At 47.0% G+C, this 59,073-nt stretch overlaps 4 protein-coding genes and 2 long non-coding RNA genes across 33 annotated transcripts; 3 read left to right on the top strand and 3 right to left on the bottom strand.

Moving 5' to 3' along the window:
• Nucleotides 1–6,590: 6,590 nt before the first annotated feature.
• Nucleotides 6,591–8,296, bottom strand: RBM8A (RNA binding motif protein 8A). Of its 2 annotated transcripts, none has more exons than XM_002715645.6 (6): nucleotides 8,207–8,296; nucleotides 7,898–7,957; nucleotides 7,689–7,766; nucleotides 7,367–7,503; nucleotides 6,927–7,063; nucleotides 6,591–6,818 (listed from the first exon to the last, which is right to left on the bottom strand). In XM_002715645.6, the coding sequence occupies exons 1-6, from the start codon at nucleotides 8,271–8,273 to the stop codon at nucleotides 6,773–6,775; spliced, it is 525 nt and encodes a 174-aa protein (XP_002715691.1). In that variant the 5' UTR covers nucleotides 8,274–8,296; the 3' UTR covers nucleotides 6,591–6,772. The 2 variants fall into 2 exon arrangements, with proteins under 2 accessions (XP_002715691.1, XP_051713294.1); XM_051857334.3 differs by having other exon boundaries at nucleotides 7,689–7,763.
• Nucleotides 8,297–8,422: 126 nt separating this feature from the next.
• Nucleotides 8,423–10,481, top strand: LOC138850551 (uncharacterized). The gene is made up of 2 exons (XR_011390470.2): nucleotides 8,423–8,550; nucleotides 10,258–10,481. It is a non-coding gene; the product is annotated as an uncharacterized LOC138850551 (long non-coding RNA).
• A 4,545-nt stretch (nucleotides 10,482–15,026) lies between these two features.
• Nucleotides 15,027–39,687, bottom strand: LIX1L (limb and CNS expressed 1 like). Of its 2 annotated transcripts, XM_008264538.5 has the most exons (6): nucleotides 39,283–39,679; nucleotides 32,428–32,591; nucleotides 26,383–26,523; nucleotides 17,972–18,067; nucleotides 17,532–17,609; nucleotides 15,027–17,191 (listed from the first exon to the last, which is right to left on the bottom strand). In XM_008264538.5, exons 1-6 carry the CDS (start codon nucleotides 39,572–39,574, stop codon nucleotides 16,949–16,951), a joined length of 1,014 nt encoding a protein of 337 aa, XP_008262760.2. In that variant the 5' UTR covers nucleotides 39,575–39,679; the 3' UTR covers nucleotides 15,027–16,948. The 2 variants fall into 2 exon arrangements, with proteins under 2 accessions (XP_008262760.2, XP_089156166.1); XM_089300040.1 differs by lacking the exons at nucleotides 15,027–17,191; nucleotides 17,532–17,609; nucleotides 17,972–18,067 and adding an exon at nucleotides 20,057–20,242 and having other exon boundaries at nucleotides 39,283–39,687.
• LOC103350076 (uncharacterized) lies at nucleotides 17,088–26,293 on the top strand. Its single transcript, XR_011390471.1, has 3 exons — nucleotides 17,088–17,226; nucleotides 17,474–17,693; nucleotides 26,154–26,293. It is a non-coding gene; the product is annotated as an uncharacterized LOC103350076 (long non-coding RNA).
• Nucleotides 39,688–41,297: 1,610 nt separating the features above from the next.
• Nucleotides 41,298–44,779, bottom strand: ANKRD34A (ankyrin repeat domain 34A). Of its 2 annotated transcripts, none has more exons than XM_008264530.5 (2): nucleotides 44,656–44,779; nucleotides 41,298–43,742 (listed from the first exon to the last, which is right to left on the bottom strand). In XM_008264530.5, the coding sequence occupies exon 2, from the start codon at nucleotides 43,624–43,626 to the stop codon at nucleotides 42,139–42,141; it is 1,488 nt and encodes a 495-aa protein (XP_008262752.1). In that variant the 5' UTR covers nucleotides 43,627–43,742; nucleotides 44,656–44,779; the 3' UTR covers nucleotides 41,298–42,138. The 2 variants fall into 2 exon arrangements, with proteins under 2 accessions (XP_008262752.1, XP_002715690.1); XM_002715644.6 differs by lacking the exon at nucleotides 44,656–44,779 and adding an exon at nucleotides 44,270–44,434.
• On the top strand, nucleotides 43,303–58,647 carry POLR3GL (RNA polymerase III subunit GL). Of its 25 annotated transcripts, none has more exons than XM_089300023.1 (13): nucleotides 43,303–43,440; nucleotides 44,249–44,343; nucleotides 45,834–45,927; nucleotides 47,586–47,921; nucleotides 48,631–48,666; nucleotides 53,470–53,527; nucleotides 55,562–55,729; nucleotides 56,069–56,198; nucleotides 56,964–57,032; nucleotides 57,332–57,388; nucleotides 57,606–57,679; nucleotides 57,808–57,918; nucleotides 58,178–58,647. In XM_089300023.1, the coding sequence occupies exons 7-13, from the start codon at nucleotides 55,604–55,606 to the stop codon at nucleotides 58,262–58,264; spliced, it is 654 nt and encodes a 217-aa protein (XP_089156149.1). In that variant the 5' UTR covers nucleotides 43,303–43,440; nucleotides 44,249–44,343; nucleotides 45,834–45,927; nucleotides 47,586–47,921; nucleotides 48,631–48,666; nucleotides 53,470–53,527; nucleotides 55,562–55,603; the 3' UTR covers nucleotides 58,265–58,647. The 25 variants fall into 25 exon arrangements, with proteins under 25 accessions (XP_089156149.1, XP_089156146.1, XP_017201419.1 ...); XM_089300020.1 differs by having other exon boundaries at nucleotides 47,543–47,921; XM_017345930.3 differs by lacking the exon at nucleotides 45,834–45,927 and having other exon boundaries at nucleotides 47,704–47,921.
• The last annotated feature ends 426 nt before the right edge of the window (nucleotides 58,648–59,073 follow it).

Below are 59,073 nucleotides of genomic sequence, written 5' to 3'. Positions count from 1 at the left end.
TCAGATTAGTGCAGAGAAACTCAGGTGAGGGAAGAAACACACCGGAGTCCATTACAAAGAGTGAAGTCATGCTTTGGGTAAAACTTGGTGGCACATTCATTCATACATTTAAAAAATCTGTGTTCAGGTTAAAATGCTAAGGGTACTGCAACAGTGTCCTGACTCCAATAAATGAAAGTACTGAGACAAGTGAAGCAATTGAAGTGTTATGCTAAAGTAAGGAGCTAAAGAACACATCCCCCACTCCACCCCCAGCCCCTGCTGTTCCAGAGACGTTAAAACTTGATTGTCAGCTCTCTCATGCTCTCCTCCTCTCTCTTGCCCTCTCACCCTCTCCCCTGGGCCATCGGGCTTCCCCCAACAACAATAAACCTTTCCTTTAAACAAAACAAACAAACAAAAACTTGTTCAAAGATAGAGGTTAGACAACTTAAAGCAGGAGAAATTATAAGGAGTACAGAAGGCAGGGGATCTCGAAGTGATTGATGCTAACGTTGAGGACTAGAAAATGCTAAGTAATGATCTAAAAAGGAAGGGCCAGATCACAAATGTTTGTGCTTTACCTTGAGGACAGTGGAAAGATACCAAAGTAGGGAAGATATTCTGATTTTTTTTTTAACTCTTACTGTGGAATGAGTTTGTTAAAACTGGAAACACAAGGTGTATAGTGGGTTAAGATGCCACCTGCAGTGGCAACAGTTCTAAGGACTAAAAAAATATTGCTTCCAACCGTTTGTTGCAAACAGGACCTCTACCACCCCAAGCATTAAATAGAAACCTGCTGCCACAGTCCAGTAGGAATTACGGTAAAGTTGGTTTTTATGAAGCAAATTTTAGATGTAGACTAGGATTTCAAATACCAAAGTTTCTGTTGCATTATTTGCCTATTTTGTTTTCCGAGTCTAGGCTCTAACACTAACTATAAGGCTTGGACTCAGTTACTTGAAATCCATGGGCCACAAGATGATGGACTAGATGAAGTTTTATCCTTTCCAACAGCCAAACTGACAATTGCAGTTTCTATTTGTTTCAATGGCAAGCCAGTCACGTGTATAATACAGATGCAGAAGGTGATATATATTGGGTTCAAAATTAGAGTCATTTTGGATAAACATTGTAAACCTTCATTTGAAAGGCACAGAGACAGATGGACAGAGATCTCCCATCTACTGGTTCACTTCCCAAATGCCTGCAATAGTTTGGGCCAGGCTGAAGCCAAAAGCAGTGAACACAATGAGAGACTCCTACATGTAGCAAGTACCAGACCCAACCACTTGAGCCATCACCTAGTTACTGCCTCTTAGGGTGTGTCTAAGCAGGAAGCTGTAACTGGGAGTGAAGCCAAGACACTCGCATATGGGATGTGGGCATTCCAAGTGGCATCTTTTTTTTTTTTTTTTTTTTTAAATATTTATTTACTTATTTGAAAGTCAGAGAGGTCTTCCATCTGCTGGTTCACTCCCCAGTTGGCTGCAACAGCTGGAGCTGTGCCGATCTGAAGCCAGGAGCTTCCTCTGGGTCTTCTCATGTGGGTGCAGGGGCCCAAGGACTTGGGCCATCTTCTACTGCTTTCCTAGGCCATTGCAGAGAGCTGGATTGGAAGTGGAGCAGCTGGAACTCGAACTGGCACCCATATGGGATGCCAGCACTGCAGGCGGTGGCCCTATCAGCTACGCCACAGCGCCAGCCCCCACAAATGGCATCTTAACTGCTAGACCAAATGTCCATCCCTGGATAAACTGGCTAACATGTGGTTATTTAAAATATCAGCATCAGGGTAGGCATTGTAGTACAGAGTTAAAGCCATGCTTGGAAATGCCTGCATCCCATTTTCAGAGTGCTGCTTCCAATCCAGCTTCCTGTTAATGTATCCCAGGAGGCAGTGGGTGATGCCCAACTGCTTGTGCCCCTGCCACCCATGTGGGAGATGCAAATGGGATGCAAATGGGATTCGGGCTCCTGACTTCGGCCTGGCTCAGTCCCAACGGTTTTGAGATTTGGGGAATGAAGTAGTGGATGAAGATCTGTCTCTCTTGCTTTGCCTTTCAAATACATGAAAATAAATGTTAAAAAAATTAGTGTCAAATTTAAAAAGTTTTGACAGTATAATTTTTAAAACTTATTTATTTATTTGAAAGTCAGAGTTACACAGAGAGAGGAGAGGCAGAGAGAGGTCTTCCATTCGATGGTTCACTCCCCAATTGGCCGCAATAGCCAGAGCTGCGCCAATCCAAAGCCAGGAGCCAAGAGCTTCCTCCAGGTCTCCTACGTGGGTGCAGGGGTCCAAGGAGTTGGGCCATCTTCTACTGCTAGCCCATGCCATAGTAGAGAGCTGGATCGGAAGAGGAGCAGCTGGGACTTGAACCAGCACCCATATGGGATGCCGGCACTTCAGGCCAGGGCGTTAACACACTGCGCCACAGTGCCAGCCCAACAGTATAATCTTAGTGTAGTGGGGGTATTAGTAGGTAGGAATTATTTTTGTAGGGTACAGTTCCATGTTATCAGTTGTTGAAAGAGAGATTTTTACAATAGATGGTAAACTGCATATAAAAATAGGAGAAAGGGGAAATACAACAAACATATATAAACAAAGCTATGCACCAAACTCTAGATTCAAGAGCTTTCACTATTTTTATACTCACATTCAGTACTTCTATGCATAACAAACAAACAAAAAACCCTCCAAAACTAAACCTAACAAAGCAGCCAGAAATATTCATACAAAAAACAGAGGAGGAAAGACCACTCAGGAGTAGCTGAATGGTCCGATTACACTGATCGTTAACTTCAACTGTTCTTAAAATTCTCTGGCTGGGTCCCACGCTATGACGCAGCAGGTTAAAAGCTTCAGCCTGCAGTGCCAGCATCCCATATGGCAGCTGGTTTGAGTCCCGGCTGCTCCACTTCCAATCCAGCTCTCTGCTATGGACTGGGAAAGCAATACAAGATAGTCCAACTCCTTGAGCCCCTTTACCTGTGGGAGACCTGGAAGAAGTTCCTGGCTCTTGGCTCCAGACTGGCTCAGCTCCAGCTTTTGTGGTCATCTGGGGAATGAGCCAGTGGATGGAAGATCTCTTTTTCTCTGGCTCTACCTCTCTCTATAACTCTTTCAAATAAATAAATCTTTAAAAAAAATAAAAAATTCTATGGCTTTGGCTGATACTATTACTCTCCTTTCACGTAAGTCCCTCATGCCTGCTGAAATCATTTTCCCAAATGCCTTATATTTAGGAATCTGGTACCTACTGAGTTTACCTTTCATCAAAGTAATAGCAGCTTGGTATAAAAGAATGGAATCAAAGCGCTCTAATCTTTCAGCTCTGAACTGAAAAAATACTCATTACTGAGTCAATCCAAAAGCCCAGCTACTTATCAAGAAGCGGGAGGGGCAGCCAACAGCATCTGGAAAATGTTAAACTTTACTATTTAGGGGCCGGCGCTATAGCGAAGTAGATCAAGCCTAAACCTCCAGGACCAGCATCCCATATGGGTGCTGGTTCATGTCGTGGCTGCTCCTCTTCTGATCCAGCTCTCTGCTATGGCCTGGGAAAGCAGAAGATGGCCCAAGTGTTTGGGTCCCTGCACTCATGTGGAAGACCCGGAAGAAGCTCCTGGCTTCGGATCAGCTCAGCTCTGGCATTTGCATCCGTTTGGGGAGTGAACCAGTTGATGGAAGACCTTTATCTCTGTCTCTCTCTGTAACTGTACCTCTCACATAAATAAATAAAATCTTAAATTTTTAAAAATTATTTAAGTTTCACTATTACACGTGTAATTGTACATAGTTACTAAAGGTTACTTAAGAGTGGTTGCAAAGTAACCTCAAATTTTAGCAGCATTGATTTTATACAGTATCTTTTTTGTTTTGTTTTGTTTTGTTTGTTTGTTTTTGACAGGCAGAGTAGACAGAGAGAGAGACAGAAAGGTCTTCCTTTGCCGTTGGTTCACCCTCCAATGGCCCCCGCGGCCGGCGCACCACACTGATCCGAAGGCAGGAGCCAGGTACTTCTCCTGGTCTCCCATAGGGTGCAGGGCCCAAGCACTTGGGCCATCCTCCACTGCACTCCCTGGCCACAGCAGAGAGCTGGACTGGAAGAGGGGCCACCGGGACAGAATCCAGCACCCCAACCGGGACTAGAACCCGGTGTGCCGTGCCGGCGCCGCAAGGTGGAGGATTAGCCTAGTGAACCGCGGCGCCGGCCGATTTTATACAGTATCTTTTCCCACAAAATTTATTGACCTATCAGGAAAACCATTTCGGCTAATGAGGTGGTAGAGATTATCATCCTTCCATAAATACAGTGTAATTTTAGAACTATACTTAAGAAGCCTGGGTTAAGTTCCAGGCTTTAACAAAATGTTAGTACCATGTTCAAGCCTAAGGGGAAGACAAATATTTTCAAGATAGTGCTTTTTGAAATGCCACTATGGATAGCCATTACTTGGTGCTGCAACACTCCATGTGGAATTCAGGGTGAACTGGGAGGAGACAGTGTGACACAGCGGGGTAGGCTGGGTGGTGCTGGAAACCAGTTCCAATAGTCCTCAACTCCACTCCAGCCATTCTTGTTCCATACTGCCCACCGTGCTGGCTGGCACTCTCCTCCTTCACTTAGTGTCACCAAAAGCAGCTACAAGGCTTGATGGCAAGAGACTACTTATAGCCTCCTCACCTTCTGCTGCCTCTGTGTGACTGCCATGGCCATCTGTCATAGCCAGATCAATCACCCTCAGTGTTTCCAGTCTCCAAACAAGAGAGGGGAGCTGTGGTGAGATTCCAATTCTCAAGCCTTTTTCCTTACCCTCAGAATCATGCCCTCTAAACAGACAGATTATTTATGTATCTACATAACAGCTATCGAAAAGTCACTAAACCAAAATGAGATCCTAACCACATCCCTAGCACCTGATGGGGGAGATCTTATTGAATGCTTTCAATTCTTAATAGCTTTTGCTAAGCTGTTAGCAAGGTGAGGACTGGGATGAAAGGTAGTAAGTAGACTCCTTGAACACAGTCAAGTCTTTTTTTTTTTTTTTGACAGGCAGAGTGGACAGTGAGAGAGAGAGACAGAGAGAAAGGTCTTCCTTTTGCCATTGGTTCACCCTCCAATGGCTGCTGCGGCTGATGCGCTGTAGCTGGCGCACCGCGCTGATCCAATGGCAGGAGCCAGGTACTTCTCCTGGTCTTCCATGGGGTGCAGGGCCCAAGCACTTGGGCCATCCTCCACTGCACTCCCTGGCCACAGCAGAGAGCTGGCCTGGAAGAGGGGCAACCGGGACAGAATCCGGCGCCCCGACAGGGACTGGAACCCGGTGTGCCGGCGCCGCAAGGCGGAGAATTAGCCTAGTGAGCTGCAGCGCCGGCTCACAGTCAAGTCTTACAGCAGACTTGGTGGCTTCATATAACAGAGCATCTCAATCAAAACCTTTTCTACCCTGTGAGGGGAAAGGATTCCACACTGGCAGGATGGGAAGAGCAGGGTGTGCAGCATTCTCCTCCTTGTGGGGGAGAGTTCCTTCTCACTATCCATATAGCAGTTCACACTAAGTTGAACTGGTTATGCATTTGAGTATATTTTCCAAATTCTCAGCCTTTGCTGGTCAATTTGCCCTCTACCACTCCTTAGACAATCACCCCATGTTCATCTTTGGGCCCTGTGACTGGCCCTACCTATCTAGCTGGCCTTCGTCCTCTGCTGGACACCATACTACCTACTGGGTGTGTGGTACTGGCTCTCCCCTTCCATGATAACAGAAGTCCCTCCCAGCCTAAGCCCCATCTTTTCCTCTCTGGCCTCCTGAAGGCTCCTTTGGATCCCCTCCTCTATGGGACCTATGCCCTTGGCTGTTGAAGAAGGCATCAAGGACTTAAATATACTCCTCTAGGGAAGGAGGACAGGGAGCATGCCCCAACAAGATTCAAGCCCTCAGACAGCTGGAAGTACAAATATAACATCAAAAAGGGAAAGAAAAGCGAAAGAGACATTCCTACAACACCCATTTGCTCACAACCCAGAACACAGGACCAGAGTAATTACTGTCTAGAATCTTACAAACATCTCACTCACTTCTACCCTCGCTCTTAGCATCCACAAAATAAATAAATAAATACAGCCATGTCTCTAACCCTTCTGAGACTTGAGACTATGTCTACTATAGAAGCCTTTTTTTTTTTTTTTTTTTTGACAGGCAGAGTTAGACAGTGAGAGACAGAAAGATCTTCCTTCCGTCGGTTCACCCCTCAACTGGCTGCCACGGCTGGCGCACTGCACTGATCCGAAGCCAGGAGCCAGGCACTTCCTCCTGGAAATTGATCTCCCATACGGGTGCAGGGCCCAAGCACCTGGGCCATCCTCCACTGCCTTCCTAGGCCACAGCAGAGAGCTAGACTGGAAGAGGAGCAACCGGGACTAGAACCCAGAGTACCAGCGCTGCAGGTGGAGGATTAGCCTAGTGAGCCGCGGTGCTGGCCTACTATAGAAACTTACATAGAATTCAGTCCTTGGGAGAAGTATCTTCACAATGACCCATACCACCTTTCTATAAACAGTGCCTCAAGACTTTCGATATCAGAACAGGAAAAATGATTTTAAATGTAGAAAACAAAAGAAAAACATTTATTCATGATTCAAAAAAAAAAAAAAAAAACAACACTAACTGATAGGGTGAGACGTTAAATATAAACAGTGAGCTTCAGTGGCCCTATTCCTCCCAAGACTGAATGGCCAAACGGAATCTTGCGGAGACCACCTGGATAACACAGGAGCTTTCAACGTCGTCTCCGGTCTGGACTCCTGCTGCGTCTTCGGCCACCTCTAGCATAAAGAGAGACGAGAAGTTCATCAGATGGACATGACACAATGTCCCTGTTCTGTTCTGCTCACACTTCCTTCACCAAGATAGTGTTTCCCTCTCCACTTTACCTCCTCTTGCCCTTGGGTGGACCTCGAACAAAACACCAGTCCACGCTGATCGGCTGTCCCATCAAATCCTGGCCATTGAGCCCCTCCATAGCAGCCTGGGCCTCCTTGTATGTTTCATACTCAACTAGAGTATATCCCTAAGGCAAGAGAACAGACAGGTATTGAAACACTCATTGCACCAAGCCTCATTGAATATCTTCTCAAATCTAAACTCACAATTAAGTAGAAAAACTGGTACATTTCCAAGGGTGAATGTATACCATTATTCCTACTATATACATATCGTATGCCTGTTTCTGTCTCTTTGCTGTGTCTAACAAAATCAATTTCCAATATCATCTTATTTTAACTTTACTCTGCCAACCACACAAACATGGGCGGTAAACTACCAATGCTGTTTAAAGGGAAGACACGCAGCAATCAAGTGTCAATCAGGATACCTTCAGGTATCCTGTACGTCTGTCCAGGTTAAGGTGGATATTTTTTATTTCCCCATACTCTGCGAATTTGTCATGAATGTCTTCCTCAGTGGCTTCCTCGTGGACTCCAGTAACGAAGAGAATCCAACCTTCGACAGCTGTTGAGAAAAGTAGGAAAGCTGGGTGAGCACACGAGAGGCAGATGTCTCCGCAAGACACTTCAGTGCAGACTCCAGAGCCTTGGTTAAGGTTAAGCTATCTCTGATGCCACCCCTACTGTATTGATCTCTGTTGCTCCTATGTGCCTACAGACACAAATCCCCACAGGTTTCATTTCACTCACAGCGTTGTGGTCCGGGTTCATCGCCATCCTGCTCCACACTGTCGTAATCCTCCCGCATCCGCGCCCGTGACCCCTCTTCTATAAGAGACACACAAGAGATCACCGCAAACTTCCCCCTTCTCCCACCGTTCCCCCGTCTGTCGGGCAGAGACTCCGAATCTCCTGACTCGCCCTTTCTGACCCCTCTATCCCATCTTCCCCCAACTCACCCGAGCCAAAGCCGCGGCCCTTTCGCTTCTTTGCTTTTTCTTTCAGTTTGTGGATGCTCTCTGGAGCCCCCAAAAGAAAAAGAATGAACAATAAAAACAAACATCGTTTGAAACAGTTTTTTCCCAAGCCGACGCCGCCACCACCTCCAGTTTCAGTCCCTTCCCGGTACCGCCCCCATTCCTCCCAGAGGGGGTGGGGTCTCTAACCCAACCAGGACCCGGATCCCGGATCCCAGTCAGGGAGAATTTTCCTATTGCGCCCGCTCTCGCACCTTCCCCGCTTCCCGTAGCCGCCTCCTCTCCCCTCACCGTCCCCATCCTCATCCATGGCGAAATCCTCGCCCCCGGCCTCGTGAAGATCCAGCACGTCCGCCATGTTGCCTCCGAGCGCTCGTCTCTGCCGCTCACTAGGCGCCTCAGGAAACTGTCGCAGAGGGGAAAGGGCCTCAGTCAAGTCGACCAATCAAAGGCTACCTCTAAGTCCCGCCCCCTGGCGCGCTGAAAATACGAAATGGAGGCGGGGCTAGTTCGGGAAGAAGCCGGAACTGTTCCTGCAGCCATTTTGAGCTGGTTGCGAGCTAAGTGCACCGCGTTGTGGCGGGCGGAGGTCGTGCCTTTCTGCTAATTACGGTAGCGGACGAAAAATGCTTACAGTGAGTGCCGGCCTAATTTCTAAGTTAGGGGGTTGCTTTCCGCCTCTTTTCATCCCAAATTATGAAGTGGATTTTGAAGCAGGTTTTTTTCCTCTTAAACTTTTATACCTGTACCCAGTTCCGAGGAGCACTCAACGTAGATCAGAAACTTTTTTAAAAAAATTCGTTAAGGGGCTGGCGCTGTGCCTTAAGGTTAAGCATCGCCTGCGGTGCCGGCATACCATGTGGTTGGGACACCCGGTTGGTGTCCTGGCTGCTCCACTTCTGATCCAGCTCTCTGGTATGGCCTGGGAAAGCAGTAGAGGATGGCCCCTGCACCTGCATGGGAGACTTAGAGGAAGCTCCTGGCTTCGGATTGGCTCAGCTCCGGCAGCCGTTGAGGCCATTTGGGGAGGGAGCCAGCAGATGGAAGACCTTTCTTTCCCTCTTTCTGTAACTCTGCCTCTCACATAAATCTTTGAAAGAAAAATTAGTCAGCAATGCCCACTCCCAACAGCTGCTTCTGGAACATACTGAAGGAAAGGAACACAATATGGTTGCCATATAGCAACTTACCTACCGTCTGTGGGAATTAAACGGCCTTAAACAAAATAGGGGCTTTAATTTCTTTGAAAAATGGTACAGATATTTGACATTTAAAAACCTAGGAGGGATCTGTATTCTGGTAAAAGGAGTTTAGCCACTGCCTGCGGCGCTGGCATTGCATGTTGGAGCACTTGGAGTTCTGACTACTCTGCTTCCAATCCAGCTCCCTGCTGATGTGCTGGGCCTGGGAAAGCCACCGCGGATGGTGGGCTAACTACTCCCCTGTCACTCGGTGGGTGACCCGGATGGAAGTCCAGGTTCTTGGTTTGGCAAATGAATCCGCAGGTAGAAGATGTCTTCCTCTGTCTCTCCCTCTGTGTCGCTCTGCTTTTCAAATGAATAAATCTTTAAAAATAGGAGCCCATGTTGTAGTGTAGTGGGTTAAGCCTGGCATTCGAGTTCTAGTCCCCACAACTCCACTTTCCATCCAGCTTCCTGCTAATGCCCCTGGGAAAGTAGGGGAAGGTGGCCAAAATCTTGGGCCCCTACACCCATGTGGAAGATCTAGATGAAGTTCCTAGCTCCTGCTTCACCTGGCCCAGTCCTGGCCATTTGGGAGGTGAACCAGTAGATGGAAGATTTCTCTGTCGCTACCTCTCACTAACCTGCCTTTCAAATAAATAAATCTTAAAAAAAAAAAAAAAACAACTAGGAGTTGCGACAAAAATCCCTATTTCTCTTAAATTCTGGAATCTTCATGTAAGCTTTCAGTAACATTGGGCTGCATATTCACTTATTTATTAATCAGTTATGAAGGCCTTTATGTGTGTACAGAGGAGGCACTGGGACTATAAGGACAAAAAGTGGCACCATCAACACACTGTAATAATAGCACAGTATGAAAGTGGAAATTGCTGTCCCAAAGTGCTACAGTCACACAAAGAAAGTTTCCAGGGCTGGGAGGGCTTGGCATTTGAGCATTCTAGGATGAGTAATTTTCCAATCAAAGCAATTGTGTTGAGATTAGGTCACACTAATCCTCTGTTCTCATAGATAGTGAGGTGTTCTTAAAAAATCAGCTGGAGGCCGGCGCTGTGGCAAAGTGGGTAAAGCTGCTGCCTGCAGTGCCAGCATCCCATATGGGCGCCGGTTCGAGACCTGGCTGCTCCACTTCCAATCTAGTTCTCTGCTGTGGCTTGGGAAAGCAGTGGAAGATGGCCCAAATCCTTGAGTCCCTGCACCCTGCGTTGGAGACCCAGAAGAAGCTCCAGGCTCCTGGCTTTGGATTGGCAGTTGCAGCCAGATGAGGAGTGAACCAGCACTTGGAAGACCTCTGTCTCTCTTTGCTTCTCCTTCTCTCTCTGTGTAACTCTGACTTTCAAATAAATAAATGTCTTTCAAAAAAATAAGTTGGTCATTGTACCTATGAAAAACATTAAATCTGTTCTCTTTATATTAATAAAAAAAATCAGTTGGCCATATCCCTACGTAAAACCTTTTCTTGATGTTTTGTTGCACATGATACATTACAAAATCACACTGCTTTACTTACATATATTATCAACCTCCTCTACCAGTAACTTTTATCTTAGCCTGCACTTTGTGTCAAATGTGGTGTGCAACTTTGTGTTCCCATGGCCCTTTCTCTAGTTCCTCATACTGCTGGTTCAGCCCCATCCTTTAGGTCTCAGTACTGCCATCCACAAAGGGGAATTCTCTACCCTATTCTGTGTTTATTTCCTTCACAGAACTTAAATAGGAATCTTTAATTACCTTGTTTATTTTGCAACTTGTTTACTGTCTGTTTTTTTCCATTAAAATGTAATACTTAACAGCAAATATGCCGATTTACAACTATATCTCCAAAGTTTAGCCCAGCGCCAGCCTCATAGTAGACATTTGGTAAATCTTTATTGAATGAATGAATATTTTTTTTTTTTTTTTGACAGGCAGTGTGGACAGTGAGAGAGAGAGACAGAGAGAGAGGTCTTCCTTTTGCCGTTGGTTCACCCTCCAATGGCCGCCATGGCCAGCGCACTGTGGTCAGCGCACCGCGCTGATCCGATGGCAGGAGCCAGGAGCCAGGTGCTTTTCCTGGTCTCCCATGGGGTGCAGGGCCCAAGCACTTGGGCCATCCTCCACTGCACTCCCTGACCACAGCAGAGAGCTGGCCTGGAAGAGGGGCAACCCGGACAGAATCCGGCGCCCCAACCGGGACTAGAACCCGGTGTGCCGGCACCGCAAGGCGGAGGATTAGCCTAGTGAGCCGCGGCGCCGGCCTGAATATTTTTTAAGATTTATTTATTTGAAAAAGTTACACAGAGAGAAGGAGGAGCAGAGAGAGAGAGAGAGAGAGAGAGAGACAGGTCTTCCATCTGCTGGTTCACTCCCTAAATGGCTGCAATGGCCGAAGCTGTGCCAATCCACAGCCAGGAGCCAGCAGCTTCTTCTGGGTCTCCCACATGGGTGCAGGGCCCCAAGGACTTAGACCATCTTCCACTGCTTTCCTAGGCCATAGCAGAGAGCTGGATCAGAAGTGGAGCAGCCAGGACTTGAACCGGCGCCCATATGAGATGCTGGCACTGTAGGCAGCGGCTTTACCAACTATGCCACAGCGCCGGCCCCAGAATGAATGAATATTAATTGCAAAAAAATTGTGTATACCTGATACTATATGACTGGGAAGTAAAGCTGGAAATACAGTGTTGGGTCAAAGTGCCATACTAAGGGTTTTGGAATTTATTTTGTAGGAAGTCATTTTTTTTTTTTTAAGATTTATTTATTTGAAAGGCAGAGTTACACAGAGAGAGAAAGAGAGGCAGAGAGAGAGAGGTCTTCCATCCACTGGTTCATTCCCCAAACGGCCACAATGGCTGGAGCTGCGCCAATATGAAGCCAGGAGCCAGGCGCTTCTTCCAGGTCTCCCATGTGGGTCCAGCAGCCCAAGGACTTGGGCCATCTTCCACTGCTTTCTCAGGCCATAGCAGAGAGTTGGATCAGAAGAGGAGCAGCCAGTACACAACCCGGTGATCATATGGGATGCCGGCACCACAGGTGGATGCCACAGCGCTGGCCTTCAGGAAATAATTTCTCTACTTCAAATATCTGACTATTTATGACTTTTAAAAAAGATTTATTTATTTATTTGAAAAGCAGAGATAGAGAGAGGGAGAGGGAAAGGGAGAGAGAGAGAGATCTTGAGAGATCTTCCTTCCACTGGCTCACTCCCCAAATGGCTACAGTGGCCGGAGCTGGGGCAATCTGAAGCCAGGAGCCAGGAGCTTATTCCGGGTCTCCCACATGGATGCAGGGGCCCAAGGACTTGGGCCATCTTCTACTGTTTTCTCAGGCCACAGCAGAGAGCTGGATTGGAAGTGGAGCAGCTGGGACTCAAACTGGCACCTATATGGGATCCCATCACTGCAGGTGGCAACTATACCTGCTATACCACAGCATCAACCCCGTCTATGATTTTTAACATTTGCAAATAACTGCCATATTACTTTTTGCTTAGTATTTTTCCTTAAATAGACTGTTTAAAAAGTAAACCTTGTGGGGGCCATGGGTCAATCCAGCTCTCTGCTATGGTCTGGGAAAGCAGTCCTTGGGCCCTTGTACCCATGTAGGAGACCCAGAAGAAGCTCCTGGCTCCTGGCTTCGGATCTGCCCAGCTCCAGCCATTGCAGCTATCTGGGGAGTGAACCAGCGGATGGAAGACCTCTCTCTCTCTCTCTGTAACTCTGCCTTTCAAATAGACAAACAAATCTAAAAATGAAAAAAGTAAACATAGGGGCAGGTGTTTGGCATGGCAGTTTAGAAGCACTTGGGATCCCAAATCAAAGTGCCTGGTTTGAGCACACTCGTCTTCTGATCCAGCTTTCTGCTAGTGTTCACCATAGCGTCAACAGACTATGGCTCAAGTACTTTGGTCCCTGCCACCCAGGATGAGTTCCAGGCTCCTGGCTTCAGCCTGACTCAGCCCTGGCTGTTAACAGGGCATTTTTGGGGTGTGAAACAGCAGGTGGAAGATACATTCTTCTGTTTCTCTGCCTTTCAAATAAAATGAAAAATAAAAATGGAAAAAAAGTGTTTTTCTACTAAGATAAGGACGTAACTAATTTCTTTTTAAAGATTTATTTATTTGGAAGGCAGAGTTACAGAGGCAGAGGCAGAGGCAGAGAGAGAGGTCTTCCATCCAATGGTTCACTCCCCAAATGGCTGCAATAGCTGGAGCTGGGCCGATCTGAAGCCAGGAGCCAGGAGCTTCTTCTGGGTCTCCCACATGGGTGCAGGGACCCAAGCAGTTGGGCCATCTTCTACTGTTTTCCCAGACCATAGCAGAGAGCTGGATCAGAAGTGGAGCGGCCAGGACTCTAACCAGCACTCACATGGGATGCTGGCACTGCAGGTGGCGGCTTTACCCACTATGTCACAGCACCGACCCCAGAATGTAGCTATTAAAAATAGAAAGTATTGGGGCCAGCGTTGTGGAGCAGCTGGTTAACCTGCTGCTTGCTAAGCTGGCATTCTGTATTGGTGTACCAGTTTGTCTTGGCTACTCTGCCTTCTAGTCCAGCTTCTTGCTAATGCAGGAATGATGGCTCAAGTACTTGGGTTCCTGGGAGAACTGGATGAAATTCCTGACCACTGGCTTCAGCCCGGCCCAGCTTTGACTGTTGCAGGAATTTGGGGTGTGAATTGGGATCTGGAAGATCTCTCTGGCTCTCCCTGTCACTCTACCTTTCAAATAAAAATAAACAATTTCTAAAAGATATACAATAAAAAACATTTACCCATCTACCTCTAAAATCATCTCAGTTAACACCAAATGTTTACATATAAAACTTTGGTGGTGGTGGTGGTGGTGGTGGTGGTGGTGGTATGAGGCCACGTTGTGGTGAAGCAACCCAAGCCACTGTCTGCAATGCTGGCATCCCATACCGGAACACTGGCTCAAGTCCCAGCTGATCCATTTCCAATCCAGCTCCCTGATAATGTGCCTTGGAAATCAGCGAAGGATGGTCCAAGTCACTAGGGCCCTTCCACCCACATGGAGACCTGGATGGAGTTCCAGGCTCTCAACTTCCGCCTAGACCATCCCTGGCCATTGCAACCATTTGGGGAATAAACTAGCAGATCGAAGATCACTCTCTTTCTCTCGCTTTCTCTCTCTCTCTCTTTCTCTCTCTCCCCTTCAAATAAATAAATAAATCTTTGAAAAAATAAAATAAAACTTTGGAAAATGCTGCTAAAGGTAAAGATAACTAAGTGATGGTTTAAACAAGGAATAGGACAGTCTTAAGTATTGTAGAAAGAAATGTGACAGTAGTGTGGATGTGAAGGAGGAAGGCAAAGACTAGTTAGCAAGCTATAGCAGTGGTTTAGGCTAGAGATGAGAAGGAACCAAGGCAGTAAATGTGGACAAAACAGATTAAGGAGTTTACATAGGAGCTAGATTCAACATTAAACGATTGGATGATGATAGGGAAAAGTTGAAGATGGATCAGAAGTTTGTGGCTTAAATAACTGTGTGGATAATAATTCCTTAACTGATTTGGGAAGTCACAGGAACAAGTATAGAGAAATGGGTTTTATTTTGGATATGTCAAAAAAGTGTTTCATGTTCAAGTAGTGATGTCCATTGTGTGGAACTATAGAGGTAAACACTCAAAACAGGGTGAAGTGGAAAAAACAGATTTGGGGATCATATGTATAAGTTTAAGCCCCTATCGTGGGTAAGGTATGGAATAGGTAGAGTTGAAGAGAAAGGGCCTGGAACAAAATCCTTAAATGTTTGGGTGAGGAGAGGCAGGTTGCCATTCCCTAGCATTACTGTCTTATTTCTACCACTTAAAAAATACTAATAAAAGTAATTTTGTAGTATAGATGTGAAAGAATGGAGCCATTTTAGAGCTCCTCTGTTACATGTCTCAAGAAAGACTCGATCTGGCTCACTAGACCAAAATCTATTTTTAATTGTTAATTGTATAAAATTATACATATAAAATACATAGAAAGTACTAAAAAGAGTAAAATCTTTGACACCAAAAGAGAACATAATCAGGGAACAATTTTTCTCAAGTTCTTTGATAAAAGCATAGACATTTGGTAAAAACTTATTGCTTACTGGTTGGTATTTGAGAAAAAGAAAATAAATCCAGAAGGTGCAAAGACAATTCTTTCCATAACTTGCCCCCTTAACACTTCTTTTCCCAGAGAAAGGGGCATAGGAGAAACTGGAGTGTTTCTGGTTTCTGGATTATAAATATCAATTAAAACAGACACACCTATTATTTAATGACAGCACCTCTACCCCCAACCCTACATGTGTTTCATGGAATACAAAGATGGGGCTATGGAGACTTCCAGGAAGCCCCTTTCAAGCAGTAACACAATTGTAGCTGGTTTCCTTACCTCTGATCCCACATGTACCTATCACCAAGATGATTTCAAAGCAAGAAAGCTGCCTTTCAATCTTGCCTCTAATATGGAAGAGCAAACTGTGGCCTGTTTCCTAACCTCTTTCTAAAGCAAAGTCTGTATAATCATTAAGTGGAAAGTCCACTTAATTACAGGAGCATTTAACTTCACAAGTTCAGTTTAGGAAATGCACTCAGCAACAAAGTTCTGTAAGGGAGATCACAGAGACAAGGGAAAAACATATCTTAGACCTCCAAAAGCATTCTCCAAAAAGAGCCATCATCCAGATCATTCCTCTCTTACATCACCCCAGAGAATGATATTAAAAACACAAACAGTTGATCATTGATTCTTCTTTCTTCTCCTCAGTCTCCCAAGATTCCAGTCAGAAGTGTTGTAGTATCAAACTCTCATCTAATTCTGATCAGCTCATGCTCTAATGATCAATGTAGAGGAAGAAGAACAGAGAGAAAGCAAGTGAGAATCTAAGGTGCATGTATCTAACATAGTAAACATAGCAACACAGAGGGAATGTGCAGAGAGATTTTGGCTCTCATTCACCAAATAAGGCAGACAGTGCTTCCAAAGAGCAAAACGTTGGGAGAAGGGAAATATGTTTTTGCTTTCTCCAAATCTCAGCTGGCAGGAAGGTCTAAATACAGGGTTTAACTAAGTTGAGTGAGCAAGGGAGAAGTGAAAAGGGAATATTGACAGATAATCAGTTTCAGCGTTGACCCCTTCCTATTGTAGAGTGTATCCAGAACTCTGGATTACTGGCACAGTATAGATGTGCCCCAGAAGCGAATTAGGCAGTAAACCTCTACAAATCATGTTTACAGTTCCTTTCTTGTTCCTGGGCAGTTTCTCAGGAGTGATTTGAAAATAAGAAGTCAAATCTCCACTTCCTTCCTAATAAGGTAAGGAAGTCTCAAAACAAAGTAGCATTTGGAGGCAGATAAGAAGCAAGGTAGTGGCAGGGAGGGCAGGACTTTCAGGCAGGCCCAGCTGAGGATTAACCAAAGCTAAGGCTTCATGTTTGTTGGAGTCCAGAAGCAAAGAGGAATGAGGGTGAGGGTGGAGCACACAGTCATTCAGGCTACCTGTTATTTTTAAAGGAGGCATGAACCCTTGTCAATCATTGTGCTATGGAAATGATTACACAGCATTAACATGGAAGTTTAAGAGCCAAGAAAGCTCCAAAGACAGGCTGCTCTTTCCCACGAAGTGGAGACGAAATGTTTCAAATGAAACTACATCCCCAAACTGGAAGTTAACAAAAAGGGATCTCTTAGCAAATAGGAATCCAGATGTAGAATTTATACATATACATATATATATAATCTATATTTTAAAGTATAAAATTGAGAAAGTATATACAGAAATCATCCTACGTCTTAGAAAGGAAACATACAAAAAAGGGCCTGGAGAGGATGGGGAGTAGGCGGGTGCACGCCTAGCAGTTGGAGGAATGCATATTGCCCAACTGTCCAGCAGCCAGCATGAGGATATCTTTCTTCTCCTTGTGAAAGCGCAGCTCCTTGCCTGCCAGCCGGGCTTCATCCAGCTCCCGCTCAGTGGAGGCCAGCTCTCTGGACAGTGCCCCTGGCACACTCTGCTCTCGGCTCACCCAGTCCAAGGCCATTTGGTGGCGAATATCATCATCTAGGGCCCGGTGCGAATAATGAGCCAACACCTCCTAGTCGGGGAAGGAATGTGAAGATTACGGAGAAGGTAAAAGTTCATATCATACCACATTGGCCCATTGGGGACGAGAAACTCATAGCTTTGGAGTCAGAACTAAAGTCAGCACCGCAGTTTCCCAAGGAGACACTTCACAGAAACCTCCAGGTGGGGGAAACACGGTAGCAAGCAAATCACAGTCATCATCTAAATAGGAAACATCACAGGAGTGAAGAGGGTATGTAGGTAACGATCCATATATTCATAATCTGATAACCATATGCCTACTTATTCCAAGATAGCAGCCACCTCAACATAGTCCTTCGGCTAGACCCTGCAACCGTAAGATCTCCTACCTGCCGAGAGCACTGCCTTTCTCTCATGGCCTTGAGGCTGCCATTCCAGTGCAGCAGCTGGAAGACTGTCATCAGCTCCTGGGGGAAGGAGATTGAAGGACCAAGACAGTGATTTTATATTGGCAAGCTGCATCTGAATGACGTGGGGGACCTTTTACAAAGGTATTGTGGAAGCATCTCTCACCACCAACTCTGATAGACCCTTGGGGGAAGAAAGGTGTTTATATTTTGAAAAATATTCTAACAAGGGAGGAATTAATAGGAAGTATGATATATATTTTATATTATATATGACATATTATATATGATATATGATATATATGTATATATGTTATATGTATGATATATCATATATGTTATATATGATATAATATATGATATGTTATATAATATATATATATATAATGTTATTAGAGCCACGAAAGTAAGTGAAACAGTACCTGGAACTCTAGCATTGACTTGCCCTTGTTGGATTCCAGCATAAATCGGAAGGCACCGATCCCTGTATTTGGATTGTCTGCTTCCTCCCTGTTGCCCTGGTAACAGAAGAGAGGAAAAGAAAAATAGATTTTGGATCAAGATTTTCACCTCCAGTAGCACTGTCCAATAGGAATATGGTATAAGCCACAAATTTAATTTTAAACTTTCTAGTCACCATACTAATATAAATAGATAAAATTAATTTTAATAATATACTTTATTAACCCAATAAACTCAAAATATTTTTCCTCACTGTAATCATAAAAATATTAATGGAATGTTTTTTAAAAATATTTTTATTTTTATTTTCTTTCTCTCTGTCTCTCTCTCTCTTACTATCCACTCTGCCTGTCAAAAATATTTTTATTTTATTTTTATTATTTTATTTATTTGAAAGAGTTATATATATAGAGAGAGGTCTTCCATCCACTAGTTCACTCCCCAAATGGCCACAACCAGGCCAAAGCTTGGAGTCAGGCGCCAGGAGCCAGGAGTGTCTTCTGGGTGTACCACATGGGCATCCTCTGCTGCTTTCCCCAGGCCCCAGGGAGCTGGATAGGAAGCAGAACAGCCAGGACACAAACCTGCCCCATAAAGGATGCTGGCATCAGCAGCTTTACCTACTACCCCATAGTGCTGGCCCCCTAAAGCACATTTCATTTCAATTCATACTTGCCACATTTCAAGCGCTTCGTGGCCATATGTGGCTAGTGTCTATTCTCTTGGTCAGCAAAGACCCACAGGACCCCAGAGTAATCATGCATTTTAAAATATTTTATTTACTGGGGCTGGCATTGTAGCACAGCAGGTTAAATTACCACCTGCAAGGGGGCCGGTGCTGTGGCATAGCAAGTAAAGTGGCCACCTGCAGTACCAGCATCCCATATGGGTGCTGGCTGGAGTCCCGGCTGCTCTACTTCTGATCCAGCTCTCTTCGATGGCCTGGGAAAGCAGTAGAAGATGGCCCAAGTCCTTGGGCCCCTGCACCCACGTGGGAAACCTAGAAGAAGCTCCTGGCTTCTGGCTTCAGATCTGGCACAGCTCTGGCCATTGCGGCCATCTGGGGGAGCAAACTATTGAATGGAACACCTCTCTCTCTGCCTCTGCCTCTCTGTAACTCTGCCTTTCAAATAAATAAATAAATCTTTTTTTTTTTAAGTTATGACCTGCAACACTGGTATCCCATACTGGAGTGCCTGTTTGAGTCCCAGCTACTCCACCTCCAATCCAGCTCCCTGGTAAAGCACTTGGGAAAGCAGTGGATGATGGCTCAAGTTCTTGGGCCCCTGCCACCCACATGGGAAACCCAAATAGAGTTCTTGGCTTCTGGCTTTGGCCTGCCCAGCCCTGGCTGTTGCAGGCATTTGGGGAGTAAACCAGCAGATGGATGGACGTTCTCTCCCTTTCCTTGTTGTTCTGTATAAATAAATAAATAATAAATTTTCAAATAAATAAATTTTTAAAAAAGTTTATTTATTTATTTGAAAGTCAGAGTTACAGAGAGAGAGAGAGAGAGGGAAGAGGATAGAGAGATCTTGTATCCACTGGTTCATTCCTCAAATGGCTGTAACGACCAGGGCTGGGCCAGGCCAAAGCCAGGAGCCAGGAGCTTCCTCAGAGTCTCCCATGCAGGTGCAGAGGCCCAATGACTTGGACCATCCTCCACTGCTTTCCCAGGCACATTAGCAGGGAGCTGGATTGGAAGTAGAACAGCTGGGACTCAAACCAGAGCCCATATGGGATGCTGGCACTGCAGGCTAGGGCTTTAACCTACTGTACCACAGTGCTGGCCCCTAAATAAATATTTTTAAAAATTAAAAAATAAAAAGGAATCAGTAGGAGCCATAATAATGAGAATGTCTAGGCAGCATTTTGACTTCCTAGCCATTTGTTTACTATGTATGCTGTAGTTGTATGACCCAGCAGGTGTATAACTACTATACATTGTCCTACTTTCAAGCCTAGCATGTTCAAAAAACAATAGAAGTTAAGAGTGTGAACTGGAACTATTACTAGTCATAATTACCTTATAGGATTGTTTTGAGAATTAAATACTTTTTTTAAGTTAAAAAAGAATGAAAAAGAGATACATGTGCTCTAAAACCTACAGTGAGGGGTTGGCTTTTGGTGTGGTGGTTAAAATGCCACTTGGGACACTTGCATCCCATATCAGAGTACCTGGGTTCAAGTCCTGGCTCCACTTCCAATCCCAGCTTCCTGCTGATGTCCACCTTGAGAGGCATAAGATGACAGCTTAAGTATATGTGTACCTGCCACCCACATGGGAGCCCCAATTGAGTTCCAGACTCCTGGCTTTGGCCTGGCCCAGTCCAGCTATTGTGGGCATTTAGGGAGTGAAACAGTGAATAGATCTCTCTCTCTCCTTTCTCTCTCTCTCTCTCTCTCTCTCTCTCTCTCTCTCTCTGCCTTTCAAATAAAGTGAAACCAATAAATACAAAATAAAAACTTCAGGCAATTCTAAAGTAAATGCATTATTAGCCTCACCTTCGTATACAGTATACAATCATATATAATCTAAATCCATTCTGGTACTGGCTATGGTTTGGTGACATTTGGTGGTGGTTTTCCTCTCTGGTTTATATACTGTGGGTAATTTCAAATCTTGGGTTTGGCTGGAACTTCCAAAACAGGGTATCTCCTAGTTTACTGATGACTCTTTTGTCAGCCTAATCTAGGAAGAGGGGGCCAGGAGACTGCCGGGAACGTAGTAGTCCTGCTCCGTCCTGCTTTCTGAGAAGCTACCTGCTCTTTCTAGCCATTTCCACATATACTCACACCCCAACGTAAGAATTGGTTCTGTACTCTGAGAGAAGGACTAGGGTAGAGGTCAGAAGCCAATCAGATTGGGGCCGGCACTGTAGCATAGTGGAAAAAGCTGCTGCCATTCTGTATGGGCGCCGGTTTGAGACCCCAATGAAGCTCCTGGCTCCTGGCTTCAGCATGTCTGAATGAACCAGCAGATGGTGGCCGACGCCGCAGCTCACTAGGCTAATCCTCTGCCTTGTGGCGCCAGCCGCAGTGCGCCAGCCGCGGCGGCCATTGGAGGTTGAACCAACGGCAAAGGAAGACCTTTCTCTCTGTCTCTCTCTCTCACTGTCCACTCTGCCTGTCAAAATAAATAAATAAATAAATAAATAAATAAAATAAAAAATAAAATGAACCAGCAGATGGACAGTCTCTCTCTCTCTCTCTCTCTCTCTTTTTTTTTTTTTTTGACAGGCAGAGTGGACAGTGAGAGAGGGAGAGACAGAGAGAAAGGTCTTCCTTTTGCCGTTGGTTCACCCTCCAATGGCTGCCACGGCTGGTGCGTTGTGGCTGGCGCACCGCGCTGATCCGAAGGCAGGAGCCAGGTGCTTTTCCTGGTCTCCCATGGGGTGCAGGGCCCAAGGACTTGGGCCATCCTCCACTGCACTCCCTGGCCACAGCAGAGAGCTGGCCTGGAAGAGGGGCAACCGGGACAGAATCTGGTGCCCCGACCGGGACTAGAACCCGGTGTGCCGGTGCCACAAGGCGGAGGATTAGCCTAGTGAGCCGCGGCGCCGGCCCAGACAGTCTCTCTCTTTCCCTCTCCCTCTTCCTCTCCCCCTCTCTTTGTAACTGCCTTTCAAATAAATAAATCTTAAAGATAAGAAGCCAATCGGATTATATCCAAATTCATTTTATTGTAGAAAAGTAAAGATCAGCAAGGAATTAGAAATAAAAAGCTGGAGGGAAGGAAAAATGTAATCTTCAAAATTGGGCTTTAGGGCTCCGAGGAAAATAACCATTTATTTTTGTCTATAATTGTTCAATATGATGCCTTATTCACTACCTTCCAAACTTTTTCATGACATGGCACATATAAAATAATGATTTTATCTGTACAGCCAATGAGGCCATATGGAGAAAGCTGCTGGTACCCACAGGAACTTTGGGCTGAGAAGTCCATCTGTGCCAGGACTTGCCCATCTGCTGATCTGATGGAGAGGATCGACCTCATGGTCCACTGATAGCCTATTCGAAGTATCTAAGAATGGCATGTCCTACCAGTTGGGAAGCTACCAGTTAGGAAGCCATACTCCCACATCTAACATGGTTAAACCAACACATCTATTCAACAAACATTTATCATAGAATACTTGGTAAGTGAAAGGATTACTAGAATATAATTGGAAATAAATTAGAGATAATTTAACCCAACTGATCTATTTTACAAATGCAAAAGACAAACTGAAGCTAAGTGATTTGTCAAAAGACAGAGTACAATATTGTGCCAGATTCAGAACCTTTAGGAACCAAGGCTAAGGGACTGGCATCGTGGCACAGCGGGTTAAGCCGTGCCTGCGACTTGAGCATCCCATATGAGCGCTGGTTCAACTCTTGGCTGCTCACTTCTGAGGCAGCTCCCTCCTAATCTGCCTGGAAAAGCAGCAGAAGGTGGCCAAAGAGCTTGGGGGCCCTGCCACCCACGTGGGAAACCTGGATGGAGTTCCTGGCTCCCGGTTTGGCCTGGCTCAGCCCTGGCCATTGCAGCCATTTGGGGAGTGAACCAGTGTATGAAAGATCTCTCTCTGTGTCTCTTTGTGACTCTGCCTTTCAAATAAATAAAATATACCTTTTTAAAATAAAAAAAAAAAAAGGTAGAAAGCCAAGAATGGGAGCATTACCCTTTATCCATGGCTAAGCCCAAATGAATATTATTCTGAAGAATTGGAATTCTACTGGGAAATTAATGAGAAATCCATTATTTCTCAGTTTTGGGGGTTAATCAAAAAGAAGCAGTGGCATGGGAGAAATAATAATTTACATTTCTTAGACACTTTATAATATACACTGCTTATGACAGACCTGAGATTTCTTTCCTTTTTCCTTCCTACACCCTTAGTGTAGTATCCTTAGTAACCACCATCTCCTACATGCCTCAGAGGAGACTGAATATGGCTCAGCTCCAGAAAGTAAATTTGCTAGTAATTTGTTCTTCTAACATTTTTTATTCATTTATTTTTATTTATTTGACAGGAACAGGGATAGAGAGACAGACAGACAGAGGTCTTCCATCTGCTTGTTTACTCTCCAAATGCCCAAAACAGCCATGGCTGGGCCATGCTGAATCCAGGAACCAGGAACTCTACCCAGGTCTCCCACATGAATGGCCCAACCACTTGAACCATTCCCTGCTGCCTCCCAGGGTGTGCATCAGCAGGAAGCTGGAATTGGAAACAGAGTCAACATTCAAACTCAAGCATTCCAGTATGGGACACAGGAATCCCAAAGCAGTGTGGCATCTTTTTTTTTTTTTTCTTAAGATTTTATTTATTTGAGAGGCAGAGATACAGAGAGAGAGAGAGAGACGGAGACATGGAGAAAGGTCTTCCATCTGCTGGTTCACTCCCCAAATGGGCACAACAGCTGGAGCTGGGACAATCCAAAGCCAGGAGCCAGGAACTTCTTCCAGCTCTCCCATGTGGGTGCAAAGGCCCAAGCACTTGGGCCATCTTTCACTGCTTTCCCAGGCCATAAGCATAGCTAAATTGGGAGAGGAACAACCAAGACACAACCAGCACCCATATGGGATGCTGGTGCTGCAGGTGGAGACTTAGCCTACTATGTCACAGTGCCAGCCCCCAGTGTGGCATATTTAACTACTGAACCAAACACCAGCCCCAGAAATTTGTTTTACACTGGGAATTCTGAGAAGCTGAATGGAGGTCTGCTAGGGAGTTTCTGGGAAAGAACTCTTTACTACTAACTAGAAACACTAGAAAATATAGTCTCTGTCTCTGAACGTAGGTATGTTTATATTGAGTGTCTGAAAATCTGCAGCCAACTTGTACCCTGACGGCACTGAGCCCAAGGAAAAAGTCAACATCTAGAAGAAGGCTGTGTGGAGAGATGGAAATAATCTAAGCCAGTAGATAATGATGTACTTGATCCATGGAATCAATCAGCCCTGAAATTTTCTCTATTTCTGAACTTCCTGTCATATTGGATAATACATTTCCTTCCTTTATTTATTAAGTCAATTCAAAGTAAAATATTCTGTTATTTGCATCCAATGGCATCTAAACAGACAACATGTGCTAAGTGCTTCAGTATATTATATTTTTTATTTAGCAATCCTATTGAAAGCAATCCCATTCTGCAGATGAAGAGACTGAGACTTAATGCAGTAGCTTCTGCAGTTACACAGCTAGTAGAATCATAATTTCTTTTTTTTCTTCTTCATTATATGCTTTATTGAAGACAAAAGTCCCAAAACACATCCACTACCCCCCAACCACTAGTAGGCAGAGTCTTCCTTCATGTAGCCATGTCTATGGGTATCCCAAGATATAGTTCTCTCCTCAAACATTTCATCTCAACTATAGAAATGGAGCTGCAAAGGGTATACAAAGATAAATGAGATTTTCTTGCCATTGTCTAATACAAACACTTCGGGTGACTCAAGAAACATGAGTAACAAGGAGTGAGAACTATGTAATTAACGAATGGAATGTCTGTTACCTATGTTGGAATTGGCACCTCTCTGACAAAATCAGTTTGTGTGGACATGAGCACATGGAGAAACATGTGCCAGGTGGTAGAATCATAATTTCAATACGTGCTCCTAAGTACTACACATCCTGCTTTTTAATAATCCAAACTGATGATTCATTTTACAATACCACGAGGTGATTGAAGAAAAGCAAATGTACTTTCTCAATTTTAACTTTTTTTTTTTTTTTTTTGACAGGCAGAGTGGACAGTGAGAGAGAGAGACAGAGAGAAAGGTCTTCCTGTGCCGTTGGTTCACTCTCCAATGGCCGCCGCGGCTGTCGCGCTGCGGCCGGCGCACCACACTGATCCGATGGCAGGAGCCAGGTACTTATCCTGTCTCCCATGGGGTGCAGGACCCAAGTACTTGGGCCATCCTCCACTGCACTCCCTGGCCACAGCAGAGAGCTGGCCTGGAAGAGAGGCAACCGGGATAGAATCCGGCGCCCCGACCGGGACTAGAACCCGGTGTGCCGGTACTGCAAGGCGGAGGATTAGCCTAGTGAGCCACGGCGCCGGCCATTTTAACTGGTTTTAATATAAAAGTATTTGGGGCTGGCATTATGACATAGTAGGTAAAGCCACCACTTGTGACACCGGCATCCCATATGGGCACTGGTTTGAGTACTAGCTGCTTCACTTCTGACCCAGCTCCCTGCGAATGTGCCTGGGAAAGCAGTGGAAGATAGCCTACATGCTTGGGCTCCTGTATCCACGTGGGAGACCTGGAAGAAGCTCCTGGCTTCCACCTGGCCCATCCCAGACATTGCAGCCATTTGGGGAATGAACCAGCATATGGAAGACTTCTCTCTTTGTCTCTACCTCTCTCTCTCTCTCTCTCTCTCTCTCTCTCTCTCTCTAACTATGCCTTTCAAATAAAAAAATGTTACATATATATATGAATATATATATATGTATGTATTTTTATTCCCTACAGATGCTATTGATTGGGGCAAAAAGATAATAGGAGAAAAATGGATCGTTCCTAAGTAACATAGTAAAGCCAATATATTTTTAAATATTTATTTATTTGAAAGGGAGAGAGAGAGAGATATCTTCCATCTGCTGGTTCACTCCCTAAATGCTTGCAATAGCTAGTGGTGGGCTATGTAAAAGCCAGGAGCCAGGAACTCCATCCTGGTCTCCCATATGGGTAGCAAGGGCCCAAGAACTTGGGCCATCTTCCACTGCCTTTCCAGGCACATTAGCAGGATGCTGGCTGGAACTGGAGCAGCTGGGACTTAAACCTGCACTCTGCCATGCAATACCGGTGCTATGGGATGTCAGTACCTCAAGCAGCAGCTTAACCTACTGTGCCACAAGGCCAGCCACGCCATTCTTACCATGTGTTCTTTTAAAAAAAAATAAACAAAATTTTCCTATCCATTCCTGAAAAGGAAAAAGACCAAGCCACTGCATTGGAAAGGGGTTAGTTATTAATGTCATATAGTAATAGAGTCAGGAGACATATGACCACAAAAACAATCATAATAAAGGAATAGTCAGGGATAAGGTTTTAAACCAAAATTGGGAAAAGCAAAATTCAAGTTCAATTTCCATTTTGGGATAGCTCTAAAATTCCATAATTCTTGAATTAAAATTTTCTAGATATCAAAGACATACAATCAAAGAAACAAAACAAAACAAAAAACCCTACAAACCCACATACAGAATTACAGCCTGAGATACATGGACCTTGTGACATGCAAGATTGACAGAGGAAACAGAAAGAACAGACACGGAGACAGGTAAGAATGCATGGGTATGCCCCAGGAATTTACAAGATTTCCCAATCAGCCACTTCTCCCACCCCCACCCTCCTTTCCAAATGACTTACGTTGAAAGATGCCAGGGCCTCCGAGACACTCTTCTCAATGAACTCATCAGTGATTCTTCGCGAAGGATGTTCGTTAAACACAGAGTTCATTAACGCAATCTTCGCAGCACTCCGCCGAGCCTCAGCTTTAGTGGGGCAAAACTAGGCAGAGGGGAGAGAGAACATAAATCCCGAGTGTAATTGAAAAGCAAGGATCAGTGGGAAAGAAACACTCGAAATAGAAGACAGTTGGACATTCTTCAGGGGTGGGGAAACTTTTTCTGCCAAGGGCCATTTGGATATTTATAACATCATTCACAGGCCATACAAAATTGTCAGCTTAGAAAACGAGCCTGCTATAGATTTAGTGATTTCTGAGTCCTGCCTGCAGTTGCCTTGGCAGGGCCAGATCAAATGATTTTGAGGGCCTTATGTGGCCTGAGGGCTGGACGTTCCCCACCCCTGCTTTAGACAAATCAGTTGTATTTGACACACTTTCCAAAGTCTTTAACTGTAACATGGTTGGGATGTTTGGAAATATAACTTTGATTCAACATCCTGAAGTCATTAAGGAACTGGAGACAGCTGTAGCTCATTCCAAATTGAATGCAGAATAAGGAAAGGCTGCTGAAGTCAGCATATTATCACTGGACGTGAAAAATACCTCTGCTTAAACTGTCAACGGAATTAATTACTCAAAAGCCAGACTCTGGCCAGCTTGTGAGAAATTTGTAACTTGTTTCCTTGGTCTGTGGACAGGCAAGGTTGTTTGGCTTCAACTAGATAACCCGTGATTAAAACAGAGCTGTACTGGGGCCAGCAAAGCTGCCACCTGCAGTGCCTGCATCCCATATGGGCGCCAGTTTGAATCCTGGTTGCTCCTCTTCAGATCCAGCTCTCTGCTGTGGCCTGGGAAGGCAGTGGAAGATGGCTCAACTCCTTGGGCCCCTGCAAAAACGTGAGAGACTGGAGGAAGGTCCTAGCTCTTGGCTTCAGATTGGCCCAGCTCCTGCTGTTGCAGCCATTTGGAGAGTGAACCAGCAGATGGAAGACCTCTCTCTCTTTGTCTTGACCTCTCTCCCTCTCCAATTCTTCCTTTCAAATAAAATAAATCTTTAAAAAAAAAAAACAGAGCTGTATCTAGGCTGCTTCTGCAGAGGCCTCTATTCTCTCTTACATGCACCCATCTGGTATTCTCAGCCTTCACTTTAAAAATAAGTATTTATTTATTTGTTTGAAAGGCATAGTTACAGAGAGAGAGCGAGAGCGAGAATATCTTCCACCCACTGACTCACTCTCCAAATGGCCACAAGAGCCAGGGCTGGGCCAGGTGAAGCCAGGAACCAGAAATTCCATCGGCATCTCTCCCACACAAGCAGGAACTTAAGTAGCTGAGCCATCATTTGCTGCCTCCCAGGTGCATGAGCTGAGAGCTGGGTCAGAAGCAGAGTAGCCAGGTTTCAAACCAGCACTTCGATACGGGCTGCTGATGTTGTGACAAAACCTGCTGTGTCACAACACTGGTCCTGGATTTCACTTTTAGTTCTGAGCAGGCAATTTCTCCAGTAATGTAATGAGCCAAAGAAGCTATCTCTGAACAAGGTCTAAGTTGAAGCCAAAGAAGGAATTCATTGTCATTGTCTTTTTCCCTCTCCAGTGAAAGCAAGGAGCAGAAGGGTATTTAGGGGAAGGAAAACTGAGTTGAGGAATGCAAAGAAAAATAAAAAATTAATCCATTTACATTATATCTAACATAGGTACCTTGGAACAAGCCTGATTTTTCAGAAGTCTTAAGTCATTCAACCTCAGAGCCCTAGCCACCACAGTATTCCTTCATAACTCAGCTTTATTGGCTGCCTCAAAGGTCTCTGTGCCCTTTGCCATTTATGATCAAGATTAGAAGAAAGTGAAGTTGCAGTCAGGGGTGGCATTTGGTGTAGCAGTCAAAGTGTTGCTTGGGGCACTCCCATTCCGTATCTGAGTGCCAGGGTTCGAGTCCTGGCTGCACTCATGATTCCAGCTTCCTGCTAGTGAACACTTAGGAGGGAGCAGATCACAGCTCAACTACTTGTCCCTGCCATCCACATGGGAGAGTAGGATGGAGTTCCAGGCTCCTGGTTTCAGCCTGGCCCATCCCTCGCTGTTCAGGGCATTTGAGAAGTGAACTAGCAGATAGAAGATTTCTCTGTCTCTTTCTGTATATCTGCCTTTCAAACAAGCAGAAGTTAAAAGATGAAATTAAAAAGTTGACTAGGATATGTTCACTACTTAACCATCCTTACTCTCATTAATTCTTAATTTCCTTTAGCTGACATTTTCCTCTGAGACAGGATATGGAGTTTGATGCACTAACCCTAAATTTTCTTGCTCCTAAGGTTCCTCCAGTTCTACGTCTCTTGCGCTAGTCTGCTGCCTACTTTGTAGTGCTGTTTCTGAAAAAGCCATTTGTAAAAAAATAACACTGGAGAAATTTCACCTGCCAAAGTGAACCTAAAAGATACAGGCTAAAATTGGCCACAAATAGATACTTCAGGAAATAGAAATAAAATTACTAAACTGCTTCAGTTATGGGCTACATCATAAAATTATCAAATTATGGTAATTATCAATAATTGTGATGAGTAAAAGAAGGGAAAGACTTTATTCTCAAAGAAGAGAAAGCAAAAACATGAGTCATCCTGGGTATATATTTATTTCTCAAATAGCTAATATTCTGAGGGCAAAAGTTTGGTTTTCTGATTTTGATATGGGCCTAGGTGTCTTAACACCAGGTTCTTGTCCCCCATCGAAATAAGAATACAAAGCAGAGGCATACAGTGACAAGGGAGAATTTATTTAAAGGAGAGAGCGGGAGTGACACATATTGATGTGGGCTGCCCTACAGAGTCGCCTATGAATAGAGAGATGAGAGAGAAAGAGGTAGTCAGAGATGGGTCCTCAATAGGAATCAGGAACAAAAGAGGGTGCCTAATTCCAGTCTCTCCAGTCTCTTATGAGGGAGGGGATGGTACCTTAATTGAATAAACAAACAGGGTGGGATCTTAGCATGCATTAAGCTTTCTGGGATTTTTATGGTGCCTCCACATGGAATTTAACTTCCATGTGGTCATCGTACTATCTCCCCCTTCCTGGTCCTGGATGAGACACAGGTGCATCCTGGGATGATAGGCATGTTAGATTGACAGGTGAGGGGTAAAATTACAATGCAGGGCTGGCAAAAATTCTAGCTCACCTACTTCTATCTAACTCCCTGCCTTGCTCCCCCATATCAACTTGAGATGAAGCTTTCATGGGACTATTTCTGTCTGACACAGGAACTGATCTGCAATGGCTCTCATTCATGCAACAGATTGTCTACTACATGCTGAGTGCTGACTGCGGTGGTAGCAATTTAATACTGAACAAGAAAGAATATAGACATACTCTAAAGACACTTTTATGGAGTCTTGTTTCCACTGTAAGAGACAGTCAGTTATAACTTGTTATAATAAGTGATCTGATAGGGGAAGTTTAAGGTACTATGGAAGCACATAGCAGGGGTTCTAATCTTATCTAAGGGTTACAGGAGCCATTTGGGAAACTGAAGAGGTGTCTATTATCTTCTTTAAATTCCTATTCAGACTCCTAAATTGACATTTCAAAAGATTGCTTTCCTGTTGGCAAGGTAAAAAAAAAATCCATTTTTAGCAGTTAGCACCATGGCACAGTTGGTTAAGTTACCACCTTCGATGCTGGCATCCCAAATCCAAACAATGGTTCAAGTCCTGGCTGCTCCACTTCTGGTCTAGCTCTCTGCTAATGTACCTGGGAAAACAGTGGAAGTTCTTGGGTCCTTGCTGCCCATATGGAAGACCAGGATGGAATTCCAGGCTCCTGGTTTAGACCTGGCTCAGCCTGGGACATTGTCTCCATTTTGGGAAGTGAACCAGCAGATGGAAGATCTCTCTCTCTCTCTCTCTCTCTCTCTCTCTCTCTCTCTCTATTACTCTGCCTTTCAAATAAATAAAATAAATCTTTAATGAAAAGGGTGGAGGGAGGCGTTGTGGCATAGCAGGTAAAGCCACCACCTGCAGTTTGAGTCCTGGCTGCTCCACTTCTGATTCAGCTCCTTGCTATAGCCTGGGAAAGCAGTAGAATATGGCCCTGGGCCCCTGCACCCACCTGGGAGACCCAGAAGAAGCCCCTGGCTCCTGGCTTCAGATTGGCCCAGCTCCAGCTGTTGCAGCCGTCTGGGGAGTGAACCAGCAGATGGAAGACTTGCCTCTCTCTCTGCCTCTGCCTCTCTGTAACTCTGCCTTTCAAGTAACTAAATAAATCTTTAAAAAAAGGGGGAGGGTTGCCATTATGGGATCCTGAGAAATTACTATGAACTACTGTTAATATTAAAGATGGATTTTTAAAAGATCTATATCATTTATTTGAAAAGCAGAGTGCCAGAGAGAGTGAGAGAGCGAGAGTGAGAGCAAGAGCAAGAGAGAGAGAGAGAATCTGCCATTCTCTGGTTCACTCCCCAAATGGCCCAAACAAACTGGACTGAGAGATGGAAACCAGGAGCCTGGTACTGCCATCCAGGTCTCCCATGTGGATAGAAGAGGCCCAAGTACTTGGGTCATTTTTTCTGCCTTCTCATGCACATTAGTAGGGAGCTGAATCAGAAGCAGAGCAGCCAGGACTCAAACTGGCACTCTGATATGGGATGCTGGCATTGGAAGCAGGCTCTTAACCTGCTGAGCCAGAACACTGGCCCCAGCAATCATTGTTTTCATCATGATAGGTCATATCATTGTAGAATGTTAGTAGTAAAGATTTAAGAAATAACGTCCATGTGGTAGATGGGGGAACTGAGGTACAGAAGAGTTACCTGGCTTAACCCCTTGGCCATCAGGGAAAATAAAAATTTAGATTCCTACCACACATAGTCCTTCCCCTTTGATCTCCTAGAGTTCAAACATTGCTTTCTTTTCCTCTTTTTTCTTTAATGTATTTATTTGAAAGGTAGTTACAGAGAGGCAGAGAGAGAGGAAGAGAGAGAGAGAGAGAGAGAGAGGTCTTGCATCCACTGGTTCACTCCCCAGACGGCTGCAACAGCTGGAACTGTGCTGATCTGAAGCCAGGAGCCAGGAGCTTCTTCCAGGTCTCCCACGCGGGTGCAGGGGCCCAAGGACTTGGGCCATCTCTCACTGCTTTCCCAGGCCGTAACAGAGAGCTGGATTGGAAATGGAGCAGCCAGGTCTTGAACTGGCACCCATATGAAATGCCGGCACTGCAGGCGGCGTCTTTTACTGGCTACACCATAGCACTGGCCCCACATTGCTTTCTTTAGCAATTGCCTATAAAAGGGTACTGGCAGCAAGGAATAGTGTTCTTTATCCTCAAGAAAGAGATGGCAGAAAGGAAGTTAGAACGCAGAACATGGGTTGAGCGCTGGCAGTGTGATATACTGAGCAAGGCATATCCATAATTTCTTTTTTTAAAATGAAGCTTTTTTGTTTTGTTTTAAGATTTATTTATTTATTTATTATTTGAAAGGCAGAGTTACAGAGAGGCAGAGGCAGAGAGAGAGAGGTCTTCCATCCATTGGTTCACTCCCCAAATGGCTGCAACAGCTGGAGCTGTGCTGATCCGAAGCCAGGAGCCGGGAGCTTCTTTCCAGTCTCCCATGGGAGTGCAGGGGCCCAAGGACTTGGGCCACCTCCTACTGCTTTTCCAGGCTATAGCAGAGAGCTGGTCAGAAGTGGAGCAGCTGGGACTTGAACTGGCACCCATGTGGGATGTCAGCACAGCAAGTGGTGTCTTTACCTGCTATGCCACAGCTCCGGCCCCCTATCCATAATTTCTCAAATTCAAAGTGGGTTTGAAGTTTTGCATGCTGAAAGAAATGCATGCTACTGAGGTTCTTCTCTGGTCAAATGAGCCTCAGATGCTTGCCAGAACCATTTATCCAGAATTGACTTAGGTCCTCAAATATGTGATTTCACACAGAGATTTCATGGTCAAAGTGATAGAAAAAGCCCTTTATTATCCCCTAAGCTCTCCTCTTTGCTATTGCCACCTCACAACTCTTACCTGGAAACTCCCAAAGCAACTTCCCCCAGGCAGGGTGACATAACAGACATAGGGAGGGCTGTTGGAGGGAACCATCTCATAAACCACTAGCGCCCCATTCTTCAAGTCAGCCCCACGGGACTGCTTCATCTGCCAGAATTCCTGAAGTGCCTCCACCACATTCACTACAAAAAGAGAAGACATCAGCCATTAGAACACCTCAAATGGTGCTGAACTTCAATACTTACCTGCAATCTCTACCTATTTTGTGTTCCTTAGCAACCTATCGTCTTTCTTTCTTTCTTTTTTTTTTTTTTTTTTTGACAGAGTGGACAGTGAGAGAGAGAGACAGAGAGAAAGGTCTTCCTTTGCCATTGGTTCACCCTCCAATGGCTGCCACGGCTGGTGCACCGTGCTGATCCGATGGCAGGAACCAGGTACTTATCCTGGTCTCCCATGGGGTGCAGGGCCCAAGGACTTGGGCCATCCTCCACTGCACTCCCTGGCCACAGCAGAGAGCTGGCCTGGAAGAGGGGCAACTGGGACAGAATCCGGCGCCCCGACCGGGACTAGAACCTGCTGTGCCGGCGCCACAAGGCGGAGGATTAGCCTAGTGAGCCGCGGTGCCGGCCTACCTATCGTCGTTTAAACGAATAAAAACCTAGACTGTGATGAACTTAATTTGCATTCAACCTGCCCTCCTCTCTCCCCTCTCTGAGTTCACGTTTTGGTCAGACCTAGACACCAAAAGAGCAGTAAGCTCTTGTATGAGTAGGAATTCACTAGGTAAGAAGTGAGACAGTAGTTTTCTGAGCATAAGGAACAGTATGTACAGAAGCTCTGACAGCAGGGAGCAAGGTGAATAAAATGACTGAAGGCCACTGTGGCTACAAAAGAGGGAATAAAGGGGAGAGTAATGTGGGATGGAGTTGCATTCCCTAGAAACAAGACTAGGGGATGGGGGTAGTGGAGACAGCTTTGCAAAAGGAGGCAGGACCAAGTAGGACCACGTTAGTCTCTTGACTTCAGCCTAAGGCACTGGGGAAGCAGCTGAAGGATTTTAAATGGGAGGAGGTATGAGATCAGTTTGACTTGGAAAGGATCATTTTGACTTGAAAATCTCAAAAGATTTCAAATAGCTGTAACTGAAGCCTCACAACCATAAATTACCACACATGCTCTTCAGTGTCTTGCAACAGGACCACTGTCCTACCCTTAATTACAACTCACTCATTCTTTTATATTGCATTAGCTCAGGTTTATCACGAAGACACCAAGATGGGAAAGTCATGAAAGATTTACAGCAGTGGAAGTAGGAGAGGCCAGGGACGGCCTTCAGATTACAGCAAAGGTCTGACACCTGTGGGAAAGAGAGATGGAAGAAAGTTTGGATTTGAGAGTCTCAGACTGTAGTGCAGTTCCCAGAAAGCTTTGGCCTAGTAGGAAACCCTCATGCCAAAGGCATCCAGCATCCCACCAGGATGTGTCTGCCTTAATATTCCCACGGTGTTCAGCCATTGGCTGAGAACAGCATACGGGAAACGTGACCTCAGTGCAAATGTGGAATGGACCCAGAGAAGGCAACAGCTAGGCTGGTAGTTATGCTCCCTGAAGCAGGAAAGTTGAATAGCCCATTTTCATGGCTGCCACACACACATTAACCAAAAATATGAACACTTGAGAGGTGGATGGCTCCATTCTAGGCATTAAGGATGAAGAAAAAAAAATCAACAAACAAACAAATACCACAGTCCTTGCCAGCAAGGTGATCAAAATGTAGTGGTGCATAGTAACAGTTTTCTCGCCTGCTCAGCAGCCCCTGGGCACCCCATGTACCCACTGAGAGTTTGAAAAGCAGCGTAAGTTCTTTCTAATGTCCTATATTTAACTGACTTTAGAATGTTTATTCTCTTATTAAAAGACAGCATGAAAAGGAAACACTCTTTCCCACCATTGGTTTTGGCAAGGGCTCTTCAAAGGTCACACCGCCCAGAAAACTTAGCCATTGTCGTTGTTTCCACTGAGATCTTTTCAGTGCCAGTTCCCTCTTTGAGACAATCTAGCACAATGCACTGGCTGACAGCTCCCCTGACAGCCAAACAACGGGGAGAACTGTGGGATAAAGAGGAAGGGGGGAGACCACCATAACTGGGAAAGTCCTATTTGAAACCATAGGTCTACCCCACATCCAGTTAAATCTCACTTGGCACAGAGTTACAGGACTATTTTTTAATGACTGCTCAAAGCCAAAGGAAATGGAGAGTTCTGCTTCAGAAATGTGAATATGAAATGAGACATTGAGAAAGTGGTCCAGAAAAAAGCAATTAACCGTGATCTGCATCTGAAAATGCTCATGGACTTTTTCATTTTTAGAGCTGGAAGGAACTTCAGAGATTATCTGGCCCCACTTTAAGCTACGGAAGGACAAAGGACTTGCTAGGGGTCACAGGGCTGTGACAGAGTTTGGGATATGGATCTAGATATCCCGAGGCCAATGTTCTCTCCAATCTGGGGATCTCAATCCAGGGCCCAAGATGCAGTCCATGACTGAGCTTCACAGAGGCTCACGAGCCCCCTAAAACTGTTGAGTAAAATTGTGTGTGTGCATTTGTGTGTGTATGAATATTTGTACATGGTGAGCGCACAGCCCAGCGTTTTTATCTGATTTTCAGTGAGGAACCATGAATATAATCGTTTACAAACAGATAAAGAACAGTGAGTTAGGAGACATACGCATATACGACAGCTACATTTGTTTTCTGGAAGTCTCTGACAGATGCAGGTCTGAAAGGGACAAGAAACACCAAGGTAGTTCATAATGTTTAAGTGTTTGCACCGTTATGTTGAACAAGAACAAAAATGAGCATAGTTTGACTTTTACCCTTAGGAGATAAAATAATAGATGAATGTCTACATGGAATGAGATAATCTGTCCATCAGAATAAAAACACTAAACCAACACATTAAACTATGGTCAAAACTTTATATCATATGAATTAAATACAATTTTGTGGTGAGGGAGCAGAGATAATGAATAGAAGGTGAAATTGAGTGGTAAGTAAAAAGACTCCCCCTGATCATAAAGGATGTTGGGAACAGGCTGGCCCAGGTTACTTCACATTTTTATGACCAAGAGAGAAGCCATTATTATGGCAATATTTCATCTTATAGTTCGAATTCTAGTTGTTAGAGCATATCCATGAACAGCCCACAGTGCACAGTCTTTTTGGAAGGGAGGGAGTAACAGTGACCTTGGGGAGGACAATTGTAGGCTGAATAAAACCTCCTGCCAAACTGTCTAATATCCTAATCTTCAGAACCTGTGATGTTACCTTATACGGCAAAGCCTTTGCAGAGTGTTTAAGTTAAGGAATCTGAGTTGGGGAGTTTATCCTGGATTTTCTGGATGGGCCCTAAATGCAATCACAAGTGTCCTTATAAAATGAAGTCAGATTTAACAAAACAAAAAGGAGCAGGCATGAGGCAGAGATCTCTACCACAGAGGCCGAGATTGGAATGATATAGTCATGAGCCAAGGAATGCAGGCAGCCACCAGAAGCAGGAAGAAGCATGGAACAGATTCTCCCCTGGAGCTTCTGGTGGGGGGAGGGGGACACATGACTGCAGATACCCTGATTTTCACATAGTGATGCTGATTTTGCACTTCTGATCTCCAGAACAGTGAGAGAATAAATTTCTTTTGTTTCAAGCCACTGATTAATGGTTTGTTACAGCAGCCACAGGAAACTAATATAGGGATTAATTCACATTTCCAAAAATTGGAAATATTGAGACCAATTAATTTAATTCCAGTCACTTACAGGAAAAAAAAAAAAAACTGTGATTCTGAGGGAAAAAAAAGCAACTAAACAGAAAACACTACACAAGGTTCATTTGTTCAACCTAGTGGACTAGCTGGGCAAAATCTCCAATCATGAAGCCATACTATAAAATAAAGTGAGAGCAATAATCCCCAAACAATAGGGCTGAAGACTACAAGGGCAAGGAAAGTGATTTGCTCAATCACGCTAGTTTATGAATTGCCAGATGTCAAATATGAGAAGGGGACTACATGTCAATGAGGGGGCAAAGGAAATGGTGAGGCTAACAAAGCCTATCATACATACACTTCAAAATGCATAGCAATAGCAACTACTTGTTGAGTACCGTGTGCTGCACATGCTGCATTCATTATCTCATTTAATCCTCACAAAACTATCAAGAGATGTATTATAATACTGATCTGTACAAAAGCAAACTATTTCAGAAACAAACCAGAAGTAGCAGAACCAAGATTTAGAGACATTTATTGGTCTCAAAGCCAGCCTTCTTTCTTCTGTACTATCCTGCTTTATTGCACCATTAATTTTCACACATGCTCTATTAAACAGAATATGAGCTCCATCGAGGTAGGGACTAACTATCTGTCTTGTTTACCATGTAACTGGTGATCAATAAATATTTGGTAAATGAATGGAACAGATGAGGCATAGAGATTAAGCAGTTTCTCCAAGATCACACTATTTAACAGGGCCAGGCACTCTTGATTCCAAATCCTATGCAATATAAACTGACGGAAGATCCTACAGCATACTGAGCTGTGTACTTATCCTGGATGGGTGGGAGTGGGGAAGAGATAAACACAAACAGGTGAAACAACAGAACAGTTTTGCATATAAATGTTGAAATCCTCTATGAGAGATGGTAAATCTAAAGACTTTGACTGGAAAAGTTAACTCGGAGCAGTCAGGAAGAAGCTGAAGGATGTGAATTGAAGATGATGTGGTAAAGCATTGCTGGATCTGGGAATGGTTTGGGTGGAGACCAAAGTAAATTGTATTCTCGCAAATCCCATGCCATCAGTCACAAGGGTATGTGGGTATGTGCCAGTGGCAGCTTTGCCTATTAATCAAAGCGGAATAAATGATTCCATGTGGAGAAGGGCTTCTGAGCCAAATCGGCAGAGATTTTGCTTGCCTGAAGCTGAATTATCTGCCAAACTCTCCTCAAGGACTGGCTGGGTACCCAGGCTGGAAATGAGAACTTCAACAATAATGAGCCGGACTGTGAGAGGAAGTGGGAGGTTGGAGGAGAAAACCACCAAGGTCTGAAGCCTGACCGATTGCTTTCTGTCAGCACAGTCCCCTCATTCCCTCAGCCCTGCTAAGGAAATGAGAACGTTTTTACAGAACACTCGGTGTGGAAGCAAAGCCAGAGGCTCTCCAAGGAGCACAGACAAGCGGTCTGTGCCCAGAGGCAGGAGAGCCTTCCTGGGTCTCAACTTAAACAGACCTGAAGGAGCAGGAGAGTACCTGGTGGCAGTTCTAGCCCATAGTCTTCTTAACCCTAGGAATTGAGTAGAAAAAGAACTATATTTCCTTATGATGAATTTCTGAATCCTAACCATTTGTATCCTTAGTACCTAGCAAGGCCCTTGCCCCAAAGCAAGATTTCAAATTCTATGAGGAATCATAGACAATTAATGAATACATCACTAGGCACATAAAGAAAAGTGGATCTAAAAATCAGTTTTTATTGAAATCTTTGAGTTTACGCCATCTGGGTTTACGAGTGGGAGGAAATAAATGTGTTTCTTAAGGAAATTTGACCCAACAAGTTTGATATAAGAATTATTTTTAAATATCCAGTAAGTATCAGTTGAAGTGGCTCAGTTAATCCCTATCATAATCTTTGAGGAAACTAAAGCACAGGCGTTAAGTCCCTTCGCCCAGAGATATAGCTGGCCAGTGACAGAGATTTCCAAAGCCTATGTGTGCTCTTTTCACAACACTTCCCCCCTCCCCCCAAAAATAAAAAACAGTTATTGTCTATAGAGAAAGCCCTGCAACCCTTTTTATTGTTAAACTAGAAAGTTAAAGATACAGTCAGTCACTTCCAGGTCAGGCAGGACCTGGTCCATCAGACACAAGAGATGTCTTCAAAATCCCAGACTTAAATCCTGGCTCCCACACCCTCCACTATGTATTCCTTGTCCCTTATGCTGTAAATCTGGAACTCCAACCCAACAGGAAACTCTACATTGGTTAAACAGAAACAACAAAGAAAACCCTCACGTGCCCTTTCCCAGAAATTAGGCATCTTCAAGATGATGATTTCTAACCGAAATGGAGTTTCTACCTGGCTCCTTTCCACGGAATTTAACATCGAGAGAGAGAGCCAAGACCTGGAATTTATCCTCCGTTCCTGGGCTAGGGCCAGACAGACAGAGAGACCAGAGTTGTGAGGCCCCCATACTAAAAAAGACATCCAAGTACTAAGTCACAGGAAGCTGCTGTGGGCTCAGTGGGACCGGGCCAGAAAAAGGCACAATTCTTTGGGAGCAACTTGTGAGGGCACCCGCTAACTCCCCAGCAAATCTGAAGTTAGAAATTCCAGAGTGAAGGTAAGTACGTGAAGAATTAAACAGTCAGGATGAAGGAAATGGAGTTCAGGAATCGCCGAGATGGCAGAAGAAATGCTGAGGGCATATGGATGAGAAAGTGCCTTGAATCTGAGATAAAGGACAGGATCGCACACAATGGGGACTGCTTCGCAGAGGTCAAGAAATGTGAAGGCATTAAGCTACAGCAGGAATTCCATTTCTGAAGAGAAAGGTTGGGAAGAAAGGATTGTTTCAAATAAAAAAAAAATTGGGGTCCCTGGAGAATATATTAATAACCCGATGAAGGGGAGGGGTGGAAGGTTTAAATGTGTGTATTGTGCGTTTGTGCATGTGCGTCTGTGCAGCCCAGAAGGAAACTCCCCAAAAGGAAATGCGTGTGGGGACTCCACGCCAGGAAAAGCGATCCGGAGGGCTGTGAGAGCGGGGCCCCTTTTCGGAGGGTGTCCCGCAGGAGGCCAGACCCGCAGACTCACCTCGGCCATAGCCCTGCGTGTGCTTGGCGAAGCTCCTCACCACCGCCTCCACGGCCTCCCGCAGCACCGCGGGGCTGCCGGCGGCGCCGGGAGGCAGGGGCAGCCCCGGGGCCCCCGACAGGAGCAGCGGCGGCGGGGGCGGTGCGGGGGGCGGCGGGGCCGGTGGGGGCCCCGCCGGGGGTGTGGCGGCGGCAGCCGCAGCCCCAGTCACTCCGGGCCGCAGCGCTCGAAGAGTACCCCTCCCGCCGGTGCCCACTCCAGGCTGCAGCCGCTGAGCTCGCATCGTCTCCATCCCGGCTGCCAGTGGAGTAGCGGCCCGGAGCCTGCCAGCCTGGCGAGCTAACGGTCCCAGCCACCCTCGTCAGCAGCGCCCGGGGACTGAGGGCGGTGCCGGGGCCCCGCCGCCAGGCAAGTGGGGGCGGGGACGACCCGGAGCTCATGCCAATCACTAGCGAGGGGCGGGAGGTGGAGGGCTCCGGCTCCTCCATAGGCGAGTTATTGAGGAGGGTGGGGGTACTGAGAACCAATTGCAAAGAGAAAAGGCGATACCCTGTACAGAGGAGAAGCGGAGCTCGGGCGCGACTTGGGGAATCTGGTGGCGGGTACTAGAAAGCCGGCCAGATCCGTGGGCGGGACTTGAGAAAAACACAGGCCTGGATGCAAGACCCGGGAGAGCTGCAGACAGAGAGGATTCGCAGAGCTCGTCGGTCGGATCACTTTGTTTTTCTAATGTAGACGAGGAAACGGGGGCGGGGGGGGGGGGGCTCAGAGAAGTGATGTAATTTGTCCAAGATCACAGGCAATTGGTGGTGGAGCTACAGCGAGGAACGGTATCGACATGTAAGGAGCAAATTCGTGCAATGTACTTTGGTGCATTGTCTTATTTAATAAGCACATTCACTAGCTAGAATTCATTATTTTACATATAAGAAAATTGGTGCTCAGGGAGGCCAGGTAAATGGCCCAAAATTAAGTAACTAGGGTGTGGCGGTTGGGGGGGGGGTCTCAAATACGTGTTCGGTTTAAAATTTATTTAACTGAGAGAACGAGAGAGAATGCTCGTATCCACTGGTTCACTTTCCAAATGCTCACAATGGTTGGGACTGGCCAGCTGAAGCCTGGAGCTGAGAACTCATTGAGGACCCCCAACGTGGGTAGCAGGAACCCATTCTGTTATCCATTATAGCAGCCTTCCCGGTTCTACATTAGCAAAAAAAAACTGGAGTCAGAGCCAGGGCCAAGTGTCAAGCCTAGGCACTCCAGTATGGCATGGGTGTGTCCCAGCTGCAAGGCTAAACACCTGCCCAATGTAGGTGTTCCAAGTCCCCCTGTTTTCATCATGTCACTATGCCACATTGTTGTGTAATTTTCTGGTTTCACCTGTTCTAAATTGGGAGAGGGAGTAAGAGAGCAGAATGGATGGCCCCCAACCTCCTATGTGAGTGCAAGTTAGAAATACAAGGAAATAAAGCAAACTGAGAAATCCAGAGAGCAGATTAAGAAAAGTACTCTTGGTGCCGACCCTGTGGTGCAGAGGATTCAAGCCCCAGCCTGCAGCATCAGCATCCCATATAGGCGCTGGTTCAAGTTCCGGCTGCTCCACTTCCCATCCAGCTCCCTGCTAATGTGCCTGGGAAAGTAGCAGAGGATGGCCCCTGTACCCATGTAATAAGAATGGGGGCTGGCGTTGTGGCTTAATGGGCTGTTGCAGCCATTTGGGGAGTGAACCAGCTCAAGTAAAATATAAATAAATCATTAAAAATAAGAAATAAAGAATGGATATAGGAGAGGCTGGAGGAAATGAATGCCCATCAGGTGCCTTAAAACCTTCAGGACACAGAACATTTTTGCCTTTTCTTCTACAATCCCAGTTGGTCAGTTGGACTCCTGGAGAGAAAACAGCTGAAATCTCTAGGTACCCCTCTAGTTTATTATAGCTATAAATTAGTGTCACCCTCCCTCCCCACTTCTCATTTCCCACACGCCACGCCTCTAGGCAGAAGTGACAAAACAAAGACTTCTGAACACATTTATTTGATATGTCAGTGGAGAGAGGAGTGAGTTAGGGTTACTCCCCACTTCCATCTGTGGGGGTGTTCAAAAGCTCAGACAGACAGAAGAGCAGCTTGGAGCCCATGACCCGCCCCTTTGGAAAATGAGTCAACCTGTAGTAGTGGCTGGCGGAACCCGGTGGGAATAAAAAGCAGGACATTGAGAAGCGAAGTTGAGAGCAGGAAGGGTAGCAGCAGAACTGAGGCTGGGGGCTGCTGCAGGAGCCCCCCAAGAAGAGTAAAGAAGGTATCCTGAAACGTGACTGGGGCTGGAAGCAGGGCGTGAACAAGGAGCCAGGCCTGGAGAGAGAAGCAAGACCTGCAGACCTGAGTGGTATATTCATGAACAGAGTGTGCAAAACCATGATAGGCTGTGTTGCAGGGCATACATGGAAAGCACGGGATTGCTTCAGCAGGAGGGCGAAAATACAGGAGACTACCATAAGTAGGGCTTCCCTACTGTTTCTGAAGAAATGCAAATGAGTTTGGGACCTTAGCACAAGTGGTCCTGTGTGTTTATTGGTGTGTGGAGCCTGTGGGTTCACAAACAATCCACATGCACGTGAAACATCCAGGCATGAATGCACGTGTCTATACACTCAGTAAATAAGAGTATTTGCCTTTCCACGCTAGTAAGACGACTGTGCTTGTGGACACATCATGTTGACCCATGTGTGCGTGCACCGTGCCCATGAGCACATGCAAGAGACCCCCTATGTCCCTGGTGTGTGTGTGTGTGAGCTGATTCTCCCACCTGTCCCATCAAGACCCTGCTCCCCACTCTCCTCGCCTCCTCTCAGACGTCTCAACGCCCTGGCTCCCCTGGCCCGCCTAGACTCTGGAAGCCCCCTAGCAGGCGTAGCTGCTCAGTCTGCATGGAGTGGCGTCTCACCAGCTTGCGCTTGGTCCTGGGAGAGCCTGGCGCCCCCGCATGCGGAGGGGCAGGCAGCGAAGGCGCCCGACCTCCGGCTTGGGGACGAATGTCGGGGATGGGAGGGTGGGGGCTGACGTTGAGCGGAGGCAGGAAACCTGGGCGCGTTTGCGAGATGTGGTCCAGGAGCAACGTCCCGGAGCCCCTCCGCTCCAGCAGCCCGGGGCTCCGCCTCCGTCCGCTCAGCGGCGATACAGCCCCCGGCAGACTCTCCTGGGACTGGCGCGGGGAGGGAGCCGAGCCGGCTAGAGGGAGGGTCAGCGGGGAGGCGCTGTATCGGCGACGCTCCAGGGACAGGCGACTGGACTCGGGCGAGTCGGGGCAAAGATGTCCGGGGGTGTCGAGCTCCACCGGCTCCATGCGGCTGAGCTTCTGCCTCAACCCCGAGGCTGGGCCAGACTCCTGAGCCTCGGGCGCTGTGTTCCGGCGCGAGAGAGGCCCCCCGCCCGTCACTTTCTCCGCCCACGGGGGCGGGTCCTCCGGGCCTTCGGTGCTGTGACGTCGGGAAAGACGGGGTCTGCCGCTCAGGGTCAGCCCGTTGAAGTCGGCGGTCAAGCGCTCGATCCCCGGCCTCCCTTCGGCGGGCGGAACCGGCTGTGGAGGGGCCACCAGGCCCCAGGGCTCGGAGTTGAGCCTTTTGAGTGGTTTCGGGGGATGGCGGGGCGGTTTGGGGAGAGGCTCTGAAGGGGAAGGGTCATCGGGGGGTTTAGGAAGAGGGAATTCGAATACGTCCCGCTTCTCCTCCTCCTCCTGGGCGCGAGGGGACAACAAGCCACGCCCTCCTCCTGCAGTCTGCAACTGGATTTCTGAAGGCGACGTGCAGACTCCCGGGCTAGGTGGAGCGGGAGCAGGATCCTCCACCCCCGGGGACGGTGGAGAATTGAGATACTGCCGCGTCTTCTTGGTGCCCGAGGGCGACGTATCGGTAGTGATGATGATGACCTCCGTGCCCTTGGCCTTGCAGGCGTCCAGCAGTGTGGCGAGGGTCTCGCGGTCCCCACGGTCCAGGGCGTGGACAAGCGCCGAGGCGCCTGCGTGATCTCTGACGGAGGGGTCTGCGCCGTGCTCCAGGAGCAGCGAAGCCACCGCGGCGCCCCCACCTCCGGCGCAAGCATGCATGAGAGCCGTGCGCCCTAGGCGGTCTGCGATGTTGGGGTCCGCGCCTTGCTCCAGGAGGTAGCGTACCATGCGCGCCTTGTTCTGGGGGTCGTCGTAACGGGCCCGACAGGCCGCCATTAGCGCAGTCTCCCCCTGGGCATCGCCCTCATTCACGTAGGCGCCCCCCTCCAGAAGCAAACGGGCCAAACGCAGCTTACCCTGACCCACAGCCCGAAGCAGAGCGTGGCCCTCGGTGTGCAGCATAGCTGCGGCTGGAGAGAGGGCACTGATGGAGCCGGGTCTGGGACCTGCCGCAGATGGCTAGGGGTCTGGGGGTGGTGCTTGACAGAGGCCTGGGGTCTCAGTGATGAAGCTGAACCCTACAAGAAAGAGATGGATCATATTGGCGGATTCAGCAAGGAAACTGAGGCACCGCTGGAGGCGTCCGGTGTGAGGCGACACACAGTCCTGCCTCTAACTCGTGCCTTGGAGCCTCCCCTTCCCCCCAGCGCATGCCTGAGGAGGTGGGAAGGGTGCACCCGCGCTGAAGGGTGAGCGCGCGTGCAGCTGCGTACGTGCACGCGCAGAGACATCCGTACCCCCACTCTCACCCCCACGGCTTCTCAGACCTTTCCAGCATCCCCCTTTTCTTACCCACACTTGGAATCCCCCTTTCTAGGATGCTGAACGCCACCCACCCACACACATGCTCCCGTATAAACACATATTCCCATTCCTAACCTCTTTTAGGTTGCCACAGCCCCAAAAATTGAGTAGGGGGAGGGAAGCAGCTTGCATTTGGGACCTAAAACGGGTGGAGGGAGAATTGGGGGTTTCTTTTGCTCCTGCTGTATTCCCCATCACTCCTTGCTCTTTCCCCTCCCAGGCTGTGCACCCAAATAGATACCTGAATGTCCGCAGAATCTCTGCCTGGCCAGGATTGAGGCCGTGTTCACCGGACAGCCGGGGTGGCGGAGCCAGGTTCCCAGGGGCCCACATGGCGTGGGGGGGCACCCGATTCCCTTGGTGTCAGAATCTGCGCCCCGGCACCGGATCCTGGTCCCTCCTCCCGGTGCGCCCCGGGCACAGCGCCGGCTCGGGAGGAGAGAAGCTGGGGGGGCGGGGGGGAAGGGGGCGGAGCTCTCCTATGCTATTTATAGCCCAGTCTCTGCGGGTGGGGGCGTCCGGCAGCAAACCGCTCCCCCACTCATGCACACATAAACCCTGAAAAACCTGGAGGCTCCAATCTTGACTTCCCTTATCTGAGCCGACCTCCCCTAAGCCCCAACAAACCTAAAGTGTCCCTTAGGGGACGACTCCGAGACCACGACAGCGACCATCCGAATTCTCGGCAGAGCCTCAGCAGATCTCCATTCTCCGCATTTGGTGTGCTTGTGCGCCAGACTTAACCTGTCACACACCGCACATGACACACTGTGCAGAGGGGTGTAGCCAGTCGATTGGGATCCGGAGCCGGCATCCATACGGTAGTGTGCAGAGAAACGGGAGGTCTGACTGCCTTCTTGCAGTTGAAATCCCTGGTAGATCACGGTCCAGTCAGGAATCAGACAGGGAGGTACATCACTACCCCACCTCCACCAAAAGGGGACACACAGCACAGAGAGCCTCAGCTCCTTTATGCAGACCCCTTAGATGAGCAGGAAGGAAAGTGGATGTCTGGGGGCATTTTTACATAGGGCGAGGGGCGTTCCCAGGTGCCGCCTCCTTCTAATCTTGGGAGGAGAGACCTACTAGAAAGGGGGCAGGGAAAGGAGGGAACCAAGTAACACCTTCTCTCATTGCATTTCCTTACTCTCAGTCTTGCTTAGACTCTTTATTTTTCCATCTTGCTTGAAGGTCTCTATTCTGGTTGCTCTTGGTGTTTTCTGTCTTCCTATCTGTCACTATCTGTCTCTCTCACTGTCTGCCTCTCCTTGCCACCTGCCCTGTCTCCATGGTTACCATAGCTTCCATCTGCATATTTTAGGAATGAATTTCTGTCCAGCTGGAAGGTACCAAGGGAAATGGGGGAACGAGGAAAGAATGCTAAGGATCTGAAAAGTTCACCTAGGGTCCTGAGATAATTTAGACTGGAGGTCCGCAGACACAAGTGTCTAAAAATAACATCCCTGGGGCTCATGAAGTGGTCTAGCAACATAAGGGAAGGCCTGTTACCAGGCATCCTGTATAAGTTCTGGTTCAAATCCTGGTGGCTCCATTTGCAACCCAACTCCCTGCTATTGCGCCTGGAAAAGCAGTGAAAGTGACTCACGTGAGAGACCTGGATGGAGTTCCTGTCTCCAGATTTCAGTTTGGCTTCCTGTCTCCAGATTTCAGTTTGGCTCAGCCCTGGCTATTGTAGCCATCTGGAGAATGAACCAGTGGTTGGAAAATCTTTTATTTCCTCTCTGTAACTCTTCTTCTTCTTCTTCTTCTTCTTTTTTTTTTTTTTTTTTTTTTACTTTTGACAGGCAGAGTGGACAGCGAGAGAGAGAGAGAGAGAGAGAGACACCCCCAATGGCCGACGCGGCGGGCGCATCGCACTGATCCAAAGCCAGGAGCCAGGTGCTTCTCCTAGTCTCCCATGGGGTGCAGGGCCCAAGCACTTGGGTCATCCTCCACTGCACTCCTGGGCCATAGCAGAGAGCTGGCCTGGAAGAGGGGCAACTGGGACAGAATCCGGCGCCCCAACCAGGACTAGAACCCGGTGTGCCGGCGCCACAAGGCGGAGGATTAGCCTATTGAGCCACGGCGCTGGCCTGTAACTCTTTTTTTTTTTTTAAAGATTTATTTTATTTATTTGAAAGGCAGAGTTAGAGAGAGAGGTAGAGAGAGAGAGAGAGAGAGAGGTCTTCCATCCACTGGTTCACTCCCCAACTGGCCACAACAGCCAAAACTGTTTCGCTCTGAAGCCAGGAGCCAGGAGCTTCTTCCAGGTCTTCCATGCAGGTACATGGGCCCAGGCACTTGGGCCATCTTCCACTGCTTTCCCAGGCCATAGCAGAGAGCTGGATCAGAAGAGGAGCAGCCAGGACTAGAAACATTGCCCATATGGGATGCTGGCGCTTCAGGCCAGGGTTTTAACACACTGTGCAACAGCAACAGCCTGAAATAAATCAATAGATCTTTAAAAATTTTAATTTATTTTACTTTATTTTAAAAGATTTATTTATTTATTTGAAAGGTAGAGTAACAGAGAGGCGCATGCGGGGGGTGTGGGAGAGGAGTCGTCAATCCACTGGTTCACTCTCCAGATGACAGTAACAACCAGAACTGAGCCGATCCAAAGCCAGAAGCCAGGAGATTCATCTGGGTCTCCCATGCAGGTGCAGGGGCTCAAGGACTTGGGCCATCCACTACTGCTTTCCCAGGCCACAGAAGAGAGTTGGATCGGAAGTGGAGCAGCTGGGACTCAAACTGCCACCTATATGGGATGCTGGCACTGCAGGCGGCAGCTTTACCTGCTATGCCACAGTGCTGGCCCCTAAAAATTTTATTTTAAAAAGTAATGTCCCTGGGCGAGGAAGAGAGAGAAACATTTAAACATTTGCAGGGAAACTACCCATTCTTAACCAGTTGCTGTTTTGTGTATGGCAAGTATGTGCCAAGTGCTTTACATACATTATGTTCAACCCTCACAATTCTGTAAGATCGAAATGACTGTCTTCTTGTTACCTGTGAAAAAACTGAGATGTAGGAAGGCTGAGCGTGGTCTCCAAAGTTTCACAGGTATGTTTTTGTCCTAATCAAAGACTGAGCACTACACCTACTGCTCCCAGCCTAGAGGCCATTTTCTCTGACATCTGGGAAGTTCGTGTTGCCTACGTCCTAGATTGTATTTCCACTCCCAACTCCTTCCCTGTTTCTGTTTTCTGGGAAAGTAACACCCTTCCATCCTGCCCTCCCCTCTTTACCACAGGGCTTGGAGGGGCTACAAAGCAGGGGGAACGCAGAAAACCCTGGTTCCCCGATTCCCCAGTCCTTGCTTTCCCAAACCCGCTTCCCACCATCCTCGCAGATTTGGTAACAGCCCACAGAAAAACATTTTTATAAAGGAATTATCCATTGGCGGTGCCGGAGGGAGGCAGTGTAGGACTGAAGGGAAGGTTGTAGTGATGGGGGAGAGGCCACGTCACAAGAAGAGTGGTCCCCTTAAAAGGCAGCGTTCATTTTTCGGCAGGGGCTCTCCTCTTTAGGCCTCTCCGTGGGGACTTCCTCAACAGGGCGCTCCCACGCCAGCTTCCCTCTGCGAACCCTCGCTAGCCAGAGGCGCCTCCATCTGGGATGAAGTCGCAAAGAACTGCCCCGTGGTGACTACAACCCCGTCTCTCCCGCGCCCAGCCTCCCAAGCCCCGGCTCCAGCAGGCTCTCCAAGCCCGCTCCTTCTCCTCCTTGGCTTTAAGTGGGCGGACCTCCCTCCTCCGCCTCCCCAAGATTGGCCCCGAGAGCCCACCAATGAGGAGCTGCGGGAGGCGGGCCTAGGACGCCACCAGCTTCAGGAAGACCAGCAAATTTCAAGTTGGCCGCGGCGTGGGCTTCGCCTGGGGGAGGGGCAGCAGGTAAGGCTCTGACCCGGTGGCTGCGACCTGGTTCGATCCCACACTTCCCCAGCTAGTTGTGCGGGCCGGGCTGCGAGACAGACAGCGCTTTCCAGCAGCCTGTTGGCTCGGCGCCCTCGGGCTCCCTACCCGCTCTGCCCCGGGCTCCCATTGCTGTATTGATTGTATACCAGAGAACCCGAGTTCTCTATTGCGTATCCGGCACAGAGATTCGTCTTAAAACAGAAAGTGTGAAGGACTCGCTCTTGTACCTCTGACCCTTTGCGATGACATCACCTGCCCCCCGTCTATTAATATTATCCCACCGACTAAGAGCCTCGCAAACTCCTGTTGTCCACTAGGACGCAGCTGAAATAGTCCGTCTACCTGTAGCGTTCCCGGACCGCCCTTCTTGCAGAATGAATTATTTCCCAGCCTGATGGTCGCATAGTATGCACACCTGGATGAGAGCACTTAGTGCACACGCTCACTTTATATTTCTGTTCTTCTTAAAATACAAGATTTTGTAGGGCGGTTCCAGTACTTAATATGTAGTGCTCAATTAAGCTTTAATTGAATGTAACTGATTTCCAGGAACCGCACTCTCGTTGGGGAGGTGGAATTTAAACTCCTAAGGTAATTAGGGATGAATAAAAGACAATACAGCATGTAATTAAGGGCCGTTACATTAGTGGTTCATAACATTGGTGTTTTGTAATTGCTCTCATAGTCCGGAGAAGAGAGCCAGGAGAACCGGAGTGACCAGGTGAGGCCTTGTGAATCAGAATGTCTCCAGTTTGTAAAGGCCTGTAGAAATCATGATTTGTTCAATCATTCATTCAACATATATTGAGCACCTAACGTGTGGGAGCCACAATGCTAGACGATGAGGACTATAGCGAATCACGTGCTCCAGCTTGCACCCTACCTCTAATAAATCCCATTTAGCAAATCGTTACCCGGCATCTATGTGAACATCTTTGGTAAGAGAACTCCTTATCCATCTTTGCATATCTTCCCATTTTTGGATAGTTGTTCTTCAGTCACTATCAAACAAATATTCTAAAGAAAGCATATGTAATCAGTGAAATGCATTCCACACTTCCATTATAAAAGAGGGAGATCTGTCCTGGTTGTAGCATCTTAAAGCAAACCATCCTGTTTGATTTTTGATACGTACAATTTCATGATTATGATGTAGTGATAACTCAATACTTTTTTATTTGTATCTTTTCAGTTTATTTTTCTCTGTGTATATATATGCATGTGTTTGTCAAACATAAGTAATGCCATGTGATAAATGCAATTTTATGTTTTCTCCCATTCCATATTATATTATAAACATTTTTCTAATTTTAAATATTTGAAGTCATAATTTTGTGGTACATAGATATTAAATAGATTAAATAGGTTAAATAGATATTTGCTTTTTTTAACTGTTCATTTATTTTTGGACAGAATTTGTGTTACCATAAATAACTTTTTGATGAACATACTGTACTTCTATCTCTGACTGCATATCTGATGGCTTCTTTAGGGTAGATTTTTTAAAAATCAGATTATTGGATTAACTATATAAGCTTTAAATGGTTCTTGATTCTAGTGATCAAATTGCTCCCTTGAAAGGTTGTATTTGTAGTATTTGTGTGAGGTATGAGAGTATTCATCTGAAAAACATTCATTATAACCTGATTATTATTTAAATATTTGTCAATTTGATAGATGAAGTGTGATTTTATTGGTTATCCTTTTATCAATTGCCTATTCATGTCCTTTGCCCATTTTATTTTTTAAGATTTATTTATTTATTTGAACGGCAGAGTTACAGAGAGCAGAAGCAGAGAGAGAGAGGGAAAGATATTCCATCTGCTGGTTCACTCCCCAGATGGCTGCATTGGCCAGAACTGAGCTGATCTGAAGCAGGAGTCACGAGCTTCTTCTAGGTCTCCCACATGGGTGCAGGGGCCCAAAGACTTGGACCATCTTCTACTGCTTTCCCAGGCCATAGCAGAGAGCTGGATTGGAAGTGGAGCAGCCGGGACTTGAACCAGCACCCATATAGGATGCCAGCACTGCAGGCAGTGGCTTTACCCATTACACCACAGTGCTGGCCCTGGTCCATTTTTCTATAGGAGTGATTTTTTAAAAAGATTTATTCATTTGAAAGGCAGGATTACAGAGAGAAGGAGAGACAGAGAGAGGTATCTTTCACCCACTGGTTCACTCCCCAAATGGCTGCAGTGGCCAGAGTTGGGCCAATCCAAAGTCAAGAGCCAGGAGCTTCTTCCAGGTCTCTCACATAGGTGCAGGGGTCCAAGGACTTGGACCATGTTCTGATGCTTTCCTAGGCACATCAGCAGGGATCTGGATTGGAAGTGGAGCAGGTGGGTCTCAAGCCAGAACCCATATGGGATGCTAACACCACAGGCCCCTGTGCCACAGTTTTTGTTCTTTTTGCTTCCTGCTATATCACTAGCACCTAAAACAGTTTGGCAAACAATAAATATTCAGTAAATATTTGTTTGACTTTGATAATAATATTATTACTATTATTAATCCCACTTTAAGGATGAGTAAACAGGATGAGAGAAATAAACTGCCAAAGTCAATGGAGATAGGAAATGCTGGAGCTGGTACTGAAATCTATGTTTTAACCACTACAAGTACTGTTTTCTTTAAAGTTAATAATTGCTAGTGTTTTCTGTCTGATCTGTTGAGACTTGCCTCTTGGTAACTTCTTGCACAATACACAGGCATGCATGATTGGGAATGGGTATAGTGTAGGAGAGTTGCTGTTGTTTGGCAGAAGCAGAATGCAGAGTGGACTTTAGGGAAGGTTGTTGTAAATTCCTGAGCTAAGTGGGGTAAATGGATTGTTTATAGTTTCCCAACAACCAGTTTAGTTTATTGCCTGGATTACATAAAATATTGTCTTCTTTTTCCTCTGCATCCTTGGGTCATTTGTTTAATATGTGGAAATGGAATTAGATTTGTTTAACCTCAAAGCTCATGGCCTTTTTTTGACTCATCACTTTTTGGAATCAAAACAGCTCCCATCTCTGCTATTAGAATTGTATCTGTTGGGGCCGGCGCTGTGGCACAGCAGGTTAACTCCCTGGCCTGAAGTGCTGGCATCCCATACGGGTGCTGGTTCTAGTCCTGGCTGCTCCTCTTCCAATCCAGCTCTCTGCTATGGCCTGGGATAGCAGTAGAAGACGGCCCAAGTCCTTGGGCCCCTGCACCCACATGGGAGCCTGGAAGTAGCTCCTGGCTCCTGGCTTCAGATCGGCGCAGCTTTGGCCATTGCGGCTGTCTGGGGAGTGAGCCAGCGGATGGAAGACTTCTCTCTCTGTCTCTACCTCTCTGGGGAGTGAGCCAGTGGATGGAAGACCCCTCTCTTTGTCTCTACCTCTCTCTGTAACTCTGTCTTTCAAATAAATAAAATAAATCTTTAAAAAAGATAACTGCATCTGTCAAGTGCAAAGATATCTAAACCAACTGGCTAGAGTGTTCTTTCCCTTGAAAGGGGCTGAAGAGGTGATGACAAATTCTCTAGTCTCCAGGAGGCACCCTCTGTCCCTTAATGTGTGAGATTTTATATATATATAGATAGATAGATAGATAGATAGATAGATAACACATACATTTATGTATATGTATACACACATACATGTATATATTAAATACACATATATGCATATACATGATGTAATATATGCATATATAAATTTGTACATAAATCTCTATATATAATGTATATATTTTATATAAAGGCAGAGTGACAGAGAGACAGAGATCTTCCGTGCTGCTATCCATGTGGTGGCAGGGACTCAAGTACTTGGACTACTATCCACTTCCTTCCCAGGTACCTTAGCAGGAAGCTGGATTGGAAGTTGAGGAGCCATGACTCGACCTTGCATTCAGATATGGGATACAGCTGTCCCAAGTGGCAATTTAACTTGCTGTGCCATGATGTCCACGCTTATGTGGTTGATACTGCTTTTTTTTTTAAGATTTATTTTATTTATTTATTTGAAAGTCAAAGTTACAGAAAGAGGTAGAAAAATGGAGAGAGGTCTTCCATCCACTGGTTCACTTTCCAGATGGTTGCAAAGGCTGGAGCTGTGCCAATCCGAAGCCAGGAGCCAGGAGAGCTTCTTCCAGGTCTCCCACGTGGGTGCAGGGGCCCAAGGGCTTGGGTCATCTTCCACTGCTTTCCCAGGCCATAGCAGAGAGCTGGATCAGAAGTGGAGCAACCAGGACTTGAACGAACCAGTGCTCATATGGGATGCTGGCACAGCAGGCAGTGGTCCTACCCACTACACTTCAGTGTCAGCCCTCAAATGGCATCTTAACTGCTAGCTGTAAGCCAGGAGCTTTTTCTGGGTCTCCTTCATGGGTACAGGAGTCCAAGCGCTTGGGCTGTCTTCTATTGCATTCCCAGCAGAGAGCTGGATTGGAAGAGGAGCAGCCAGGACTAGAACTGGCACCCATATGGAATGGCAGCACTGCAGGTGGAGGATTAACCTACTGGGCCATGGGGTCAGCCCCTGTTATTGTTGTTTTATTTATTTGCAAGGCAGAGAGACAGAGAAAGAGCTCCTATCCACTGGTTCACTTCCCAAATGCCTATGATGACCCTGAGGGGATGAAGTCAGGCGTGTGGAACTCAATCCAGGTCTCTCGCATGGGTGGTAGGAACCCAGTTACTCAAGCCATCACATGCTACCTTCCAAGGATTGCATTAGCAGGAAGCTAGAGTCAGGAGCAGGAATTAGATCAGGAATCCAACCTGGGTACTCTGATATGGGATGTGAGTACTTTATTTTTTTAATTTTTTTTTATTTTATTTTTTGACAGGCAGAGTGGACAGTGAGAGAGAGAGACAGAGAGAAAGGTCTTCCTTTGCCGTTGGTACACCCTCCAATGGCCACCGTGGCCCACGCACTGCAGCTGGCGCACCGCGCTGATCCAATGGCAGGAGCCAGGTGCTTCTCCTGGTCTCCCATGGGGTGCAGGGCCCAAGTACTTGGGTCATCCTCCACTGCACTTCCCTGGCCACAGCAGAGAGCTGGCCTGGAAGAGGGGCAACCGGGACAGAATCCGGCACCCTGACCAGGACTAGAACCCCGTGTGCCGGCACCGCAAGGCAGAGGATTAGCCTAGTGAGCCACGGTGCCGGCCCAATTTTTTTTAAGATTTATTTATTTATTTGAAAGGCAGGAAGTGAGAGAGAGAGAGAGAGAGAGAGAGATCAATCTTCCATCTGCTGGAGCTTCATCTGGGTCTCCCAGATGAATGGCACGGGTCCAAGCACTTGGGCCATCCTCTGCTACTTTGCCTGCATTAGCAGGGAGCTGGATTGGAAATGGAGGAGCCAGGACTAGAACCAGCTTAACCCTCTGTGCCACAGTGTGAGCCTTGTTTTCCCAATTAAAAATATCATATATTCTTATAGTACCTTTGTTACAAATAATGAACCAAATTGTTACATTATTAGTAACAAATCCATGCTGGACTCAGACTTATTTGTTTTTTAACCTAATACTCTTTTTTTTTTTTGCACCAGGATTCCATCCAGGATGCCACAAGATATTTAAGCTGCTCTTGGCTGTGATAGTTTCTAGGTAGGTAGGGAGTAGTAGTCAGATACGATGAGCACTGCCCTTCCACTGGAGTCTGTCTGATACTTTTCTCATGACTAGACAGGGGACATGGGTCTGGGGGAGGATGATGAGTGAGGCCACGTGCCGTGCCACATATCATATTTATTTTTTTTGACAGGCAGAGTGGACAGTGAGAGAGAAAGAGAGAGAGAAAGGTCTTCCTTTGCCGTTGGTTCACCCTCCAATGGCCGCCATGGCTGGCGTGCTGCGGCCGGCGCACCGCACTGATCCAAAGGCAGGAGCCAGGTACTTATCCTGGTCTCCCATGGGGTGCAGGGCCCAAGCACTTGGGCCATCCTCCACTGCACTCCTGGGCCACAGCACAGAGTGGCCTGGAAGAGGGGCAACCAGGACAGAATCCGGTGCCCCCACTGGGACTAGAACCCGGTGTGCCAGCACCGCAAGGCGGAGGATTAGCCTAGTGAGCCGCGGCGCCGGCCGCCACATATCATATTAAGGGCATACACTATCAATATGGCTCATGGCTATTGATGTTGATCTTGGTCACCTGGCTGAAGTACTGTTTGTCTGGTCTTTCCACTACAAAGCCGTTCTGTAACTTGCCCTCAGCTTTCCAAAACTGCGTCAGATGAAATTTCTCATACACAGTCCACATGTAAAGAGTGAGGGTTATGCTCTTGCTGTTTTAGGGTGGAGTATCTACATCACTATTTGGCCATTAGGAACTGTTTCAGTTCTGGCCCTGAGGCCTTTTGACATAGCCCCATATGGCTTTTGTGTGTGTGTGTAAGATTTATTTATTTGAAAGTCAGAGTTACACAGAGAGAAAAGGAGAGGCAGAGAGAGAGAGAGAGAGGTCTTCCATTGGCTAGTTCACTCCCCAATTGGCCACAATGGCCAGAGCTGCACCGATCTGAAGCCAGGGGCCAGGAGCTTCCTCTGGGTCTTACCACAAGGGCTTGAGCCATCTTCTACTGCTTTCCCAGGCCACAGCAAGAGCTAGATAAGATGTGGAGCAGCTGGGACTTGAACCAATGTCCGTTTAGGTTTTACTCACCGCACCACGGCACTGGCCCCTGTTGTGGCTTTGAGTGAACCCTTACATTTTGGCACCTTAAAATGCTCCAGACTCTTCTTGTGTGTTTTCTGCCCAGTCCTGGAATCAGCTCTTTTCCAAAGAGCCCTGGTTCTTTTCCTAGGAAAATGGTATTAGATCTGGGTACTGTTTGCTGCTGGGATGTCACTTCTTTCAGGTTTCATTTTCATTTGGGGATTTTATCACCCATCCTAGCTGTCTCTGCCTGACTCCTCAGCACCGACAGCAGGAGACAGAGTTCAGTTCAGCAGAAGAAGGAACTTAGGGTTCATCATAGTTGACCACAGTAGAGTGGACTGCCTTGGGAGAGAATGGACACCTTGTCCATGGGAAAATGCCCCCAGAAGTGGCATAATGAACAATTAGAGTAGTTTTACCCTGCGAAGGGTTTGGACTAGCAGACCTCCAAGGATGCTTCCAATTTTAAGAATCTGTGCTTCTAAGTGGTGCTCAAAAGGAGTAGTTTTTATTTTCTCCTGGTTGACAGTGAGGTTGGTAGCCCCTCCCTGTGTCCCCCGCCCAGTGCCTGCATGCTGTCTTGTTTCATAAATGTTTTGCTGAAGTCGTTACATTGGATTGAATTGGGATTTTGGTTGGGTTGGAAAGGCAGGGAGAGAAAAAATTCAAAGCTTATATATAAAAATGCAGATAGTAATTTTCTTAGTAACGTAGAAAAATTTTGTTCAAGGGTCTAATCGCCCACTTCATTATACTGTAATGACACCATATTGTAATTATCTGGCCAGTTGGGACTGTGTCTTATCCATGTTGATGTTTTCATAAATACCTGGCCTGACAGTATGTCTTCTCCCTCATAATCTGTTGAATGATGTTGATTTTCAAGTCCAAGGGAGAAAAGGTTGAGTGTCTTCTATCTTCTTGGCCCTCTGTCCATTCTCCTGTACTTTTTTTTTTCTCTTTGTTTTTGTCTCTATCAGGTTTTTCTCACGAGATCTCGGAGTATCCAGGCCCCCTCTGCCATGGCCAGCCGGGGTGGGGGCCGGGGTCGTGGCCGGGGTCAGTTGACCTTCAACATGGAGGCCGTGGGCATTGGGAAGGGGGATGCTTTGCCCCCACCTACCTTGCAGCCTTCTCCGCTCTTCCCGGTGAGTATCTCCCCTCTCTCCCAAAGATTTCCACATGCCCCAGGCTGATCCTATATGACCCTGGATTCCTGGACCCCTGCCTATCAAAACACCATCCTCCTCATGCCCCTCCCTTACCCTATACTCCCAGTTCCCCAGTGATGTTTTCCAGACAAAGAGGTATCTTCCCTTACTTCTCACACCCCTAGATTGCCAGATTTCACAGTGCTGTGTCACTCCCCCATCCTATTCTGGCCCTCTGTGTAGCAGGGGCTTTGGATTAAAACAGGGGCAGAGGCCTTCCTAGGTTTGTACTGCACCGCTTTCTCCCTCAGCTGACCGCTGCCCCTGCCTCCTTAGCCCTTGGAGTTCCGTCCAGTGCCTCTGCCCTCAGGAGAGGAAGGGGAATATGTCCTGGCACTGAAACAGGAGCTACGAGGGGCCATGAGGCAGCTCCCCTACTTCATCCGGCCAGCTGTCCCCAAGAGAGGTCAGTTGCAATGCCAGCATCACGTTTGGGGTGCCTACTGAGCAGTGATGTCCCCTGCTCAGCTCCATGGGGGCTGGAGACGCACAAGAAATGCACTAACCAAGACTATAATTCCTTCTGTATCTTTATAGTATTTGTGGTTTGTTTTGGGGTCTCACAGAAGCCTTGGGACAGGGGGAAATTAAATATTAAGATCCCATTTCACCCGTACAAAGGAGAGACACATTAAGAAATTTAACAATCTGGTTATTAGAGACACTGACCAGTCAGAAGGAGGCTGGTGCCGGGTCTCGGAGTGAAGTACTCACCCTTGCCTGGTGGGTTAAAGCGAGGCCAGGGAGCCCAGTGAGTGCCATTGTGAGACCTGGGACAGTGGATATTTATCAGCTGGGAGGGACATAGAGTACTTCAGTGCATTGACAACTGGTGCTTTCCTGGATGAAAGGCCTTAAGTTAACCCCATTAATAAAGGGTAAAGAACTGACAAAAATGCTGGTTTCTTGTCCCCTAGTGTCTGCTCCACTGCAGCACACTTCTCAATATAACCATGGCCTTGAGCTAAGGGAGAAAACAAATCGTCATCATTTGGGGTGGTGAAACTGCAGACTGGAAGAGTGATGCGGTCTTCACTTGGGCTGACACCCTGAGCTCTGGGTTTGGGGTGAGAGGACTGCTGATTCCTGAGTATTGAGAGGGCTGGGCCCTCAGGAACAGCCCCGTTCTAGGGGCTCTGAAGGAATACAACTTTGACCCTTGACCCCTCAGATGTGGAACGTTACTCGGACAAATATCAGATGTCGGGGCCGATTGACAATGCCATTGATTGGAACCCTGGTAGGTGCTGGGTCCTTCATCCACTGCCTTTCGTTCAAACACTTGCGATATCTCAAGCCACCCTCCTCCCTCTGTCCATCCAGAATTGTAAACCAGAGCCTTGGCTGTGCTCCAAAACGCCCTCAGGGTCTACCCGGGAAACCCATTAATAACGCCCACTCCTCGGGGAGGCGTCCCGACCAGTTTTGTTCTGAACACCTTGGACCCAACCCTTTCCTTCCTGTCCTTGAAAGTCAGTCACCGTTCACCGGTGACCCCAGGCAGGGTCCCGTTAATGTGTGCATGCCTGCTGTTCCCAGACTGGCGACGTCTACCCCGGGAGCTGAAGATACGAGTGCGGAAGCTACAGAAGGAGCGTGAGTGTATCTGGACAGAGCTGGGAGAAGTTTCCTCCGCCAGCCCAAGGAGGCCTTTCCCCTGCTTCCCCAGTTCCCACCCAATCAAGCGCTGTTGCCAGATGCTGTGGTAGCCACTTGAGGGCAGCAGAGTGCCATGTTCCCTGCAGGAGGGCAGGCTAGGCAGCCGGCCAGGAAAATTGCTATCTGATGGTTCACTTTTTGATCCCTCCACCAGGGGCCCCCATTCTACTCCCTAAGAGGCCGCCTAAGACCGCAGAAGATAAGGAGGAAACAATACAGAAACTGGAGGTGAGGTGGAAGTGCGCCGAGAGACCTCCTGGGACCCTCACCCAGTCCCTCTCCCTTGGCCTGTGTGTGCCTCAGTTTTCCCTTCTGAGAGCTGAATCTGAGTCTCTTCCTGTTCATCTTCACGCGAGACCCTGGAGAAGAAGGAAGAAGAAGTGACCTCGGAGGAAGAGGAGGATAAAGAAGAAGAAGAGAAGGAAGAGGAAGAAGAGGAGGAGTATGATGAAGAAGAACATGAGGAGGTGAAGGGGACCCCCTCCTCTCCTCCTGCTCTGGGGTCTCAGCTCTTTATGCCAAGGTGTTCTGCGAGACACCTAACTGCCTCTGGAGTAGAGGCTTCCCTCCTCTTCCTGTGCCCCCAGGCCCTTCTCAGAACAGCTGCAGGTGGAAGGGCTGTGCAGGCTTGGAGTGGTGGGAGTTTGGAGGGAAGGGGCCTGGGACCCAGGCAGCAAGAATGCCAAGATGATGCCTGATTGTACTTTTTTTTTTTTTTCATTTCAGGAAACTGATTACATCATGTCATATTTTGACAATGGAGAGGATTTTGGGGGTGACAGTGATGACAATATGGATGAGGCTATATACTGAAGAAGGGCCTGGACTCACATCGTCCTTCATGTGGGATGCAGGCAGTAGCTGTCCCTATTTGGTTTTGTGCATGAGAACTCATTTGGTCAGTGTCCAGATCACCTGTGTTTGGTCCCCGGAGCCACAAGTGGACAGCGGTGCCGGACAGCAGTCTCTTCTCTCTTTCTCCTCTTCCTACTTTTGTGTCACCTCTTCTCCTGGGGAAAGGGAAGAGGACCCACGTCCTCACTGTTTGAAACCAGTAAGAAGAATGGACAGAGGAACCCAGCTTGTTGGAGCTGAGACAGCCACACATACGCCCCCAGCCCATTTTACTACTCTTGCCAGAGGTCACTGGGGTGGGAGCCAGTTTTATATTTTTAAATAAAGGCCTTTTATCTGTTTCCCTGTCCTGGATGAGGCCTGGTGGGAGAGGCTAGGGGAATGACGGGGATGCTGATCTGAGTCTCATGTGAACACAGGATCACGGCCTGCTGTCTTTGTCCCTTCCTCCTCTCCGCCATGACAGGATACATGCAATCTGGGCTGTCAGGGAACTCATCTGCAGGGCTCTGCAGAGCGAGCTGCCGAGAAAAACAGCCCTGCCGCCAGCAGCCCTGCCAGCTGCTGAGCCTCGGCTTCCCAGGCTGTGGGGCTGGGATCGCCTCTGTTCACACCTGTTCACAAGGTCACAGGCCCTCTCTTTCCTACACCTGACCTTCACTTTGTCCTTATTTACAAAGAATGGTACCAGCTATTTTTATGGAGAGAGTCAAGAAAGCCAGGTGCAGGGAGGGAGGAGGGGAGAGGCACTGACTCCTGGGCACACT

The sequence above is a fragment of the Oryctolagus cuniculus genome, chromosome 7, assembly GCF_051225735.1.
Source record: "Oryctolagus cuniculus isolate XC-2025 breed Fujian yellow rabbit chromosome 7, ASM5122573v1, whole genome shotgun sequence".
Classification (NCBI taxonomy): Eukaryota; Metazoa; Chordata; class Mammalia; order Lagomorpha; family Leporidae; genus Oryctolagus; species Oryctolagus cuniculus.
The sequence above is the reverse complement of the archived record's forward strand: the minus strand, read 5'-3'. Positions and strand labels throughout refer to the sequence as shown.

Excerpts from the sequence above, each read along its gene's own strand:
- RBM8A (XM_002715645.6), bottom strand. The coding sequence starts at position 8,273 with ATGGCGGACGTGCTGGATCTTCACGAGGCCGGGGGCGAGGATTTCGCC. Across the intron at positions 7,767-7,897 it reads GGGCCGCGGCTTTGGCTCGG|AAGAGGGGTCACGGGCGCGG; the intron begins GTGAGTTGGGGG and ends TGTCTCTTATAG. Across the intron at positions 6,819-6,926 it reads CCACCCAAGGGCAAGAGGAG|AGGTGGCCGAAGACGCAGCA; the intron begins GTAAAGTGGAGA and ends TCTTTATGCTAG.
- LIX1L (XM_008264538.5), bottom strand. The coding sequence starts at position 39,574 with ATGGAGACGATGCGAGCTCAGCGGCTGCAGCCTGGAGTGGGCACCGGC. Across the intron at positions 18,068-26,382 it reads AGGCCCTGGCATCTTTCAAC|GGCAACAGGGAGGAAGCAGA; the intron begins GTAAGTCATTTG and ends TTCTGTTACCAG. Across the intron at positions 17,610-17,971 it reads AGTCAATGCTAGAGTTCCAG|GAGCTGATGACAGTCTTCCA; the intron begins GTACTGTTTCAC and ends TCCTTCCCCCAG.
- ANKRD34A (XM_008264530.5), bottom strand. The coding sequence starts at position 43,626 with ATGCTGCACACCGAGGGCCACGCTCTGCTTCGGGCTGTGGGTCAGGGT.
- POLR3GL (XM_089300026.1), top strand. The coding sequence starts at position 55,604 with ATGGCCAGCCGGGGTGGGGGCCGGGGTCGTGGCCGGGGTCAGTTGACC. Across the intron at positions 57,033-57,331 it reads TGCCATTGATTGGAACCCTG|ACTGGCGACGTCTACCCCGG; the intron begins GTAGGTGCTGGG and ends TGCTGTTCCCAG. Across the intron at positions 57,680-57,807 it reads AAACAATACAGAAACTGGAG|ACCCTGGAGAAGAAGGAAGA; the intron begins GTGAGGTGGAAG and ends TCTTCACGCGAG.